Consider the following 71,328-nt stretch of genomic DNA (forward strand, 5'->3'; position numbering starts at 1 on the left):
ACCAGCTTCACTAATCATCAGTTCATCAGCTCATAGCCAATCCAACTTCACCTACTCCTGACCCCCCCGGAATTTATAATTCCTCCTCCTGGGGATTTTTTTTTTAAATTTTATTTTGAAACATTTCAGTCTCAGGAACAGGATAATCTGACTTTTCATCAGTTCTCCTGCAGTAGATCTATTGTTTATTGAAGCATAAACTTTATTCCAAGATTCCTTCAGGGATTTGCTTTGAATCCAGAGTTTTGATACTCAAAACCAAGTTTAGAGAACTAAAAAAAAAAAAAAAAAAGAAAAAAAGAAAAGAAAATGAGCCGGATGGGGAAGCCTCTTTTTGCAAGTCCTGCAAATCAAAAGCCTGGCTTTCAAAATTATTATTTCTGCTATGAATTTCAAAGGCCTGCTTAGGAGCTCATAAAAGCCAAGAATTTGACTCTTTTCTTTCATTTCTGTTTTTTTATTATTATTATTATTATTTGGTTTGGGTCAAGCCTCTTTCAGTGGTTTATCCAGAATGATTCATTCAGCCTCAATACATGATTTTTATGGGAAGAAGGGTCACAGGATTTTTTAGAAAAGGGAATAAACAGTATTTCAACATGTGCAAAAAATGTTGCTCGTTGCTATTTTTATTGTTAAAATAATTTTCGTAAACTTAAGTTATTTCTCGGAATGTTCACAGGTTGTGATGCTCACTGTGCTGTTATTTTTCCCTGTGGCTTTAACCTCAACTACAATTTCTCTTTATATAAAGTTTTGCAAGATGCTACCTCCCACGTCTGGGGTGGTTATTTTTCATTTCATGTGTCAATATCCTAGGTGTTTCTGCCAGAGCAGCTTCTTGGGGCTCTGCATTGTTAACACACTTGCAAACCCCATGTCCTGGATGTCGTATAAAGTCCCATGTCATTTGGAAGTCTGACACTCCTGCTTAGCCTTGTGTCATCTGATCCCCTTAGTCATAAACACTGGCATTAATGTTGAGGTTAGCCACCTGTTAAAACAAAGTCTGACTTTTCTTTTCAGGCAAATCCACTGGAATCTGCCAATAGGGAATGAATCAACACCAAAAGTCTCCTAGATTCAAGTCTCACGCAGACAGCGTGATTCGGGCCCAAACACGACACACACTAACTGACGGGAAGGAGGGGTGGTCAGTGGTCAGGACTGCACTGAGAATAGAATCCCTGTGTTTATTCTCAGCTCAGCCAACAGCTTCCCTGGCAACCCCAAGTGCCGCAGCTGGGCTCAGTTTCCTCATGGGCAGTTTTCCTGGTGATAAAATCAGAATAGCTTGTGTCCTTACAGCCAGAGGTAAGATCACTTGTGTTTTTTTAAGGTGGCCCGAAATTATTATGATTGAGTGTGCCCCGATTTTTTTTTTTTTGACAAACGTTTTATTTCAGAACAGTTTCAGATTTATATAAAAGTTGCAGAAATGGTACAGAGCTTCCATATACGCCCAGTTTTCTGATGCTGTTTTTGTATTATAAACATCTTACCTGGCCGGGCGCGGTGGCTCATGCCTGTAATCCTAGCTCTCTGGGAGGCCGAGGCGGGCGGATTGCTCGAGGTCAGGAGTTCGAAACCAGCCTGAGCAAGAGCGAGACCCCGTCTCTACTATAAATAGAAAGAAATTAATTGGCCAACTAATATATATAGAAAAAATTAGCCAGACATAGTGGCGCATGCCTGTAGTCCCAGCTACTCGGGAGGCTGAGGCAGAAGGATTGCTTGAGCCCAGGAGTTTGAGGTTGCTGTGAGCTAGGCTGACGCCACGGCACTCACTCTAGCCTGGGCAACAAAGCGAGGCTGTCTCAAAACAATATAATAAATAAATAAATAAATAAACATCTTACCTGATTACTGTGTATTTGTCACGTTTCATGAACCAATACTGATACGTTTCATATGAACTAAAGTCCATACCTTATTCAGATTTCATTGGTTTTTACTCAATGTCATTTTTTCTGTCCTAGCATCCTATCTACCTTATCACATGACATTTAGGCATCATGTCTCCCTAGGTTTCTCTGGGCTATGACATTGTTTCATTTTGGTGTTTTTTTTTTTCTTCTTCTTTGAGACAGAGTCTCACTTTGTTGCCGAGGCTAGAGTGAGTGCCATGGCATCACCGCAGCTCACAGCAACCTCAAACTCCTGGGCTCAAGCGATCCTCCTGCCTCAGCCTCCCAAGTAGCTGGGACTACAGGCATGCACCACTATGCCCAGCTAATTTTTTCTTTATATATTATTTGGTCAATTAATTTCTTTCTCTTTAGTAGAGACGGGGTGGGTGCTCAGGGTGGTTTCGGACTCCTGACCTTGATCAATCTGCCCACCTGGGCCTCCCAGAGTGCTAGGATTACAGGTGTGAGCCACCGTGCCTGGCCAAAATGCACCCTTTTATTTATTTATTTATTTTTTGAGACAGAGTCTTGCTTTGTTGCCCAGGCTAGAGTGAGTGCCATGGCGTCAGCCTAGCTCACAGCAACCTCAAACTCCTGGGCTCAAGCGATCCTCCTGCCTCAGCCTCCCGAGTAGCTGGGACTACAGGCATGCGCCACCATGCCCGGCTAATTTTTTCTATATATATTAGTTGGCCAATTAATTTGTTTCTATTTATAATAGAGACGGGGTCTCGCTCTTGCTCAGGCTGGTTTCGAACTCCTGACCTCGAGCAATCCGCCCGCCTCGGCCTCCCAGAGTGCTAGGATTACAGGCGTGAGCCACCGCACCCGGCCCAAAATCCACCCTTTTAAAGCACATAATTCAGGACTGGGAGCAGTGGCTCACACCTGTAATCCTGGCACTTGGGGAGACTGAGGCAGGTAGATCATTTGAAGCCAGGAGTTTGAGACCAGCCTGGGCAGCACAGCAGGGCCCTGTCTTTACAAAAAAATCTTTTTTTAAAATTCATAAAAATAAATAAATTTGAAAAATAAAATACAGTGCAGAATTTAGTGGGTTTTAGTATATTCACAAAGTTGTTTAGCCATCACTACTAACTAATTCCAGATCATTTTCATCACCTCCATAAGAAACCCCATACCTGGCCAGACATGGTGGCTCTTATCTGTAATTTCTAGCACTTTGGGAGGCTAAGGTAGGAGGATTGCATAAGGCCAGGAGTCCAAGAGCTGCCTGAGCAACATACTAAGACTCCATTTCAACAACAACAACAACAAAAAAAAAATAGAAAAATTAGCCGGGCATGGTGGCGCATGCCTGTAGTGCCAGCTACTCAGGAGGCTGAGGCAGGAGGGTCGCTTGAGCCCAGGAGTTCGAGGTTGCAGTGAGCGATGATGACACCACTGCACTCTAGCCTGGGCGAGAAGAGTGAGACCTTGCCTCTAAATAAATAAATAATAAAGTAGTAATAAAAATACCAACCTTTACTTGATACCCTGTGATAGAGGGGGAAATAAACAATCTTGCAGGGGAACTGTAAGATCACTTGAGTTAACACACGAAGGATTCACCATAAGTCCAACAACGTGTGGGCTTGTATGTGTGGCGGGGGGACTTTCTGTTGAGTCGCTGTCAGTAATTTAGAAGCAGCCTCGTTCTCCAGCTGTAACACGTAGGGAAAGAAGCCCGCATTGAACCTCCTCCCGGCCCTAAGTAACTGATGGTCACGCTGTCCCATATCCAGTTCTCCTTTCCAGTTTACGGAAATAGCACTGCCAGTCCCCTTGAGTTAGGCAGGGCCGTGCGACTAATTCTGGCCAATACAATATGATCAGAAGCGACGTTCCTCCTGCTCCGTGAGGCAGCCGAAGGCCCCTGCAAGCTCCGTCCTCCCCGGCATGGAGGAGGCCTTGTGCGGAGAGGGTGGAGCCACAAGCTGGAAGCCGCCTGGATCCCTGAGTCACCGCGTGTCATCACGTGGAGGACAGAAACCCTCCAGAGTCCCCTGGACCCAGAGCAGGCTTTGTCCGAACAAGAAATAAACTTTTTTTTTTTTTTTTTTTGAGACATAGTCTCGCTTTGTTGCCCAGGCTAGAGTGAGTGCCGTGGCGTCAGCCTAGCTCACAGCAACCTCGAACTCCTGGGCTCGAGCGATCCTTCTGCCTCAGCCTCCCGAGTAGCTGGGACTACAGGCATGCACCACCATGCCCGGCTAATTTTTTATAGATATATCAGTTGGCCAATTAATTTCTTTCTATTTATAGTAGAGACGGGGTCTCGCTCTTGCTCAGGCTGGTTTTGAACTCCTGACCTTGAGCAATCCGCCCGCCTCGGCCTCCCAGAGTGCTAGGATTACAGGCGTGAGAGAAATAAACTTTTGTGGGGTTTAGCCAATTAAACCTTTTTGTTGCTTCTGTTTGTTCGTTTATAGCAGCATCAGCTGTCCCGAGCAGTACAACCTATATCGATGAATGTTCCCGGAAAGTAACTCAAGACTGTCGGGAGGCTCCAGGGCACCGCCTCTGGCATCTTGCGTCCCACCACACCTCTGGGCCTCTCCTGTGCACTTCTAACGAGCTGTCGCTTTAGCTGCTGGAGAAACCACAGGGACACACACGGCCAACTGTGTCAGCACCACCAGCTCTGCTGACCACGGCAGTGGGAGGAATGACGCTGTTTTGTTAAGAAGGAAAGAAAATGTCTTTGTGGGGCCAGGCTTGGTGGCTCACACCTGTAATCCTAGCATTCTGGGAGGTCAAGGCGGGAGGATTGCTCAAGGTCAGGAGCTCGAAACCAGCCTGAGCAAGAGCGAGACCCTGTCTCTACTATAAATAGAAAGAAATTCATTGGCCAACTAATATATATATATATATATATATATAAAATATAGCCAGGCATGGTGGCGCTTGCCTGTAGTCCCAGCTACTCAGGAGACTGAGGCAGAAGGATTGCTTGAGCCCAGGAGTTTGAGGTTGCTGTGAGCTAGGCTGACGCCACGGCACTCTAGCCCGGGCAACAGAGTGAGACTCTGTCTCAAAAAAAAAAAAAGGAAAGAAAGAAAAGAGAAAATGTCTTGGTGAAGTGGTTCTGACCTGCCGGAGAACGCTGTGAGTGTTTTGCCCTCTCCTGCCCCTGCTGCTTGCACCTGTCACTGGCGGGAGCCGGCCTCTAAGAGAGCCCCCAGATCTGCGGCTCTTGCAATTGAGTGGTACCCACCGGCGAGTGAGGATGGGCTTCACCGACTTGCCTCGTGGGAACGGAATACGGCAGAAGTGACGGATGTCACTGCCGAGAGTAGATCACACACAACCGCGGCTTCCGACTCTGGGACACCCTCTTCTGCTCTCTCCCTCTGCTGGGAGCCGCCGGCTGCTGCCGGGTTGTGGGCTGGCCACGTGGAGAGTCAACTAACACAACTCTCACCCGAACTGTTTCCTCTCCCAGAAGGGATTTGAACGGAACCCCCTTTGTAATCCTGCCTTCTCTCTCTTCCCTCCCGGCTCCCCAGGCAAACTGTCTGATCTGTGTTCTGTGACGATAGGTTAGTTGGCACTTTCTATCATTTGACGTAAAGGGGATGAGTCACAAAGCATGTGCTCTTTTGGTCTGGCTTCTTTCACCGGCATAATTATGTTGAGACGGGCTGTATTGCGTGTGACGCGTCCGATCCTCTTACATATTCGTTGTGTGGACGCATCACAGTGTGTTTGTCTGCTCACCTGTTGATGGACATTTGGGCTGCTTCCAGGTTTCGGTGATTACAGATGGTGCTGATATGAGTGTTCAGGTACAAGTATGGACACAGGCTCTCTTTTTCCTTTGGTAAATACCTAGGAGTGGAATGGCTGGACCGTTCAGTAAGTGCATGTTGAGTTTTTAAAGTAACTCACAAATTATTTTTCAGTCGCACCATTTTACATCTCCACAGGCACCCTACAGAATGTTTAACAGTGCTGGCTAGGCAGTCACCCACTAGATGCCCAGAGGTCCACAATCATGGTGACAACCCAATGTCTCCTTTTTGCTACCTGGGATGCCAAACGTCAACTGGGTTGGGGCAGTGCTGCCTCAACTGAGAACCACTGCAACAGCGTTTCTTTTGTTTCTGAACTAGGCAAGGACAAGTCCCCATTTAGGAACCACAGATGATACAGGACAGGAAAAATATCTTTTTTTAAATTAATTTTTTTTTTTTTTTAGAGACAAGGGCTCGCTCTGTTGCCCAGGATAGAGTGCAGTGGCATGATCATAGCTCACTGCAGCCTAGAACTCCTGGGCTCAGGTGATCCTTCCACCCCAGCCTCCCTAAGTGCTGGGATTACAGGCATGAACCACCGTGCTTGGATGGGAGAGATATCTGTTCTCATCCATTGCTAGGGTCATGGCTGAAGTCCCTATAACAAAAGACAGATTCACAAATATATTGAATGTGCATTTTATGTGATGTGGGAGGCTTCAGAAATGAAGACCCAAAGAAACAGGGACAACTGTGTATTTTTTTTTTTTTTTTTTTTTGAGACAGAGTCTCACTCTGTTGCCCAGGCTAGAATGAGTACCGTGGTGTCAGCCTAGTTCACAGCAACCTCAAACTCCTGGGCTGAAGCGATCCTCCTACCTCATCCTCCCAAGTAGCTTGGACTACAGGCATGCGCCACCATGCCGGGCTAATATTTTTTTCTGTATATATTAGTTGGCCAATTAATTTCTTTCTATTTATAGTAGAGGCGGGGTCTCGCTCTTGCTAAGGCTGGTTTTGAACTCCTGACCTCCCGCCTAGGCCTCCCAGAGTGCTAGGATTACAGGTGTGAGCCACTGCGCCCGGCCCTGCCTGTGTATTTTTATGCTTAGGTTTGATGAAGAGTGGCCAGCCCCAGAGAAGACCGATTGGACAAACGGGCTGCGACCTCGTGGTAATAAACTGGTAGGAACTTAGCGCAACCTGTTTGTTCTGGGTCTTCTCTGTGTCCTCAGAGATAAGGACGTTCCTTTACTCCAGGCACAGGGAGGGTACCTCCTGCAGCTCCTCTGACCTGCTTTAGAGAAAGGTCAGAAAATCCTTTTTGCATTGGATGGCTTGCTTTAGGGGAGGAGGAGAGGAGTAGGTGAGATTGGGCTTCCTGCCTCTGGTCTTTTCTCAAATGCCACGGTGCCATATTTTGGGACAGCACGTCTGGAACCCCACCAAGGAAAACACGTGAACCCATATTCCGACCTGAATTCGTACTAAGTCGTCTCCCATGATGGTGACAAGAGGAGATGTGGCTATGTATGGTACATTTTGGCTTGGCTTTGCATTCTCTGGTTCTTTAGTCCTGCAAAGACCAAAATGCTCTTTATTTAAAGAACCAAGGTTGACATGCAGCGGTGAATCACAATGTGGTGGTGAGAGTGGAGTCAGATGACCCATTTGCTTTCTATTCTTAACTTTCTCTCTGGTCCCAGGAGCCTCTCAGAGCCTCTCCGGGGTAAAAATAAGTGGTATTTGGTAATCCTGAGCTGAAAGGTGGTACTTAAGTCACAAGTACACCTGAACTCAGCTAATTTGCGCTAATCACCTACACTGTCCATGGATTAGCCAGGGGGGAAAACATCATTATGATGCAACCACAACCACACATTGCAGGACCTAACCAGTCTCCAACACTGTTTTGATTTCTAAAACCTTCTTCTCAGCTTCTCTTCCCAGTTCTTCTGGAGTCCGGAAAAGCTGGTGGGGGGGAGGGGTGTTGGACAAAAACAAAAAAAAACCTTCTTCTCTGGGCCCTAAGGCAGCAGGTCATCACACCGAAGCTTGTATCAGAACGCCCTGGAGGGCATGTTAAAATGCAGATTGCCTGGTCCCATCACTAGAGATCTGATCCTATGGACCAAGGGAGGGGCTCGAGAACTGTCATTTCTAAGCACTTCTCAGATGGTGCCCACATTGTGTGGTCCAGGGCCCACCCTCTCAGATGCATTTCTCTGTTGGTATCTTTTATCTGCCAATTGAATGTTGTCTATGTCCAACGATGGCAGTGATCCTCAGCCGGGGTGATTTTGCCCCCAGAATACGTGTTTGGCTGTCGTTATTAGCGGGGACAGAGGGAGGGAGTGCTACTGGCATCTGTGGGTAGAAGCCAGAGATGCTGCTAAACATCCTAAAAGTGCATGGGCCACAGCAAATACTTATTTGGCCCAAAATGCTCATAGTGTTCAAGTGGAGAAATCCTGAACTACAGGGGATTGCTTAGTTAAAGTAGAAGAATACTCTCACAAGCAGTGTTATGCAGTCATTTAAAAGACTAAATGACTTGGCCGGGCTGGCGCAGTGGCTCACTCCTGTAATCCTAGCACTCTGGGAGACCGAGATAGGAGGATCACTTGAGTTCAGGAGAGACCAGCCCGAGCAACAGTGACACCCCGTCTCTATTAAAAATAGAAAAATTAGCCGGGCTCTGTGGTTGGCACCTGTAGTCCCAGCTACTCGGGAGGCTGAGGCAGGAGGATCACTTGAGTCCCTGAGTTCAAGGCTGCAGTGAGCTATGATCACACCGCTGTACTTCAGCCTGGGTACAAACAAACAAAGATGCAGTCTGTGGACCAACAGCACAGGCATCCGTGAGGGCTCCTTAGACACGCAGGCTCTCGGCCTACAGAACCAGACTCCGGCTGGAATCTGAGGGCTTGTGTTACTGCTATTTTGGACACAGGTTGTGGTCAGACAGTGTGGTTCTATCATGTCCGTGTCCTGTCCCTTGAGAGGCTGATCTCCTTGAGATCCTCGCATTGGCCAGTGGGCCTGAGCCTCTGTTTTTGTTTTCAGAGCCATCTCATTTTTAGAACCGAGTTTTCAGGAAAATCAAGGAACCATTTAGTCGTCAGAAACAGGAGACCAGAGAAACAGTCTATCATGAGGTGTCTTTCGAGATGCCACTGCCATTGCGGTGAGGTGTACCTTCAATTCCGGCTCCGGGAAGCCACCCACAAAGTGGCTGCCAGTCGGGATGGCCACAGGCAGTCTTTCTGAAAATGCATTTAATTGCCTGGGATTCAATCATCAGATAGCAGTCAGGATGAGCAATCACATTCTTATCCTGAGTCCTGTCTGATAACTGGCAGCGACTCACAGCTACAGTTCTAGGCCCAGGACCAGCCATGGAAGGAACACACTGCTGGAATAGAGAAAAGTTGCACAAACACAGCGGGTGAAAGCAAAGCAAACACAAGCAACAGGCTCGAATCTCCTCAAACTCTGCAATACCACATATATGTAGCAATCTGCAAATTACCATGAGCTTTACATAAAACGAGGAATCAATTGTGCTAAGAGGAGTGAATTGTGTTGTTGATACAGAGACCTGACCACAGCTGCTTATATAAATTACAGGTTTATTTCTCTCTACTTAATTTTTTTTTTTTTTTTTGAGATGGGGTATCACTCTGTCTGGAGGCTGGAGTGCAGTGGCAGGATCATAGCTCACTGCAGCCTCGAACTCCTGAGCTCAAAGGATCCTCCTGCTTCAGTCTCCAGAGTAGCTGGGGCCTCAGTCGTGTGCCATTACACCCAGCTAATTTTAACATTTTTCGTAGCGATGGGGTCTTGCTATGTTGCCCAGGCTTGTTTCCAACTCTGGCCTCAAGGGAGCCTCCCACCTTGTCCTCCCAAAGTGCTGGGATCACAGGCATAAGCCATTGTGCCCAGCCCTATTTTTCTCTACTTTCAAAAGAAGTCTAGAGGTAGGTAGCTCAGGAATGTGCACAGATTTGGGGGGACTTCCTCCTTTTCTCCACCATGCTTGGCACATGGCTTCCTTCCTTCCTTAAGTTTACCTCATGGTCTAAGATGGCTGTTGCAGCCCTGGGCATTTTGTTTGTGTTCTGGGCAGCAGGAATGAGGAAGTGGCAAGAGCCAAAGGGCAAGCTAAGTCATTTCCCTTTAAATAGCTTTCCTGGAAGCCCCACCCAATGACTTCCTCTTCTTATTTCATCATCCTCCCCTAGCTGCAAGGGAGGCTGGGAAATGTAGTCCTTAGAGTGGGCACATGGCTCGCTTGAATGAAATTCAGGCTCGGTTTCGGTTACTTGTCGCATAGAAATAGATAACTAATACACTGGACATTGCTGCTATGCTTTGGATATGATTTATGTGTCCCTAAACTCATGTGGAAATTTGATCCCCCATGTGGCTGTGTTGGGAAGTGGGGCTGAGTGGGAGGTGTTTGGGTTATGGGGACCAATCCATCAGGAATGGCTTGGTGCTGTTTTGGTAGTGAGTGAATTCTTGCTCTTGCAAGACTGGATTTTCATAGAGCGTTAATCTTGGTTCTTTCATCTACAAACTGTGTGTGTTGGGAGTCGACTTCCTCTCACCACCCCACCCAACAGAGAGATAGAGACACCGAGGATGCAAACACTCAAGAGGAGTTTATTTTCTGGCTAGCCAGGGTCCAAGTCTTGAGCACCAACGCAGTGGCCACTCTGGTAGGCAAGGACCCGACCGGGGTTGCAGCGTGCCTTTTATCCCTATGGTGCATACGCTATGCAGTGGCTGATCACGCGTGGATCATGCATTGACCTTTAACATGATTGGTTGGCTGGTAGCCCCACTATACAGGGGTTCGAACAATGCAAAGTTGGCGGCGCAAACAAGCAAGCAAGCAACGGTTTCCATGGCAAGCAAGCAACAGTTTCCAGAAGCCGGATGTTAGTTCCGGCTTCACTGGGGTGTGGGCCTTGCAGGTATGCAATGTCTCGACCCCTCACATGTGGTCTTACATGAGTTATTTAACCTAAGTCTCAGTCTCCTCCTCTGTTCAGCAGGCTCCCTGGCTTCTACCCACTAGATGATACCCCCACCCCCCAAGTAATGGCAACCAAAATGTCCCCAGACATTCATAAACCAAATATCCCTGAGGGGAGGGGGACAAAATTGCCTTCTGTTGAGAACCACCGATATAAATTACTTAGTTCTGTGCAAGGTGCCTAGTTAGCACTCAATACATGATAATCAGGATCATTGTTCTCCAAATTGCAATAATATTAGCTTTCAACGTTTTCCTAGGCATTCTTTCTTTTTTATTATTTTTCTACTTTATAAATTATTTAAATTTTAAACAAATTTTTGTTTTTTTTTTAAAGAGACGGGGGTCATGCTCTTGCTGAGGCTGGTCTGGAACTCCTAACCTCAAGCAATCCTCCCACCTTGGCCTCCCAGAGTGCTGGAATTCTGGAATTAGAGGGGTGATTACTGAGCTTGACCTCTTTCTTTCTTTTTTTTTTAAAATGCTACTTGCATTTTTGTGACATAATAATAATGATTATTTTTTTCTTGTAGAACATCAAGTTCTTTTTTTTGTAATTTTAGCATATTACCGGTACAAATGTTTAGGTTATGTATATTGCCCTTGCCTGACCCGAGTCACAGTTTCAAGTGTGTCCATCCCCTAGAAGCTGGGCACCGCACCCATTAGATGTGAATATACCCATCCCCTCCTCCCCCCCACCTGCCTGACATAATTATTTTTTGAAATGTATACAGAATGGTTAATTGTATGTTATGTAATTTTTTTTTTTTTTTTTTTGAGACAGAGTCTCACTTTTGTTGCCCAGGCTAGAGTGAGTGCCGTGGTGTCAGCCTAGCTCACAGCAACCTCAAACTCCTGGGCTCAAGCAGTCCTGCTGCCTCAGCCTCTGGAGTAGCTGGGACTACAGGCATGTGCCACCATGCCTCGCTAAGTTTTTCTATATATATTAGTTGGCCAATGAATTTCTTTCTATTTATAGTAGAGAATGGGGTCTCGCTCTTGCTCAGGCTGGTTTTGAACTCCTGACCTTGATCAATCTGCCCCCCTCTGCCTCCCAGAGTGCTAGGATTACAGGTGTGAGCCACCGCCTGGCCTTAATTTGCAATATTTTACTTTATTTTTCTTCTTCCCCCCCATACCTTCCACCATTTGCACTATTTTACAAGAATGAATAAGTCTTTATGTCCCAATGTGGAGATGTCCAAATTATATTAAGGGGAAAAGGTATATGGAATAGTACACATAAAGTGAACACCATATTTTTTCCTTAAAGGCGATATAGATGCACACATATTTACATTCACACATGACATACATGTGCCTCAGTTTTCAAAGGTTACAAGTTACTTCTTGGGAGTAGGATTGGGAGAATCTGGAAAGACGTTAAGTATAATGACTTTTACTTTTCACTCTATAGTTTTCCCTGCAACCGGAATTCTTAAAATTGAAACATGGAGGACTTTTGTAGTAAGACCAATGGAACCAGTGAATAGAAAAAAACACAGTGTTTTCACCAAGTGATTCCACATTAGGGAATTTATCCAAAGGAAGTAATTGAACAAGTGTGCTAAGATGAATGTACAAAGATGCTAGTACTTCTTGTTGTGGTATTACAACTCTGAAAGCAACCTAAATGCCCATTAGTAGGAAACTGTTAAAAACATTATGACGTGTCTATGCAACAGGATGCTACGTGACTGTTAATAAGAAGGAATGGGGCAGTTTTGTTGCCATGGAAAAGATTCCCAAGAGATATTATAAAAGGGAAAATAAAAGGTAGGTTTCACAATAAGTCGTATAATATCTTTTATGTTAAAAAGTGTTTATATATATACATATTTAAAAGTCTGGAATGATGCTAAAAAGGAAAGTATACGTTAACCCCTATTTTCTTGAGCCCTTAAGCTCAAGAAAGTTGAAATGCATAAGTTTAAATGGACATGAAATTTCCAGATCTCCAGCTGAGAAATGTCATATTCATTGTGGCTAATGCAAGCCTCCCAATTCTGAGGCTGGAGGCTAATTTTGGAGTCCTTTCCTAGGTCCTTGCAATGCTGGTGTTTATTGAGATTTCTGTGTGCTATGTATGGTACTTAGTTCTTTTCCACCTAATCTCAGTTAATCCTGAGAGTGAGTTGAGTGAGTTTGTCATCATCTCCATTTATGAGTCTCAGAGAGGTTTAGTAACTTGCTTGAACTCAGGAAGTGCCCGTACAATTATTCAGAAAGCACAGTAGTAAAATGGCACTGTCTCATCACCAGAAAGAAAATATGGTTCAAGCCAAACTAGATCATTCCTAGTTCCTTAAGCCTTTCCCACATTTGTTTGTGCCTTTAAATCTACATGCCCTTCTACTCTGAGGGGCCTGACTTTCTGGGTTCCTCATCTGTCCTTCAAGGCCTAGCAGAGATGCTTCCTCCTCCAGGCAGCTCTCCTTAATTCCCACCACTGGGAAGTAATCTTTTTTTTTTAAATCCCCCTCACAAATCTGATTTTATGCCCTGTGGCATGTGGTACTTGCTTTATGCTGCTTTTCACAGTTCTCACAGGCAGGCTTATGAGCATCCACCAGGTGTTGATGTGTGATAAAGTTGCTTAGGTTTTAATAACGGCAGGCTAGAATTTTAAAAAGTCATCTTCTGGCATTGATCTGGTATTTAGAGTCATTCCTCCTGTGTGTGTGTGTGTGTGTATGTGTGAGACAGAGATTGATTGAGGTTGATCTAAGACCTTGGTAGAGCCCAGAAAAATCTGATTTATCATCACAGAAAACATATTAAAATGCACTCACATTAAATTTTTTTTGCTATAAAAATCATTGAAAATTTTCATATTTTTTATTGTAATCATGATTCAAAAAAGTTTTTTTTCATGTTATATTATCAATAAACTGTATTTTTGTAGGGCCTGTACAAAACAGGCCCTGTGCTTCTAAGGCTGAACAGGCAAAGTGCCTGTCTGTCGCTCCCCTGCTACTCTGGTACGCCTAAAGAATTTGGGGTCCCCTGAGACCCTCTACTCCCTGCCTTTGCATTCCTCCTCCTTTTTTTGCTTGGCATGTCCATCCTGCCATATCCTACTAGGATCCATTCTTCCTAAACCCTATTTATTTTTTTAGGATTCAAGACTGACAAGATCACTGCTTTCTTAGAACTCTCTTTCCGGTGAGAGGGAACCGCATGATAAACACATCCACTAGATCATTTTAGATGGTGACAGACGCTATGAAAAACTATCAGCAGGCAATATAGGAGAGAGCATGGAAGTGCTACTGTATTTAAGTAGGCTGGCCTGACTAGGGCTCGCTGCCCAGGGGCAGCTTGAGCAGAGCCTACGCGGAGAGGGGACCAGGCAGGAAAGAGCTTGGTGTCCTGGGGGGTCAGCAGGCAGGCCAGTGTGGCGGGTGGCACGAGTGAGCAGAGGACCGTGTGCGACGAAAACAGGCCCCGCAGGGACTTGCAGGCCACGGCGAGGAGGTCAGGCTTTACTCCGAAGCCGCACCGCTCGCGACCGGCGCGCTCCCGCAGGCGTGGGCAGCCAAGCCCCCGGCGCACCTCCCCGGCCAGGCGGGCCCGTGCGGGCCCAGACCGGCAGCTCTGCCTCTGTGAGGTCACCGCCCGTGCCCCGGCTGCCCCTGCCCGACCCCGCTCCCGGGGAAGGCCCGGCCCGGCCGGCTCGAGCCCGCAGCGGGTGCCCCGGCGAGGCGCGCGGGGTGGAACCGCAGGCCGGCGCGGGGGCTCCGGCCGGGGGAGGCCGAGGCCGGCGCGTGACGCAGGCGGCCGCACGTGGCCCGGGAGTGTGCTTCCCGGGACAGGTGCGGGGCCGCCACGCTCGCGGCCCGGGACTCGGGAGCGGCGCCGGGCTGCGGGGCGAGGAGGGCGCGGCGAGGAGGGCTCGCCCGCCCGCCTGGGGCTCGGAAAGGAAAGCCCCGGAGAGCGCGGTGCGAACGCGGACGCCAGGCGCGCGTTTTATCCACTTTCTCCACTGCCCTCCTCCCGTGGACCCCGGGGGGCTGGAGTACGCACGCAGCCACCCACCACACCCCCGTGTCCCCGGCGCCGCGGCCCGGCTCGACTTCGCGTTCCCCCGGGGCCGGGAAGCGCCGGAAAAGCCCCAGCGGGGTGCGGTCGCCGGACCCGGTCATGTGACCCCCTGCTGGGCGCCCCGGGGCTCGGGGGCAGCGAGCAAGAGCGCATGCGCATCCCTTTGTATTCCCCCCTCCCCCGTTGGCTTGGACGCAACCACTGAGAGCGCCTCCCCCTCCCTCTCCCTCTCCCTCTTCATCCTTCCTGACATTCACTCCCTTCCCCCAGCTCATTGGTTACGTCAGGCAGACAGGCCGATGAACCAATCATGACGCTGTGTTCAGAGGCCGGCACGCGGAACCGGTCGGATCAGACCAATGGAGGCCCTCGGAGCGGGCGCGCCCCAACCAGGCAGGGGAGCCGGGGCCGAGTGGGCGGCGCTTCCCCAGTCAGCATGTGGGCGGGGGAGGGCGGGGACCAGCAGCCGCAGAGGCGTCGACGGCGGCGGCGCCGACGACGTTGCTCAGTCTTCTGGGTGGGCTCGGCTGCGCAGGCCGGGCTGTGCGCAGGGCTCGGCTGTCAGCGGCGGCGGCCCCAGGGAGGCCGCGGCGCCATGGGGGGGCGTTAGAAGGGCTCCGGCGGGCGAGGCGAGGGGCGGCAGCGGCGGTCATCCGGTCCGCGGCGACCTTCGGCGGCGCTCGGGGGTGGGGAGGCCCGGGGCGGGGGTCGTCCCGGGCTGCGCGGGGCCGCGGGGCGGGGCTCGCCGGCCGTCGGGGTACAGGAGGCCGGGGCGGCTGCGAGGAGGCGCCGCTGGCCGCCGGGCCCCGCCGCCGGGCCTCTCGACGACGACGCTCCCGCGTGGGCCCCGCCTGAGGAGGACGCGGCGGCGGCGGCGAGGCCGCGGGAGGCCGCGGAGGATGGAGGAGCGGAAGGAGGAGGGCGAGGCTGAGATCCAGGAGCACGGGCCCGAGCACTGGTTCTCCAAGTGGGAGCGGCAGTGCCTGGCCGAGGCCGAGCAGGACGAGCAGCTGCCCCCAGAGCTGCAGGAGGAGGCGGCGGCCGCCGCGCAGCCCGAGCACAAGCAGCAGAAGCTGTGGCACCTCTTCCAGAACTCGGCCACCGCCGTGGCCCAGCTCTACAAAGGTGAGGCCGCCGCCGCCGCCATCTTGGCGCCGCCCGGCCGCCCCCGGCCCCGCCAGGGCCCGCACCGTCCGCGGCCAGCCGGGGGCCGCAGCCCGGGGGCCGGCCGGGCGGCGCTGTTCCCTCCCAGCAAGATGGCGACGCGGGGGGGAGGCCCTCGGGGGGAGGCTGGGGGCGGGCCGGGGCTGGCGTCGGGGGCAGCCCCGATTTGGGTCCGCCCGAGGGGCCCCTGGTTTCCCAGGCCGAGCCGCCCGGCGTCCCCCGGGCCGGGGAGCGGAGGGGAGGAGCCCCCGGTCACAAAATGGCGAAGGGAGGCGGTGGGGCCGCCCCTATTGTGCCCCGGAGCCGGGCCCGGGGCGGGGACTGCGAGGGGCGCCTCCCTGCGCCGCGGCTCGGCCCCAGGCCGCGCCTCCGAGCCCCGAGGCTCCCCCTTCCACCCGCCGCGACCCTCCTTCCTCCCGCCCTCCGCTGGGTTTGGGATCCCGAAACCCTTGAACAAAATGGCGAAACCTAATATGGCCGTTCCCGAGTGATTGACGCCCAAATAACATTCTCTTTCTCTCTCTCTCTCTTTCTGTGTGGTGTGTTTATTTTTTTGTTTTTTTCTTTATATGGTTTTTATTTTCAGACCGAGTGTGTCAGCAGCCAGGACTTTCTCTCTGGGTCCCCTTCCAAAATGCAGCCACCGCCGTCACCAATCTCTACAAAGGTAAAGATAACCTTGCTGCATTGCCGATTAAGGGGAAGGGCAGCCTGCGTCAGGGTGTCTGTCTTGTGTTCCAAGTGCGGTTTCTGCTCTTAAGTCCAGCCGCTAACCTTGACTATCTTGCAACTTGAGAATCCCGGTGGTGTTCTAGCTAGATGAACCGAGGCGATTTTGACACCTTCCTTTGCCCCCGGGGGACATGTGGCTCTGTCTGGGGACGTCTTTAGTTGTCATCACTCAGAGGGGGCTGCTGAATATCCTACAGTGCTTCATGCTGTCCCCCAACCCGAGCCCCTAAAAGTCAATAGTGCCGAGCTGGAAGACCGGTGAGAGGTGAGACCTGGAAAAAGTCTTCAAGGGAAGAAGAGTTTTGTGCCACAGTCAAACGTGGGACGGATCTCACGGAAGAGTCGTGAGTTTGGCAGTTTAGGGCATGGCAGTTAGATAGCATTTAAGTGCTTTGAAAACTTTGCTTTGAATCATCTGTGTCGTATTAACATGCTGCTCTTCTCTAGAAATTTCATCAAATGTTTTCCTTCAAAACTACTTTCTATCTGATTGTGAGTCAGTTAGCAGGAAGTCTGGGATCAGAGTTTTGAATTGATAGGTTTGTGTTTTATGGTGGTGCTCTTCTGAAGTTGATTTTTTTCCCCCCTCTGTGATGACATGAAGTCATGTAAGTAAACCATCTTGCTCATTATGCTCTATTGGTAACAGTGGGTTTAGATTTTGTGCCTTAGTGATTTTGAAGATTTAGACATCTGGGTTTGATTTTGGGTAAAGTTTTTATGGAAAATGGATTTGAATTTGACCGTTAATCTTAATAAAATGTAATTAAATGCTTTCAAATTTAAGAGCTGCTGATAACAGTAATGGAATTTTGTGCATTTCAGAAATATCAAAATAGATTGTAACAGGAGTGTAATATATTCCTGATTCTCAGATTCTTATTTTTGTGTAAGAATGTGCAAACGACAAGTAGCATTCTGTGGGAATAACATTCCTTATTGTGAGATTTGTTTTAGACTTCACAGTTTTTTGTGACAATTTAAGCATTGTTAAATTGGTGAACAGGAAACGTTAATTTTAGGGAATGAGGAACTAATAGTGCAACTGAGATAAGGGAAACAAATGGCGCCCACTGGTTAACTTGAATTTCATGTAGTTCAGTTTCTTAAATATTGGCTAGTGAATGAATAAATTGCTTCAGTGTCCATCAGTGCTTGAGGGTCCTGAGCAAGGTCTTGAACAGTCTCTTTGGAATGGCTCTTGGTTTCATAGAGAAAGGGCAGTACACTTTGATTTCAGTTTTTTAAAGATTCAGATTTCTTGGAGTGTAATTTACTTACAGTAAAATCACCATTTTAGGGTGTACACTTTGATTTTTGACAGAGCTATACTATACAGCAAATAGAATCTAGCTAACCTCCCACCCTAGCCCCTGGCAGTCACTGGTTTGACAGTAGTTTCTCCCTTTTCGTAATGCCATATATAGAAGCATACAATATGTAGCCTTTTGTGTCTGGCTTCTTCCACTTATCATAATGTTTTAAGATTGATCCATTGAGTTCACGTTGAAAGTATTAATAGTTCAGTGCCTTTTCATTGCTGAGTAGTATTCTGTTTTGTGGAGGTTTATTCTTTTGCCTTTGTTGCAGTTATTTTTCTGCTTGAAGGGGAAGGCAGCTCATTTTCAGTGTTTTTTTCATGCGCCAGGCTCTTAGCCTAGGTTATGTACAAACGGGAATGTCCTCTGGCTTTGGTGCTTTTGTGTACCTGTAAAATGTATTCCTTCAGGACTAAGCAGTTTTCTTTAGTGCTAGCTCTTCATATAAGAAGATGGGCTTGGAAGTTGAACTCCGATTACTTCCGTTTGAAAATGCTTGTAATTAACTAGTTTTTTGGTTCAGAAAACTTAATGAGGGACATTAATTTTGTCTTAAACATCACATGTAATTATTGGATTATTGTAAATGTTGGATTGTTTCTTTGAACTAGTTTTGTTTTGTGTCCTGTTTCTGTAAAATAAACACCTCTTCTTACCTAGAAGGAATGGTAAATTGTTTTGTGGAATTTGATAGTGTAGTAACATTTTATTCTTTTCCTATTTGATTCAAGGAGAGGGTGGATAATAATACTCTGCAGATCCTCCCACTTTTCCTCCTTTTCAGGGTGTGGTCTTTAGAGAACTGGCATACAGCTGTGAAAATAATTGGTTACCTTAAATAGAACCAATAAAATTAGCAAGGTAGTGTCACAAGTGCATGCAGCATTAAGTTGTGATAAATTTAAATCATATTGCTCATAGTTCTGATTAAATATTTAAATGTAATTTAGGTGGGGAAGATTTTGGGGGGATCCTTTCAAGTGGACAATATTCCTGTATTACGTAGTAGTAAGCACTTTTGGCAGGTTAAATAAAAATGGCTTTCTTAATAACTGCCCAAATTCGTATGTGGTAAGGTCAGAATTGAAGTAAAAACTTAGCAGAGGCCCCTTTTAATTGCCAGTGGGATTTTTGAAATGTTGGTTCTGGAATGTAGGGCTGTGGAAGGATTTGGAAGAGAATGTAAGTTGGGATTGTCCCCTCCATGGGGACAGAATTCAATAAAATGGAGTGCATGGTTCCTTCTCCTTGTAGTAAGTAGGGTCAGACGTGGGCTTCCTTTTTTAGGAAGGGGAAGAAAAATTCTGATTGCTGGTTCATATTTTGATAAATCAAAAGAAAAGAGGTGGTGTTTCTTCAATGTTCAGTAGTGTCTTTGGCTTAGTAAATATATTTTTTATAGCAAATAACATTCCATTTTGTTTAAGCTTAGTATAATTTTTGGTAATCTGCAGCTAAGGGAGTGAAAAATTGCCCAGGTTGTTTTAATCTAGCCAGAGTTGGTGCTTACCTGGAAAATGCTTGGCAAAGCCCAAGCCTATCTGCTTCTTAAATCTACCTCCCATTTCCTTGGGTGACTAATTTCAGTCTCTGTCTCCTGTTTCCTTGTTAGGGAAGTATTCTTATCTAATTTTAAATTCCTAGTGCTTGAGGCTGCTTGTTTGAGGTTGGACTGGTGGTTGTCTTCTAGGTCAAGGCCATGCTGGGCAGCTTGAGCTGGGCACTGGTGCCCTCGCTCTTCAGCAGCCCGTGTGAGCCAGTGTGTGGTCACACCCTGTACAGCCAGTTCTCTAATTGTTCTTTCTCTGCTTTTTAATGTATTTCTTCTTTGAGTCTTGTTTTCTTTGCCTCCTACGTTTTAGAACTGCATTCGAAGCATTAGTTATATAGAGTTCTGCCACATATGTTGAACTTCTCTGGATGTTGCTTAGAGATTTTTCTGGTTATCTTGAACAGCATTTACTCCTAGATGTCTGCATTCTAGCATTGCTGGTGCGGACAGGGCAGGCATCATTAAGTCATGGAGTCTACTGACTGCCAGATTGAGTTCAGATAGATATTGGCTCTGTTAATTAGTTGTATGGTCCTGGAGACAAATATTAGAGCTGGTATTTTACCATTGTTCTCTTGGGGTTTCTTAACTGTAAATGAGGATAAGTACCCACATGTTATACTACAAGCTCTTAGTTTTGTGGCTCGCATGTAGTGAGTGCTTAAGTGTTGACTGTGTGGGTCAAGTTTTAACTGGTTTTGGATATTTCTCAGTGTGGGCAGTGCTTAAGATGAAGGGAAATAATTGTAGTTTATTTTTTGTCTTCAGTTTTTTTTTTCCTTGTGTCAGAATAAACTTTGGTGTGTACTTTCCTTCTTCCTCATCTTCTTTCCCTAAAAGGGGTAAACGTAAATAGATTTGATGGATGAGAAAGATAGTATGATGCCTTTTAAGTCCTTATTTTTGATACATCTTGATGTCAAGCCGTCTTTATGTTTTCTCACTTCAGTGTGGGTATTTTGGACTGATTTGTAAGCTGAAGGGGAACTGAACATACTTTAAATTTGTGGGCCAAGTAGCGGCCTGACTGATGTATAAACAAATGATCAGAGAAAACATTCTACCTGGAGACAGATGGAGCTGGTTTGGGACTCGCCTTGCTGAAAAAAGTTATTACTGTACTTTGAGACTGTCCAAAATTACTTAATGCAGATTACAATTAGAAATGCTAAACCTTGAATTTTATTCAGCTTTAATTATAAGAAGCAGTAGCCTCAGTCATTTATAATTTTCAGTTTGTAGATTGTAAGTTTTTATAGAAGACAAAATTTTTTTATGTGTAACTTTTCTGTGAAAGAATATTTTGGCTGCAAGTGTCAGAAAACAAGTCAGACTGGCTTCAGCAGCGTGTATGTAGATTGTTCCCTCTCTGACTTGGAGCCCTTGGTAGGATTGGTGACTTCAGTGGCTTGGGTTCCCCTGGTCTGTAGATCTCTCCCTAGTATGCATGTGCCACTTTGTCTTCAGGCTGGTTTTGTTATGTTGGCAGAATGGTTTGTACAAGCTCATAGTTTAGGACCACTCTCTGAAGCTTAGAAGAGCCTGAAATGACTTCTACAGTCTCCTGGCCAAAATTGGGTCACTTGCTTACCTAGAACCAGTAATAAATAGTCCAGGTATGGAGTTATGCAGATTAGTTAAGACTAAGCCACAGTTCTACTCCTTGAGCAAATGTGGAGGGAGCTTACCTCAGAGAAGTGGTTGGCTATCCAAACAGAAAACTTGTAGTACCTTTCTTTATGAAGGGGAAAACAAGGATTGGATGCCAGGCAATCAACAAACAGTGGCTGCTGTCATTCTCCCCTGGTTCCTGTCCTTTGTTCTGTACACTAGGTGAAGATTAAGTAAGTATGTAACTAGCTAGAAGGTAGTGCTTATTTTTGGATAGTACTTGCTTAAGGGAATTCATAGAAATTGTTTTGTCAAGACAATTGGAAAACTGTTATTTTGGCTGTGACTCAGATCTTTATGTTCCTAAAGAAACATTAATTTTTTTTCCCTGATTTTTTTCCCCCTTTTTTGTCCCGATTTTTTCCCTGATTGCAGACTGATTAGTGCAAATTTAATTTTTTTTTTTTTTTTTTTTTTGAGACTGAGTCTCGCTTTGTTGTCCAGGCTAGAGTGAGTGCCATGGCGTCAGCCTAGCTCACAGCAACCTCAAACTTCTGGGCTCAAGTGATCCTACTGGCTCAGCCTCCCGAGTGGCTTGGACTACAGGCACGTGCCACCATGCCCGGCTAATTTTTTCTATATATATATCAGTTGGCCAATTAATTTCTTTCTATTTATGGTAGAGATGGGGTCTTGCTCTTGCTCAGGCTGGTTTCAAACTCTTGACCTCAAGCAATCCACCCGCCTCAGCCTACAAATTCAATTTTTAAGTTCAAATATTTTGTAGCCAGTAGTATTCCTTGGAAGTGTTGCTTTCATCTAGCAGTATGCTCTTACGGTTTATAGATTCTCTAAGGAGAATGAAAGGTGCTTCTCTTTTGTTGACGAAGAGGTCTGTGGTAGAAGGAACTCGGCCACTTACCCAGCTTTGGACACTAGGCCCTTTGAACCTCAGTTCCTTATTTATGAATTGTGACACCTGCTCTGCCTAACTCACAAAGTTTTGTATCAAAAAGCCATAAATAGTGTAGTCTGATTAATTTTGTCTATTATGTAAGAAAGTTGTACATTTGGTCTTCTTCAGAATCAGTATTCTGGTGCTTTTGGAATGATGAAAATAAGAAAAAAGAAGAAAAATCAGAATCAGTATTCTTTGCCCTCTTCCACCCTGACCCCCAACTCTTGGCAGTTGTAGGAGGATTAGACTTCTAAAATCTCTGTAAGTCAATTTCAGATACTTACATAAAAACATTTAAAAAATATGAAACTTGAAATGTCTGCTATGAATGTTGTATGAATCAGTTTGTTTTTTGAATAAGGAAATGAATGTGTTGTGGTTAAAGGTTAGGTTGACATTTTGATGCCCTTGGGGTTCGTCTCACCTTCAAGTGTATGGCCCTTTAAATAGTGGCTTTGGTTTTGGAAAAATAATGTTGGACAAAAGACTGTCCCCACAGTTTTTGTGCTCTGCTTTTCTAGGCCAGGGTTCCGAAGCCCACACTTATAGAAATTAGGTGTCTAGTTGTCAGGGTTCAGATGTGTTTAAAGTAGCATTTGGCTGGGAGCCAGCCTATAGGAGGCCATCCTTGTGTCTGTGTGTGTTTGAGAGGGAGACTATCCACAGGATAGTAAATTTTCCCAGGATTACATTAAAATGTAGTGTAGTCATGCCTAAGATTCTCCAGTAAGCATGCAGTTCTCTTGCTTCTTAGGTCAAAGTAAGAGGAGGGTTTTATTTTCAAGCAAGTAATTGTTTTAAAGACAAAAGACTATTTTTAAATATTTAGTATCTATATGAGACCTTTTTTTAGGGACAAAATTGAGGTTAGATTAGTTTGGGTGGTAAAGTAATTGATTGATTGAACTTGGCTTTCAGAATTTGGTGTTAATGGTACAAAACCAAGTTAGGCCCAGGTAGTGCAAAAACCTATACCTTAAGACCTTAAATGTTGTATTTTCTTTTATTTCTTCAGTACTTTTTAGTCTGTAAGTCAATATTTATAAAATACATGACTTTTAGTGTGCTCTTAGTTGGTTCTGATGTGGAGACCTGGTCATAATTTTTGAGATGATGTGATTGGTCACTTGAATAATTTTTTAAAGAGGTTCACAACCTTTCACATACCTGTTTCACATCTAAATCAGACCGCTAGGCCGGGCACGGTGGCTCACGCCTGTAATCCTAGCACTCTGGGAGGCTGAGGCGGGTGGATTGCTCGAGGTCAGGAGTTCGAAACCAGCCTGAATAAGAGTGAGACCCCGTCTCTACTATAAATAGAAATTAATTGGCCAACTAATATATATAGAAAAAATTAGCCGGGCATGGTGGTGCATGCCTGTAGTCCCAGCTACTTGGGAGGCTGAGGCAGCAGGATTGCTTGAGCCCAGGAATTTGAGGTTGCTGTGAGCTAGGCTGCCGCCACGGCACTCACTCTAGCCTGGGCAACAAAGCGAGACTCTGTCTCAAAAAAAAAAAAGAAATCAGACTGCTAGTGAATACTTAGTTTTTCAGTATTCAAATCTGTGATGAGAAACCATCAGCCCCTTACAGATTTGACTGCTGGGACTTACTGTGTTCTCAGTCAAAACAACCCAAAACTTGGCCGAAACTCTTTTCCCAGGATAGTCAGTTTTTTTTAAACCACCTCATATGGCCCCTTCCCTTTGGCTCTTGGATTTTGTATCAAGTTTAGCTGCTGCTTTTTGCTGTCTGGTTTGTCAGGTGTATATTTATTTATAAGCCTGCTTCATCTTTCTTTGCACTCTCCAAGCCTGCTTCATGCTTCAGACTTGTTCTTTATATCCTTTTCATATTTTTCCAGTTCTGGTTCTTGAAAAATAAAATTTCTTCTGTTTAGAAACAAGTTAAAAATAGTTCTTGTAGATAGAACAGGTTTGTGAAAACTTGGTTGCTTCTACGTTCACACATTTTACATTTATCCTCTTTCTGGCTTGATGACTTGATTTTCCTTAAAATGCCTCCGGCTCTTTCAGAATCATTTAAGGTTTAGATAAGGCATTACAAGGTCATTTTAGGTTTATCCACCTCTCTAAGGTTGGTTTCATCTAAGTCTTTTCCCAAAGAGATGGAGAAGTGCCATATTATCTTGAATGCTATTTACATTTAAAATGGAGTTTATGCTTGTTTTATGGTGAAAGGAGAAATCAGGTTGTTGATTCACATTGTGACTTGGGTCATTATTCTAGTAGTGAGACACTGGAAAAATTACTTCACTTCCTGAGCTGCTTTTCTGTCTATAAAATTAGAATGTACTTTCTCTGAGTTGTGATGGGGTTTAAATGAGAAGATGTGAATGTGAATGTCTGTGGCAATTCACAAGTTTTTCTTTTTCTTTTTTTCTTTTTTTTCTTTTTGGTGGAGATCTTAACTGTTAGGTAGATAGTTAGGATCTGCACAGGTTTTTAAATGGATGTTGAATTCTAGTCCTGGTCCTTTGTGCTCTAAAGTACTTCTGAGAGAAAAGGCCTTCCATGGACAACATCTCCATTTTTCATTTTAATCTTCAGCAGTAAAGACTGGTCATTTGCTAAAGAGTAGGGCTCATGACAATGTTCTGCTTGTGCTGCTGCCCTCCTGCCATCTTGTTTTAATAATGCAAGTTCAGTTAGATTGGGATCCTTCTTGATGTCTGGATAATTGTATTTTTTTCCTGAGACACAGCTCTTAAGTGTTCGACTGTTGCTCTTCCTTTCAGAGTGTACTCTAGGTATAGTATATGAGGAATTAAAATAAAGCCAGAAGTCATAGAGAAATGCATCTTTGTGGTACACAAGTATTGTAGCTTTTACAAAAGGTCGAGGGATAAAGGAACCATCTTCTTTAATGTCATTAAAGATATACTGGTGATTTTCAGCTAGCACAGCAGCTCAACTAAAAATAAATTGCAGTGACTTAAATTTTTGAATATTTTTTTCAACTAGATAACCACTAAAAGGTAGGAATCATTTTGCCGAACACTCAGGATCAAAGTATACAGGGAGTCCAGTCTGGGAGATTAAAATCTTTTGGAAATAGTTACAAGTTATAGAAAGCTGTTGGGAACTGGAAGTAGAATGAAAATATACCCAGGGAAATGAACGAAATATTTTTTTTCCATTTTGCTGTTTGGTTTTAGTGTTGAGTAATCAATCAGGATTATTTCTCCCTTACTATTTCTTTTTTCTTTCTTTTTTTTTTGAGACAGAGTCTCACTTTGTTGCCCAGGCTAGAGTGAGTGCCGTGGCGTCAGCCTGGCTCACAGCAGCCTCAATCTCTGGGGCTCAGTGATCCTACTGCCTCAGCCTCCCGAGTAGCTGGGACTACAGGCATGTGCCACCATTGCCCGGCTAATTTTTTGTATATGTATTTTTTTTTTTTTCTTTTTTTTTTTTTTTTGAGACAGAGTCTCGCTTTGTTGTCCAGGCTAGAGTGAGTGCCATGGCGTCAGCCTAGCTCACAGCAACCTCAAACTCCTGGGCTCGAGCAATCCTTCTGCCTCAGCCTCCCGAGTAGCTGGGACTACAGGCATGCGCCACCATGCCCGGCTAATTTTTTTATATATATGTCAGTTGGCCAATTAATTTATTTCTATTTATAGTAGAGATGGGGTCTCGCTCTTGCTCAGGCTGGTTTTGAACTCCTGACCTTGAGCAATCCGCCCGCCTCGGCCTCCCAAGAGCTAGGATTACAGGCGTGAGCCACCGCGCCCGGCCTGTATATGTATTTTTAGTTGGTCAATTAATTTATTTCTATTTTTGGTAGAGATGGGGTCTCACTCAGGCTGGTTTCAAACTCCTGACCTTGAGCAATCCGCCCCGGCCTCCCAAAGTGCTAGGATTACAGGCGTGAGCCACCATGCCCGGCCTCCCTTACTGTTTCTAAAATGTTTGCTGCTGCTGTCTTCATTGTGTTTCTAATTCTTGGTGCTGTACCTGTCAGTAGGAATGCATCTTTGAAATGACATGGTAAATGGAGATGAGCATGGCCTGAGTCATGTGTAAGATTTAGACATCTTTTGAATTCTTTTTTTTTTTTTTTTTTTGCGTGCATCTTCACATGTGCAATCTTTTGAATTCTTGAATTCACGCCTGAAGATCAATATAGCTTAGTGGCTAAGGGCCACAGGCTGTAGAGCAAGATTCCAGCCTTTCTGTATGTTCTGTGGCCTCAATAGTTACTCAGTGCTCAATACTTCTTCCCCAATTTATAGTAAGGAGACGGTAGTACTTGTCTCAAGGTAGACACATGCTGTGTCCTTTCTGATTGATAATTTAGCTGTTCTTAGTCTTAAACTAAATTAGATTAAATTTAGCAAGTTATTTTAGGTAGTTTGGATAAAGATTAGTCCACTTTCTTTAAATTTTTCTTTTTTTAAAGAACAAGACAGAAGCTCTAGGACTGATGAATAAACAGAGATTAGACCATTTAGATTAAATGTCATGTTTCCAACATGACTGAAATAATTTCAGTTTAGTAGACTACTTACTGATGGTCTTAGATATTAATAATTCATTTTGGTTAACTTGTAAAATGGTCTTTAGAAGGGAATACAGTATGGCTCATAATGATCATCATGTATTTTTTTCTTTTTGTTTGTTTCTAACAGAAAGCGTGGATACACATCAGCGAAGTTTTGATATTGGAATTCAGATTGGCTATCAGCGACGCAATAAGGATGTGTTGGCTTGGGTTAAAAAACGCAGAAGAACTATTCGTAGAGAAGATTTGATCAGCTTCCTGTGTGGAAAAGTTCCTCCACCACGAAACTCTAGAGCTCCCCCAAGATTGACTGTAGTGTCCCCTAACCGAGCTACTTCAACGGAAACTAGCTCATCTGTAGAGACTGATTTGCAACCCTTCCGGGAAGCCATAGCTCTGCATGGTAAAGCCGTTTAAACATATTTTTTGGAAAAATGGTTAAGAGTGTGCCTGTGGACCCATTTTCATGTTTAGGTTTAGGTCCAGATATATTGTCTGTTTTTGTCTATTACAGTAAACACCTGCTCTAGAAATGTTTAAACAGAATGTAAGCTACAGACTTACAGGCAGTTTTTGACTGTCAGCTAGCCCATGCTAAAAAAATGTTTTTAGAAAGTTAGTTTGAGCTTATTGGTGTTACAATGACAGAATTTTTCCATAACATTGATTAGAATTTATTGCTTTAAACTGATAATGTTGTACTTGTTTTTTTACTCTTCTGAGTCAAAGAGGAAGTTCTGTGTCTTAAGAATTCTGTCACATTTCTAAATGGTGTCTGGTCCATGACAGGCAAGTAAGGCAGGTAATTGTTGGGTTAGTTCTCCTAGGAACTGGGAACGCCCTTTGACACCCATGTTATCTAGTGTGCTATAGAGTGTGAGAGTTGACGACCTAAGTGGGAAAGGACAGATATAAAAATTGACTTTCCTTTGGCCTACTGTCCCTCAGGTCCTTCTTTGGTAGTCAGGACCGTCAGAGGTACAGCCAGTGGACAGGTTCATCACCATCTCCCCATGCCAGACCTGTCATAGAAAGGCATTCTTGGCTAATGGATTTTAGTACTACTGGAGAGGCCTCGGGGATATAGTCAGTGATAAGTCTGGTTGCTTGTTGCTCTCTTTTACAGACTTCAGGTAGAGCCGGGAGAGTTAGTTACCTTCTGTGTAACAACATTTAATACTGCTATTTATAAAAAGCCCAACAAAATAATAAGACTTGGTTGGAATGAAAATGACTAAGCAGGTAGAAGGTAATTAGTGTGCTAGGTCATGAGTCCTGTTAAAAGTTAACATTTCTAGGCTTATAAGTAGATCATCTGAAACAAAGTAACCTGGTAATAAGAAATAGTGGGATATATATAAAGGGCTTAAGGGCTTTTGTGTTATTGAAACTTTAATGCCAGTAGAGAGTCTTGTTTTCTCTGGCAAACCTTTATTCTTTCCTAAAATCCCAATTAGAACATGGAGTTGGAAAGTGTTTTTTCTTTTTTTCCCCTGATTGTGAGTTTGTTTATGACAGGTTAAAAACAAAAACACAAATTATAAAAAACGTCCCCGTTGTATGGATGCAATACTTAAAACTGCGTGATATTTCTAATATAGTAAGGAATAGTTACACTGTCAGAACTTTTGAGACTCAGGCAAAAATGAGCTTGATCTCTTACTATTAGAAAATCTCACATCTTTCCTGAAGTTTGGAAACAGTTACTAGAGGTGTACATAGTTTGTCAGATTAATTTTAGTGCATGGTAGTATTTGATGTAGTTGCCTTCTCTTCAGGCATTCTGATTTTCTTCCTTTACTATCAAGTGGATTTATGAGTAATTCCATATTTAGCAGATCTTTTTTCTGTATTATACTACTGTTCTTTAGAAGATAGTTTTAAGAAACACAAAAGCCATGTTTGTTAATGTGTGTAGTGTATATAGGAGTAAAAAGGGCAAGCCAACACCCTTCCTTGAAAAACTACTCTATCCTCTTAACTCCCATTACATTTTCTCAAATTGAATCTGTTCAACTGTGGTTTATTATTTTTCTGAACTTTGGGAGTTTTAGTGATGGTACAGGAAGGGACTGTTTATAATTTCGACTTACGTTTAAATTGTGAGGGCTTTAAAAAGCTTAAATATAAAACTTTATGTGGAAAAGTAATCTTTTCCTTCGATAAATTTATAATGTAGCACTAATACAGTACATATGGGAAACTCCTATTTCTTCTTAGGGTTCATACCTCTAAGTCAGTCATGTAATTGGAAACTGCTGTGGTGAAGTAATAAGGCCCCTTTGAAAGAATTTACAGAAATAAATTATACTGAGTTTTGTGCTTTTGTGGTTTGTGAGAACATCAGTGTATTGAGAATCCTAGTCTGATGAGAATAATTTGATTCCAGTTAATAGGGCATTGTTAACTAAATAGTAATATAGATTAATAACTTTAACTGGGTGTTCCTATCTGATTTGTTAAATAGTCTATAAATTGAAGTGAAAACTATTACAGTAATCTTTAAAATGTGTTTAGAAGCATCTTGGAATAAATACAATGCCAGAATTGACCTTTGCATGTAATTTGCTTAGCCAAATTATGAAGTATAAGTGAGGTCAAATTGAATTTTTGGAGTTATACATTGGAGAGGGAGAGTCAAAATTCATGAAGTGTTTGGATATTAAGGGATATGGGGAAAGAATTGGTATATGGAGGCAGGCTTGAGTTTATAGTTAATGCAAACTCAGAATCTTCTTCATGTCCTATCTCTTCATAAGAGAGGACAGTGTTCCCTCACAATTTTTTCTTTTTATCAGCTCCTAAACACCTGCCTGCACCTCTACCAAGCACTTTCATAGATGCCTAAAACATGCCCTTTATTTGAAGAAAAATGGAAGAGACTTGAGGTTCTTATAGAGCATTTCATGTAAGCAGGGTGTGACAGTGAATAAGACAGTAAGATCCCCTGATCGATACCCTCATCTCTTTGGAGCCTAGTTTAGCTGGACTTATGTAAACACTTTTAATCAAAACTACTTTAATTAATGATAAGCAAGGCTTAAAGACTAACTCAGTGCTTTGACACTTGTCTGCAACATGTTGCTTGTTTTCTGTGTACTATGGGATCTAGTCATCTGAATATTAGACTCAAGGGTACCCAAGCATATACTAAATTGATTTCCATGTTTGCCTTGTTAATCCATGTCTTAAAATAAGAACACTATTGTAAATTTTCTGAGAGCTGAATTAATAACTGGCAACTCTTTTTATGTAAACAGAATACTTCAGATAGACCAAAAATCATCTGGAGCACTTTGTGGTTCTTTGCCTGCCATTCTGATTAGCCCTCTTTTCATCCCTTCTCTTTAGAGCCTCTCCTTTTCTTGGCTTCTCTTCTGTGGCAACTTCAGCCTTTCTGACCTCTCTTCAACTGCCCTAGGTTACCCAGGGTTCAGGCCCTCACCACTGCCTTCTCTAGGCCCTTCTGGGCCATCTCACTCTTCACTTCCAATTCTGTGCCTCTTGTTTAGACCTTCTCTCCTGACTGCCAGACACATCTATCCCACTGTCCTGGTGCACATCTCCCAGGGTGTCCCATGGGCATCTGTCACAGGTGAAGTTTCAGACTGGACTCACCATTCTGCCCCAGCAGCAGCAAATACAGATCTCTTCCTCACTTAGCCATTCAGCAGGTTCTGATGAGGCAGATTCTGTGTTCTCTCTGGAAATAGAGTGGAATATAGACTGCTTCCTTTTTCTGTTGAGGCAAAAATGTATTTGAGTAATTTCTTTTAATGTCACAGATGTGGTGTATATAAGATGTTCTGGGGGCAGAGAGGGGACATTTAACAATGCTATAGACACTGTCTATAGAAAGAGATGGTTGAGTGTACCATGTTATATAAAAGCCCAAGATCTAGCTTTTTCTCCTTTTAAAAAAAATCTGTATGGGTTGGAGAAGAGAAAGTGTAGTTCCTTTTTGATGATGTTACATTTGAGATGGCCCAGTAGGCAGTTAGAAATCTGCTAACAACCTAGCAAAGTACCTGGTAAAAATGTGTTCTGAGTTTACTACAGGAGTTAATACAGTGGTCTTTATTAAGTGAATGAGTACAACATGGTGGTGACCCAGAACCTCTAGAAAATGTCGAGGCTTACCATCCCCAGGGGACTATTTTAGGGTAGAATGTAAACTGTGTACCTAGGAGTGCTGCAAAGTAATCTCAGATTAGAACAACTGGGCCTTATGGTGATAATGCCATTAGAGCTATTTTTTCAGTGTTTACTTTTTATCAGCACTATGCTAAGTAGGTTCTCTGTTAATCTTCGACATTTACCCTGGGTTATTACCACTTTAGTGATGAAAAAAGGCTTGTTTGGCTAAGATGGAACCGGTTAGTAAGTGGTATAGATACTCTAACTCTGTCTGGCTCTAGAATGCATTTTAAATCAGCGTGACCCTTAATATTTGTTGATTTAGGGTTTCTGTCCATCACAACCTCTCCCCTACCCCCTGGGTAGGGCTTAGGGAATGATGTGGGAAAGATCCCAGGGTTTTTCTTCTGAATTTCATCAGAAAATACATGAATTTTGTATCTCTTTCTGGGGTTTTCCCCTGTAAGCGAATCTGGATAAGTAGGCTTTGAAGATCAATGGTTTGTGACCTACTGTATCCCTAGTTCAGTGTGGTAGGGAGCTTATATAGGGCTTTCTATATATAGGCTATGTTCCCTTGTAACCTTGGGCAATATGCTTAACCGTTCCAAGCCAGTCTCCTTTGTGAAAGGAGATGTACTTTGATTATAAGGTGAAATTAAATGAGAACCTAAGCAGATTATTCACCCTAGCACAACACTCTGGGTATTTTTTCTCTTGAAACAAGGATTGCCGGTTGGCTCTAGGTCCTGTGAGTGCAGTGCCCTCTTTGCCCCTGGACGGTGTTACTGCAAAAATAGACCAGCCCCAGTCACCTTTGCCTGCTGGGATACTTTGTGGCTCCCTGTTTAGTAAGGGTGACATTTTAAATTGCAGATACCACTCTGGAGGAAGGGATAATTTAAAACTTCATTGTTAACTGCTTAAATATGACTTGCTAAGATCTTGAGCTTGTTTCATGTTGACAAACGAGTGAAGTTTGTTATGTTCTCTTTCTACTCACTGGAGAGAGAGAGCGAGATGACTTGCCCACACTAGTGCTGTGTCTGGAAAGCCTCAGATTGAAATGTGGGCTCCTTATTCAGGATGTCTGTCAGCATGGGGAGTAGGCGAAGGGTCCAGAGTAAGAGCACGCCTTCTAAGGGAGGTGGAGCCTAATGCAGAGTAAGACACACTCTCATATCATCTCATACAGGTGGTCTTTGTAGATTGCTAACCTCGATTCAGGCTGTTCCACAAAAATCAGACACTTGGCTTTACTTTCAAAAGTGCTCTTGATGACATTCTTGACTGTGGGCCTGGGTTGTCTCCACAAAAATTATATATTATTTTAGACTCAGGCCTCTAGTGTGCAGGGTCTGGTGTCACAGTAGACACTGGTGGAAACCATTATTGTCATTGGCATTTGGCTTTAAGAGATAATCTTCCCAATTTTAAGTCCTTTCATGTTTAAAAGACAGTGAGCTCCTACATTTGTTAGCCATAAGTGCTGAGAGGGACTTAGGCAAATTCAGGCAGTCTAACCTTTAATAGCAGAATTTCAGGAAACAGCCAAAAAAAAAAGAAAAAAACCTAAAGGAAGGATTTTTTTTTTTTTTTTTAATATAAGTACTTCCAGAGTTAAAGACAGCAGCCCCTTAGTGTTGACGGCTAAGGCCTTTTTGGTTTAAAAACTCTGTTTTCTTTGTGGATTTGGTGTTATGAGTTCTGATTTCTGCAGTTAAAGTCCTCCACAGAAGGTATAGTTTAAAAATAAAGTGTTGCCCTACACTTACTGAACAGTGAATACTAAGCACTCTGTTAGAGAGGCTAGTAGTGGGTACAAGTGATTAAAAAATGAATAAACTGGCCAGGCGCGGTGGCTCACCCCTGTAATCCTAGCACTCTGGGAGGCTGAGGCGGGAGGATTGCTCAAGGTCAGGAGTTCAAAACCAGTCTGAGCAGAGCGAGACCCTGTCTCTACTATAAATAGAAAGAAATTAATTGGCCAACTAAAAATATATAGAAAAAATGAGCCGGGCATGGTGGCGCATGCCTGTAGTCCCAGCTACTCAGGAGGCTGAGGCAGGAGGATTGCTTGAGCCCAGGAGTTTGAGGTTGCTGTGAGCTAGGCTGACGCCATGGTACTCACTCTAGCCTGGGCAACAAAGCGAGACTCTGTCTCAAAAAAAAAAAAGAGTAAACTAATCTCCTCAAGGAGTTTCTGGGCTAACAGAGTTACATTAGACAGTTTGAAGTGTACAAACCCAGGGAATCAGATGGAGGTGGAGGCACAGTGACATCCCATTGGGAGTTAGTAGACTCCATTTCTGGCTTTTTTTTTGCCTAACAGTTTTTCTGTGGACTACATGGAACTCCTCCTTATTCTCTTAAATCATTTGAGTGGCTTGATTATTGGATCTGGAGAAACTGTATGTAAGGCCCTGCAAGAAAAATTTAAACATTTGAAACCAAGTTCAGGGGGGGTATAAGGTTGTATTGGAATTTCACTTAAGGGAAAATAAAAGGTAAGGCACATTGCTAATTTGGTACACTCAAAGCATAAAACTTTTCTCTAGAGAGGGAAATCTGGCTTTAGGCGGCCTGGACCCACTAGGGTTTTCTTTCTCCTGAGCACAGGGTTTTGCAGGTTTTGGTTTTCTTGTCAGAACGTTCTTTGGCCCTCTGTGCGCCAAAGTGATGTAGAAGGGAAGTTACCAAATTTTGTGAGAACACATCTTTCCTGCTAAAATATCCTAGGCAGTTAATAACCAGTACATTTAAGAAGAAATTTAATTAGTGTTTGATTTCTGTCTCTCCGTCTTCACTATGATTCTTCCATCAAGATAGCTAAATATTTAGGAATATATCTTGACATCTGACACAAGTGTTTATTTTTAAACTGGTGATATAGTATGAAAGAAACTCTTGGCAGTTTTCTGTTGCAGAGGATTCATTATAACTGACTTGCGGGGGATTTATATCCATCCATCTTTGAGAATCCTTCTCCTCTGAGAACACCCACACTGTTAGCAGTGTGTGGCACACAACAGATTCTTAATAAATGCTTGTTGAAAGTTGCATCTTCTTGAAATAACAGAACTGTTGATACCTATTTAACAGTAAAATGTCTAAAAAGCTTATATGAAAATTAAGATGTGAGAGATTAATGCACCAAAGCAATCTTTTAATTGTTTAAAATTCCAGAGAATCCTCTTTAATTAAATTTCTGTGAAGGCTGGAATTTCTAAATTATGCCCTTTATTCAGATCAGCCTCTGAAAACAAGAACAATTAAGGCAATTAAGATGGTGTTAAAATTTTTGATGAAGAATGGGCATTTTCTACATATTAAGATTAGATGTTAGCTACTGAAGTGTCTGGAGGTAGGACTTCTAAAACTTCCAACATTGGTAATGCAAAATTGTCTTGAACCTGCAATAAAATTCTGTTGGAGTTTTTTTTCATTGCAGTGAAAAAGGCAACCATGTAGCAATGCCTCAAAGCCAGTTAATTTATCCTGGTACTTAATTTAAGCAGTTTAATATTTGAGTTTAATTTGCTTCACTAATTTTCTGCTTTATAAATATTAATTTCTTGGAAAATTTGAAAATTTCCATAAATTAAAGAATTCAGTATCTTGTTATCCCACTATATAGAGATAACTGCAGTTAAATGTTTGGTGCATTTTCTTCTAGTCTTTTTTCAATGTATAAATATTAAAAATAATTTCATAGTTGAGAGTCATACTGCATATATGGTACTGTATCTTGCTTTTTTCATTTTAACGTCGTGAGTATTCTTCCCATGGCATTAAAAACTGTCTTTGAAAAATGAAAAGCATTTTGGGTTGTCAGCATAATTGAAAATGTTTTCTTGGTGTGACACATGTATCTTTGTAATTGGTTTGATTTAGTGTGCTTTACTTCAATAAAAATTCAGTATTACAATTTACAGATTGGGGTGGGGAGTGGTATCTACTTCGAATTACCAAAATCTTCTTAGTAGATTTCCTTTTTAAATATTTGAACTCCCCTGGTACATCTAAAACACTACATTGACACTACAAGTGCTTGGTTGGCCTGGCACCTCATCACACAACCTTGTGCAAAGGGAGTGCTGTGCATCTGAATAGTGCAATTCATTTCCCATGCAAGAATGCCAGTTTCTTAGGGCTCCCAGCCAGAGTGCTACCCACTTTGTTCAAGTTTGGGATTTCAAATCCCACTTTTCTTCGGGAGATAACACTGGAGCATATCTGCAGAGGGCTCTGAACCTGTGCTGATGGATCAACAGTGTGCCTTCTCACCTCCTGGGCTGGCCCTCTTCTCTCAAAGGGGCTTAAGGTGCTGAGATTCAAGTAGAGAGTGTAGACATGCCCCAGGCTGCTGGAGTCAGTGAGATTGACTGGGTTAGCATTTGCTCTTTTCTCTGCCTGTGTGTGACCTAACTACGTGCCTGGAAACTGGGATTACATGTAATTAATGCTGCAAACAGGATTTTCTTAATACCCTGAGCATGAACTTGGTATGACATTAATAGCTATGTGCCACTTTTAATAATTTGCCGTGTAACTTGGATTCTTATAACCTGGACTGTAAATTTGTTTTAGCTCCATTGTGAGCTCTATTTTTAAAGTATGATTAAATCATCCTAATCTCCTCCCCCCTCCTGCACTAATCATTTAAAATGGATGCAGAAACTTTCAAACTGATAAGTTTATCTTGTATTGAGCAATTAAGACTTCTGTCTAATCATGCTATTTGTTCTGCTTTTGTTAATTGATACTCCCATAGCCCTTTTGAAAAAGTGTGTTTTGGGTAGAAATTAAGTTGTGTGCCCTCAGGACACAACTTAGTTTTTTAGTTCTGAAGCATGTTTAGATTTTTCTGTACTTGTATAGGCCTGTTGTTCATGTGGCTTAGCTAAGGTTTCCTAAAGCATCTTCTAGTAGCTGTCATTGGTTTATAAAATAAAATTTGGGCTGTTTAAAATGCATATATTTTTTGGTTGTTAATCTTAATTTTTTTTTTTTTTTTGGACACTGAAAAATCTTTTTGGGAAAGGTTAGGTAGAGAAACTTTGAAAAGATTTTCGCTGGTGGTGAGAGGAGATAATAAATTTGGGTAAGGTGAGGTAGGCAAATTTTGAAAAGAGTTTTCATTGCTATCAGAGTAGGTAATAGATAATGTTGCACATTGTGATTTTACCTGAGCTGCCAAGGTAAACCTTAAGTCATACACCCAATAGAAAAAGAGTTTCCAGAAGTTACTGGGGAATTTTCAAATTTGATGCTTACTGTATTTCCTTTTTCATGGAGAATAATAGGTGAAGCAACAAGATACATTTGCTTGAAGTGCCCAGTTCACTTCTGATGTAGTGTTTTTATGAGCCATCGGTATTTGTCATTAGGTATTGAACATGCTGCCACGGGACTCCTACATGAACAAGAAGGGCATTGGGGTAGGGTTTTGGAATTCTTTTTCTTTTGAAATGATAAAAGGAATCCTGAATCTAATAAGTAGCCCAAGTTATTGCTTGAATGCCCAAATTTTGCAGTATGATTACCTTAGAACCTTTTGCATTATGAAACAAGTATGAAAAGTATGAAAAGGGTTTTGTTACAGAGTACCTTTCAGTAGTATGTTATGGGCTATGTAATTAGGAAGAAAGGCACAGCTCTCCCCTCAAGAAGCTCACAATCTTGGTGTGGAACTTAAAAATGCCTACAATAGGGGTAATTGAGTTTTAAACTTGATGGCAATGCTTTAAGTGGTGGGAGCCAACTGAGTTTATTTCCTGTCACTGAAGAGGTGAATAAACATCAGCAGCTGAGCCTTGATTTCATGGATTTCAAAATGAGGGGTGGGACTTTTTCGTTTTCAGAATTGAATGAGTATTATGTGCCAGGCACTGTATTGTGTTTATTAGATGTTGATGAAAAGACACTGTCTATAGAAAGAGATGGTTGAGTGTACCATGTTATATAAAAGCCCAAGATCTAGCTTTTTCTCCTTTTAAAACAAATCTGTGTGGGTTGGAGAAGAGAAAGTGTAGTTCCTTTTTGATGATGGTACATTTGAGATGGCCCAGTAGGCAGTTAGAAATCCAGATGGGTCCTTCATGTCCTGTGATATAGTTTTGGAAAACATTCATACCAGTGGGTAAGCTAAGCTCAAGGATATCGCCCTGATGACACCAGCCTGTCGGGGAGAAGAGAAGCCCATAAAGGCCACTGAGGAAGGAGGAGTGGAGAGCTTTAATTTCAAGCAGGCTGGAAGAGGAGCCTGCCAGAGACTAAAAAAAGGGAGGTGCTGGGGAAGCCAGTGACTTCACTCAGGGAGTGAATGTTAGAGGTGTGCAGAGCTGCAAATTGTTTGATGTTGGTAGTGCATGATTTAGTCCCAGGATGAGGTGAAGAGGGCAGGAATTAAGAGAAACTCTTCGAAGAGATGAGGCCTTCTAAGAAGCAGGCTGGGCCTAGACCCTTACTAAAGTAGACTTTAAGAGGAAGCTGTGTAACAGTAAATAAGAATACAGATTACATTTGAGCAGGAGCCCCAGCTCTTGTTTACTGTCTGTTTACCTGGGGTGGATTATTTAACCCTTAACCTTGGATTTTCATCTGCAGAATGGAAGTGATAATAGGTGTCATAGGGTTATTTTGAGGATTAAGTTAGAAAGTACTTAAATAGAGTACCTGATGCAGGAAGTACCCGAACATTAGCTCTTTCATCCTAATTTTTTAAATAGGTGCTAGCCTTTGAAAAACTTGGAGGCTAAGAGGGATACAGTTAGGTTTCCTCTGACCACCAGCAGGAAAGGAGCAGGCACAGAAAGAGTGGAAGGCACCTCGAGTTGGGGAGTTGAGCACTTGAGAAGGGAGGTGTGGGCCAGAAAACATTATGGTAGAGGCTGTGGGTTTGAGGATGTTGAGAGTTACTGGTGGAGTGAGAGCAATAGCAACGGGAATTTACAGGTGGATTTGATGTGGTAGGAGGCAGAGAATCGTTTTTCAACTTAAAATTCAAATTTAAACCACATAGCCCCTATCAAATCAAACCTAAACTTCCTTTAAAATCTATTCCTTGAAAACTGATTGTACTAGATTATGTTATACATTTAGTCATTGCAAATTCCCTAGGTGGGGCTAGAATAGTGAAGGGGAAGTTCATGAGGCAGAATCCACTCTCAGTGATGGTAGTTTTTTTTTTTTTTTTTTTTTAATTTGGTGCTGTGGTTTATGTTTCCTGGCTGGACTCATGCTTTTCACAGGTTTATCCTGAACATTTAGGATTGGAACGTAAGTTTGGCTCCTTGATTGTTTAAGGAATGGTGTCCAGCACTGAGTGCTGAGTATACCCTGGATTCAACAACTGTGCAAAGCAGCAGGGTCTTTACAGCCTCCCTCCCCCTCCCCGTCTCCGAAGGGTTAGAAATGATACTGATTTAGGCTGCCTAAGAGGGGTATCTACCAAATACAGTTCAGACCTTGGGTGATCATACATCCCAGTTTGTCCAGTGCAGACCTACCTACTTTATACCTGATGTTCCAACATAATCTCTAACAGTGACCCTTTTTTGGGCTTGGCAATCTACTATTTTGGATGATAAGTTGTATGGTCACCTTATCTAGAAGGGGATGTTGGAACAAGCCCACCCAAGTCTGGAAATGATTTCTTGCTCCCTTGAGTACACCACACACACTGATCAGAGGAATCTGTTGGAATGGTGAGTTCGGATAACCAAATTGTCTTTTGTTTAAGATACGTACCTCCTGTCCCCATCTGTAAATTGTATACAGTACCTACCTAATAGATGGAGGAATTTCGTGATATATTTGTACACCTAGCATGGTAGTTGACACATAGCAATCGTTTAGTAATTGGTAATTACCAATATTGGAAATATTTGGTAGTACCAATGAAACATTTTAAATGTCAAAGCCAAATGATTTGTTTTTCCAGGATAAAACCTGATTGCTTGCTAGTGACCCCTTACAAAGGAAATAGGCAGACACCCTTTGACACTGTGACAACATGGAAAGTAAAGTGGGTTGCTTTCAGAAGGGTTAAATAAGCAACTCTAAAACCTCTTTTCTTCTTCCTAGGTCTTAGTGGTGCAATGGCTAGTATAAGCGTGCGTTCGAGTACCCCAGGCTCTCCTACACATGTAAGCAGTGGATCGAATGCTAGTCGAAGGAGAAATGGACTCCATGATGTCGATTTGAACACTTTCATATCAGAAGAAATGGCACTCCACTTGGACAATGGTGGAACTAGAAAGCGTACCTCAGCCCAGTGTGGCGATGTCATTACAGACTCACCAACCCATAAACGCAACAGAATGATCTAAACTGCAAACATTTTCACACCCACCATGCTGCTTGAAAGCCACTTGATCCTCAACATATACTATTATTGCAAAGGAAACATGAGGCCATCTTCCCTTGTTCACTGTTTAAGACAAGTGAATTCTATAGTGGTTGCCATAAAAGGAAGTTCTAGGTATTTTCAGTAGATGCCTCTTGTAACTATGGCTTTCTTAAAACTATAATCCTAGCAGAGGACATCAGATATCGAGTAGTCGTTAGCAAGATCATCATAGGCAAACATATATCCGTTCCAAGGCTAAAAGTGACCTTAACTGTATTTATTCTCAAAGGGAAAGGAAATATCAGATGTTTATTTGGTTATAGAATGCCTTTTCTTTTTTCTTTTTTTTTTGGTCCATTTCCTGCTATGTTGAGTATTTTGCTTCAACAGTATTGCCAGGTTCCTAAAATAGTCTAAAAACATGATTTGGCTTCCATTTTTGCAGCAGTACTGTACCATGCACCTGGTTTCTATATAGTAACAGTGTGCAACTTTCTAATTATTGGACTATGCCCTATCTAGTTTTCAAAGCAGTTTCTAATTCTGGTGATTGTGTGATGTAAAGAGGTGCTATGATGGTCATGCAATTAATACTTAATATTGAATCAATACACAGAACGTTATTGGATTCACTTTGTGTGTGTTAGTGCTCTAAAAGTAGCAATATTAAACTGCCCCCAGATAAACCCTGTAGGCTTGAAATATTCAGTTTTAAGACAAGTACTACTTCCTATGCCGGGTACTTTCCTTATGGTAAATGTAAACATGTAGACTGCAGTCAAGGTGACCTAAAGTAGAGAGGTCATGAACTTTGAGAATGGGCTTCCTTTTTGGTTCAGTATTAGAGAGAGATGGATGGTGGGGGTAGGTATTCCAGTTTCTCATATCCTGTTTCACGTTTTTCATGGATGCCCTGCTTTACGTAGTTTCCATGGAATGTGTGGAAGATGGTACAGCTCTCTTTTATCTACTTAATGAGATGATCACAACTTCAATAGCAAAACCCCTCTCCCCCGTCCCTGCAGTTCCTCTCCTAAAAGGTGCAGTTTGGAATCTCATTCTGGAAAAAAGATGGAATCGCATGGAGGTTCTCTAGATGTTAGGTAGACCTAAATAAAAGTTCTCAATAGATTCCTCTTTTGAGTAAATATAAGACCTCTTGTAGCTACAATGTTTTAGAGCATGTTTCATCTTCATTTTTAATATCTTGAACTGAATGATAGTGTTTTTTAGATGAAGAACTGATGTCAGCCTGCCAGGTACTGTAATTTATTCTATCATATTATTATATTATATATCAAGTAGGACAGTGAAAAATGTTTCCTTGCAAACTTGTAGTCCAGTATCAGTTACTTCCTATTTTTATCCTTAAAAGACCATTGCAAATCAGTGTAAGGGTTTTTCCAATAATTACTCACAGCACTTTGTTAAAGTTTGCAATTTCTGCAGCCATTTAATATCTTTCTGTGAAGAAACTTTGCTAAGTTAACCATAATATTCATTGACTGGGTGGGATGTGAATGGAATGTTAGAAATGTTGTGTGAATTGAGGTTCTGTATTCATTATAGATATAGCCCTTATTTAAAAAAGTAAATTCCTTACTAAAACTAGGAATGAAAGTGAGGTATTTCTAAATTTTTGCAAAAGTGGATCATTTTTTTTTTTTGTTTGAATATAATAGCAGGAAGAATTATAGCGATGTCATTTTACCTGAAACGGAAAAGCCTATGTATTATGAATACTTTCAAGCTTCCCTTTGGAATATACCAAGAAATGCATTTGGAGTTACCTTTGTTTTTCAATCGTTGTAAATTTAGATTCTGGAATTGGGTTTTGGTGGTGTGATGTGTTGCTCACAAGTGGCCAGAACTCCTGTTCCTGAAGGATTTTGAGATTGAGGAACACATATTTAATCTCCTTCTTATGCCTTGGTTCTAGTTCCTCTTTCCAAGTTGAATAACAGTTTTTTTGGTTGTTTTGTTTAAGTTGGTGCTCTGAAGCTTAATCTCAGTACCCTTTACTCTGAATTGTCAAATTTTGATAAAACATGTGCCATTTTCTTTGGTAAGAAAGCAGGTCTTAATGTCTGCCAGAAAACAATTTATATGCCTTATTGGCTCCATTAAACTTTTAAAAAACTAGCATTTGTTACTTTTTTCTGTTGCATTTAATCTCAAATGCACCCAATGCACTTGTCGCCTAATTATAGCTTTTCTCCTTTTCTGTCCCATTGCTCTCTCCTGTGCCCCCAGTGCAGAGTAAGTAACCCAAGGCCCACCAGTGGAAAGGGAAATGATTTCTCTTAGGAAAACTTAGTTCTGACGGCTAGATTTTTGAAGCATTTCTTTGTGCCAGTTTAGATGCAAAACAAATCATGGAAGATTGCATACTTGTGTGGTACTCTTTAAACATGTTGACTTTTTCAGTCACTTGAGAACAGTGTAGGCTGAATTTTACAACTGAGCAGTTTAGTCTGGGGGAACAGAGCCTCTCTTCGTCCTAAGCTAGGTTCTCCGAGGTTCTCCGATTCTTTTGGGCATTGTAGCTCATTACTTCTGCTCCTGTCACCCTAACTTGGCATGAGCAGGTTGAATTCATCCTTACATGGCAGTGTTCTGAGCACAGCTGAAGTATTATAATGTTTAAGAGCAAAGTTAACGGAAAGCGTTTGGCTGGACCTAAAGACCTGCAGTCAAATTCTTCAATGTGGTTTACGCAAATGGAGTAGTGATGCACACCTTAAATCATAAAATGAATAAATCATTAAAAAAAAGCCCAAAAAAACCATGGGGCTTGTCTGCAGTTTGGTCATCACATCTGCATATCTTTTTGATGAAATCAAATGAAGTTTAGGCTTTTAAAAAATTAGCATTCTAAATTTTTTTCTTAAGGGCTGTTGGGACTCATTAAACTTAAATAATTGTTGGCTTTGGGCCTGAAGGTTTTCCCTTCAGCATTGAAAGCTGGGCTAGCTTCTTTTATGGTAAAAGGAGGTGGCCAGTGTCTGGCCCAGGGGGTCAGTCAACCTTAGACAGTAGTTTAAGGTACAAGATGCCAAGAGATTTGAAATGGGGCCTTTAGCTGGGGACATGGTCAGCACAGTTAGTTTTAGAACATTATTGTGAACAGAATCATTACATTTTTGACATCGCTGCTGTCAGTAGTGGTGACTATGTTAGATTAACCTCATTGCATTTTATTTGCTACAGTTTGTTAGAACCTGGCACTCACTAGATTGATTACTGAGGTCTCTCGTTTTGGTGAGGTTGGGAATCTTGAGAGTCTTCAGAGAGATGTTCTGGACTCTGAGTATGAAGTGACTTGAAAGGTTCTGCCATAGGGAATCTTTATTTTAAAGTTAAAAGAAACTTAAGGTTCTTCTGTTTAGTTTAAGGAGATTATTCTGATCAGATGTTTATCGTACCCTGTCATAGCTTTGATAGTTCAGATGACTTACCACATAAAGGCCAGCTTCCAGACTCCCCTCTGGAATATTTGAGGTATGTGATGTTTTAGTAGGTTACAGTATTTGAGAGAGGAGCAGGCCTGAGCACTCAGGCTGGCTGTCATACCACACTTTGTACTGGTGTGTTTGACATGGTGAGGTTTACCTTTTACGATGGGAACTGCATGCTTTTTGTGAAGCTCAGTAGATAGCAGCATGTGACCTGGCAAAACTAGGTTTTATTGATGCTATTCTGAGTTTACAATGGCCCCTTGTTTTATAACTATATTGATGTTAGTGCCTTAAAAAATACTTAAAGCTGCAAAAATCCAGTTGCACAGGGGCTTGTAGTATAGGCAAATCTTTCTGCATTGGAATATATATGGTGAAATTTTATAACTGAATAGTATGCCCCTATATGGATGGGCCTTCAGGCAGGTCCCAGTTTTCCATAATCAGTAGTGGAGTAGCAGTGAATATTCTGATTTCTTTACGTTTTTACAGGATAAATTTCTGCAGATGAAATTGTGCTGGGTCAAAGGAATTCATATTAAAATACTGGTAGGTCCTGCCGGAGTTCCTTCTGCAAGGTACTGGTTAACACTTCCATCAACATGGTCATAAGAATGCCCCTACATCTTAACCAGTGTTGAGTACTATACTTCTTGCAGGCAGAAGTGATCTTACGATTTTAATTTTGCCTTTTCCTATGAAGGAATATATTTTGCTTGCTTTCTTGTGGGTTTGAATGCAGACTTCACTACTAGGTGTGGGAACTTAGGTAAGTTTACTTCTCTGGGCTCAGTTTCATCATCTGTGAAATAATAGAAAAAGAAGATAGGAACTAAAATGACTTGAATTTCTTGGACGTTGGATACTTTTACATCTGTATTTGTAATCCTCATTCCATCAATGGAGCCCTTGAGAACTGTGGAATGTGGCTAATAGTTTATTTCAACATGCCATTGAAAAATTAGAATGCATACATTTAAGAATTTTTTTAAAAAGTTTTTGTAGAGACAGGATCTTGGTCTGTAGTCCAGGCTGGAATGCAATGGTGAGATCATAGCTCACTGCAGCCTTGAACTCCTTCCGCCTCAGCCTCCCGAGTAGCTGGGACTACGGGTGTGCTGCTGTCATGCTCAGTTTATTTTTCTTATTTTTTTGTAGAGACAGGGTCTTGGTATGTCACCCCAGGCTGGTCTCCAGTAATCCTCCCACCTCACGCTCCCATAGTACTGGGATTACAGGTATGAGCCATCACACCTGGTCCATGTGTACATTTTTATGAAGAAAAGATGTCAGACATTAATGTAAAGGCCCTTCTGACTTGTCCTCTCCTTCACCCTTCCCAAAGGGTGCTGGTGTGTGGGCTGTACATTGCGAAGGCATTCGGTGCAGGCCCTTGCAGCTGCAGCTGCAGTTGTTTGTGAGGGCTGTGGCAATTCTTTTTGGTTTTTAGGTTTGGTATGTGTGTTTTCTTTGCTGCTGGAAGTGTGGAACTGCCTTTGAGAATTTCAAGAGTCTTAGGTTTTATCCAGCTTTAGCAACCAGAAGGGCTTAGCAGGATAAGAACAGAGTTTTGCAGCCTGACTAAGGAAGAAGGGTTTGGGGCACTTAGAAGCCAGCTGCCACTGGTTTCCCTGGGCTGCTTTTAGCACCTGGGGGCCTTGTGGCCTCAGTGGTATTTGCGTTTGGACTCAATATTCCAGATGTCCTCCATAAATCCACCAAGGGATGTGCCACTATCACTTTGAGCTTTGAGGAAAGATTCTCAGACCATTGATACCTCTTCCTCGGGGGTGGCGGTGCCAGGGCTGAGGTTCCTTGGGGGGAGGTGGTATCACCTTTCAACCTCACTGCCCTTGTGTGCAGTGGGAAGAGGTTGATCACTTTTTTCCAGTCTCTTCTCCCCAAGGTGAATCTCAAGATCACAATTAATGGTTGTGTTGATTTCAGGGTATATTTAGAAATTTGTAACTATCAAAAGGTTCTCATTTGCTGTTTGAGGCCTCTTAGGTTAACATAAATGTTGTATAGAACTGTGTTTACTTACACAATTACATTTGACATGTGAAGGCTTGCCTCTTGTCCATCTCATTGTTTCTCAGATGTATCGGACTGCGATCCGTTGTAAGAAACCTTTTGTGAATAGACACACAGCATAACTGAAACAAGTCTCAGAAAGCAGTCCTCACCTTTCTACGTATGATGTACTCCACTTTAGAGTTTCTTGCTGTTCCACTAGACAGTATGCTGTATTTGACCAACTGCATTAATTTCACAACCAGCTTGAAACCGTTGGCTCTCTGGGCATCAGTACCTGGCACAAGGTAAGTATGGACATTTCTTGAATGACTGGATCAAAGGTAGGTTGAAAAGGTTTTCTAGGCCGGGTGGGTTGGCTCTCGCCTGTAATCCCAGCACTCTGGGAGGCCAAGGTTGGGAGGATCGCTTGAAATCAAGAGTTTGAGACCAGCCTGAGCAAGAACGAAGACCCCGTCTCTACTAAAAATAGAAAAATTAGCCGGGCATGGTGGCATATACCTGTAGTCCCAGCTCCTAGGGAGGCTGAGGCAGGAGGATGGCTTGAGCTTAGGAGTTTGAGGTTGTGAGCTAGCTGACACCACAGCACTCTAACCCAGGTGGCAGAGCAAGACTGTCTCAAAAAACAGTTTTCTAGGTTTCACAAAAAACTGCCGATTTTTCCTCCTCTTGGGCCTTCAGTTTGTCAAGAATTAAGGTGTGTGGTTAATAACGAGCAGGACATTGGGGCCAGTGAGGTAGAGGGGAGATTTCTAGCTTTACCATTACTGGCCTGACTTCCTGGACCCTGCTTCAGGGCGCTGGCGAGCAGAGGACGCCTGGTGCACTCGTGCCAAATGCTTGGGTGTTAGCCATTGTGTGCTTGTCATCAGGCTGGATAGAATTCCTTTCTTAGGGAGGCCCTCCCTCGGGTTCTGCACTAGCCTTCAGCCCCAGTTTCTTGCTGTATCCTCTGTTCCCTCTAATTCTGTGATTCTCAACCTTTTTGCATATTAGAATCAGCCATGGGCATGTACCCGTGGAAAACTAGATGGAACTCGTTGGTGGGTGGTGGGGGCAGGCACCCAAGATGTTTTAATCTTTGCCAGTAGAGAACCACTGTCCAGGCTGGGCGCAGTGGCTCATGCCTGTAATCCTAGCACTCTAGGAGCCCGAGTCGGGTGGATTGCTTGAGGTCAGGAGTTCGAAACCAGCCTGAGCAAGACCCCGTCTCTACTAAAAATAGAAATTAATCGACCAACTAAAAATATATATAGAAAAAATTATCTGGGCATGGTTGCACATGCCTGTAGTCCCAGCTACTCAGGAGGCTGAGGCAGTAGGATCGCTTGAGCCCAGGAGATTGAGGTTGCTGTGAGCTAGGCTGATGCCACGGCACTCACATTAGCCCGGGCAACAAAGTGAGACTCTGTCTCAAAAAAACAAAAACAAAAAACTGTCCAGGGACCTGGGTGTGTGTTGCACAGGGGACTTGCTTTTGGCTCTTTTCCAGAGTGTTACCTGGGCAGGTGGCCGATGGCAAAGGGCTCTTTGGGGCCAGCCTTGAGGCTGGGGGCACTTGGTGCTGTCAGAGGACACAGCCCTTGCTCTGGGCCCTCCTGCCACCCACCTGTAGTCCCTCAGGCTTTGAGGAAGTCTGAGCATGGTCATAGCTTTCCTCTGGGCTTGGCAGGAGGAAGTTGGCACCCACAGGGCCCAGGGCGTGGTGAGTCATGGCTCACCAGGAGTGACCCAGCAGCTGTGCCCAGGAAATGTCTTCCTGAACCTGGTGGGGCTTTGTCACCTTGGAGGAAGTTGAACATACAGATTCCTGGACTCCCCACCTACACACACACTGAATCCAAAGGCCTGGCTAGGTAGGACAGGGTATCCCCAAAAAGGATAAATTAAAGAATAGAACAAAAAATAGGTTGTAAGTCCTACTAATTTGTTTACATTTAAAACATCACACTGATAATACATGTACTGGAGGGGGGTGGGAAATTGTACAGAAAGTTACTGATAAGGTCTTCCCGAGGGCCTCCTGTTCGGGATGTCCTGTGCAGGTGAGCCTGGAGCCACTGCAGCATCACAACTGCGGGGGACACTGAACCGAGGTCAAGGCAGGTGGATTCAGCAGACGGGAAGACCCTCGGTCCTGGAACTCGGCCACTGTCTGGCGAACTGCGCTGGAGTACTGTTGAGCAGAGCAGCTTCTTGCCCACATGGCTGCAGACCCCACGGCTTCCTGCCCATTCCGGAGTTACCAGTTACACTTTACAGAATGCGTGTACCTGAGCAGATGTGCTGTATTCCAGAAAAACATACAAAAGGGGTCACGTACACCCTGCACTGCACTTTTTTCCCTTACTAAAATAGATCAGAGCCCTTCCTTTTACCAGCCTGTACAGATCTGCATCTTTTATTATGTAAAGAATATTGTGAAAAAAGGTGAATGGTTACTGAATGTGCTGTTACCTCCATTTTCCAGGCGATGAGGTTGAGGTTTAGCTGGGAGGGACTGCATGTTGCCCCGGCCTGGGCACTGGGCCACTGCCCAAGTTTCCTGGGCAGTGACCAAAAGATTCCCGTGCAACTTGCTTGACCTTGGTCGCTCAGTCCGCGCCATTCTGTGATGCAAGCAAATGTGAACTCTCCACCACCCAGGGGGCCATGCACACACAAGCCTGGCCCCACAGGCACCTGAGGTCCGCCTTGAGCCCGAGGCTGGGAGCCCTACATTCTCCTGTGGAGACTCACTTCCTGTTTGGGCCTCCCTGTGGAGAGGTGGGGCCTGCCTGGCAGGGCTTGTCCTGGGAGGACCCTGGCGGTGTGTGGGGTGCTGACCAGTGGGCCCAAAATGCAGTCAGGATTTGAACCCAGGGAGTCTGCTGTCAGATCCCAGTCCAGACACCCTTGGTTTTCGGTTATCTGAAGGAACCACCCCCCTCTCTCCAGAGTCCAATCCTGGTGGGTTGGCCATTTGGACCCAGAAGGACGGATACTGCGGGAACCTTATTTGCCAACCTTGTTAAAGTTGCTGCCTGGTCTGTGGTCTGCTGCCTTTTGTCTCAAACTGGGTGACCATAGCCTGGGCTGCCTGAAAATCGTTTGCCAGATGCTGGTGGGGACAGGTGAGTGAGCAGACCTGGCAGCTGGAGACTCGACAGTGATTTACAAAATATGCATCTGTTAAAGGACACTCAACACCACGTGTTTAAAAACAGATCATGTTGACCTGACCAAGCACATCTGTGGATGGGGCTGGCTTTGTCCTCTTTGGGTTAGGGCACCTGGAGAACGTGGGCAGATGTACTTCCAGGCTTCTTCAGAAACTGCTTCCTGGGCTTCCGGGCTTCACCTTCCCCATCTCTAAATGAGCCTGCTTGCCAGTCCTGGATTTGGGGTTCTGGACTGGGATGCTCAGGAACTGTATTTTTTCTGGGTCTAGATCTTGCTTCCCCACCCTTTGCACTACCAGACAGGGTTCCAGTGGTGTCCTAGGCCTGCCCTGTGTACGTGGCATTGCAACAGAAGTGCCTTGGTAGGTCCCAGTTGTGGCTGTGTGCAAAGCAGGCTCTGCCTTCTCTGCCTGTGGGAGGGTGGGGACGACACAGGAAGTCCCCTGGTCCTGCAGGAATTTATGAAATTCCCCAGTGAGATTGAAGGGGCTGGTGGCAGCAATCATGGTGATAAAACCCCACCCTTTGCCGACTGTCTCCTGGGTGCTTTGCACACACATCCCGTCTCATGGTTTCCACGACTCCCAAGGCCATGGATGTTTGCCTATTTTGCTGATGCTTAGAAAGGTTGAGTCACTTGTCTGAGGATGCCCAGCTGGGACTTCAGCTTGGGAAGTCCCAGCTGGGCATTTTCTCCCCCTAATGTCCAGACTCCTCCCTTGTGCATTTCCTGACCTGATCAAGGCATGATCCTTGCTTCTGTGGGGCTTGCGATCCAGTGGGAGGGGTAATAACATTTGGGATCATTTTATGTGTTTAACTTCGCTTTTTATTGACTCTAGGTGAATGGTAGTGTTTCATGATCTAAGCATGGAACGTTTCTCAATTATGCTTTTTTCCACGAAACTATGCTTTTTCCTTATGAGAAAAATGGGATTCTTTATTAAAGTGGCTAATTTAGGATATTAACACTATTTAAAGAAAAAACACTGCAAGACTAAATAATGCCATATAGTGAGTATCACATAAGTGTTTACTGACTATGGTAAAACATAAATACAATATGGAACAGTCCTCCCAAATAACAGAGTTAGTAACATTCCCCTTTGTCCCTCAAACCCCAATTCGGGTTCTCTCCTCAGAGGCAATTCCTGACATCAGAATAAGGACTGCTTAAACACATCTTCAGTTTCATTAGAAAAACATGAGGCCTTTATAAAGTATGCTCTTGAAGAGTATTTCAAGACACAGAGGCCAGGCATGATGGCTCACTCCTGTAATCAACACTTTGGGAAGTCGAGGCAGGAGGATCACTTGAGGCCAGGAGTTCGAGACCCGCCTGGCCAACGTGGCAAGACCCCGACTCTACAAAAACCAAGAAAACCGCCTGGCCAACGTGGCAAGACCCCGACTCTACAAAAACCAAGAAAAATTATCTGGGTGTGGTGTTGCTTGTCTGTAGTCCCAGCTACATGAGAGGCTGAGGCAGGAGGATTGCTTGCACCCAGGAGTTTGAGGCTGCAGTGAGCTAGGATCACACCACTGCACTCCAGCCTGGGTGACAGAGTGAGAGCCTGTCTCTAAAAAACAACAACAAAAAAACCATGGGGAAATGCTCATAATATGAGAAATATATACAGTGCTATCTTCATTTGGCTAGAACAGTGACTGGCAACAAGTTCTGAATAAGTGTTAGCCACTATCTTTACTGATCGTTGAAACTTTCAAGTGATCTTCCTTCCATTCATCATGCAGCTGACAAATATCGGAGCATCCAGGGTCCTTGTCTGGCTGCACGAGTGTGTGAGTCAGGTGTGGGGCCAGTGGTCCCTGGGCTTCTCCCCGCCCTCCAGTGATTGGCGCCTGGACTCCCTACTCCCCTCCCTTGGCGTGCAGTTGGCTCTGTTTCCGGCCGGGCACTGCCATCTAGAGGCTCCTGGGCCACAGGGCATCTGACCCTTCCTGCACCTCGCTCAACACTGGGCTGCGCGCCCCCCCCCCCCCCCCCCCCCCCGGGCAGAGAGGGTCCTCTCCTCACTGCACACGCGGCTCCCTGGGAGGAAGCCTCTGAAATTGTCCATATTAGAGAGACCCTTCAAAGTGCTGCGTGTCAAGATCCTTAGGTGAATCGAAGAAGCCTTTGGGACAGTATCTTAAAATGTGGTCCTTGGACCTGTGTCATAGTCATTGGGGGGGGGCTTAATAATAAAGATTTTAGGGCCCATTCCTCAACCCCTGCCTCAGACGGTGCAGGGGGGAGAAGGGATGTTGAATTATATAAACTTTATGGGGGGGGCGGGAAAGAATAAATAAATTTCAACACACTTCCCAGGTGATTCTGATGCACGCTGAAGTCTGAGAACCATTGGCCTAGACCAGAAATACTGTACGATTTGGTGATGGTGGGCATGGCCCAGACCCTTTGAGAATGTGATGAAAGCCGGCCCAGACCCTTTGAGAATGTGATGAAAGCCGCAGACCCTCTCCCTAGAAAAATACAGATACATTTCAGGGGGTTTGGGGACTCCGAGGCTCACTCCTGTGTCCACAGACTGAAGTTAAGAGTCTCTTCTCTGACTTAACCCAAGGTTCAGATGATGCCACTGATGATCGAGTGTTTATTGGCTGCTTTTTACATATTTATTTTGAACAGAGTCTTGCTCCATTGCTCAGGCTAGAATTCTGTGGCCTCATCCTAGCTCACAGCAACCTCAAACTCCTGGACTCAAGCGATCCTCCTGCCTCAGCCTCCCAAGTAGCTGGGACTACAGCTGCACACCACCATGCCCCGATAATTTTTAAATTTTTTGTAGCGACCTGGTCTTGAACTCCTGGGCTTAAGCAGTTGTCCTACCCGGGCTTCCCCAAGTGCTGGGATTACAGGCGTCAGCCACCACACCCAGCCTACCTCATAGATTTCTTGGGAAGATTAAATGAGATATGTATGCAACTTGCCTATTGCAAGTGCATATTGTAAACATCCCATGAACATTGGCTTTTTACCATTAACTTCCCTAGCACCTAATTATAATAACTGTCCCTCATCCCCATGAGAGCTCTAGAGACGAGTTCTTCTGGAAAGAAAAATGATCAAGATCATGTGGATTGAGTTCAAGTGGCAAAAAAAAAAAAAAAAAAAAAAAAAAAAATCGTATTGTTAACATTTTTTTTGGTTCCGATGATTAAAAAAAGAAAATGGTCTAATCGTAAACAATGAATGCAACTAGAAATGATATCATTTGAACTTTTCTGTTCTGCTGTCTGCTATTTTTAGCTGACAAAGCTCAGCCTTACAAATTTGCATGATGTTTTATAATAATTGGAAGAAAAGTCATTCTTTCAAATAGCTGTGTTTACAAACACACAGCTGAATTGCTCCACATTTGAAACCCAGCCTTTCAAAACAATTTAGTCACATTCTTCACCTTAGCTTTCTCCATATCAAAAAGATGTCTGGATTTTTTTTTTTAAAGAGCCAATGCCCTTGGTTTAACTTTGTGCTTTGTAACCTACAGGTGCTCCATTTATCAAACATTCAAAGGTGTCTACTGTGTCCAATCAATGTTTCTCGACACAAATGTCGATAGCTTCTGAGATCCCATTTAGCTCTCAAATTCTCTGATTCTACAAAATGTTGCCAATCTTCAGAACGCAAACCTTGATTCCTAAGGAATCCCAAGGGTAAGAGAACAAGAACAGCAAAATTAGAGAAGGGGAAAATTGTTTTAAGGTTCATTATCAACAGATGAAAGGGAAGAGAAAGTAAAAATCAAGATGGTTCATCTTTAACATTTAAGAAACAACCACAAAGATTTAACATTATTAAATATCATATTTGGGGGGAAGATAATGCCTGCTAGTGCTCTACATTGATATAATTTTTAAAAAGCAGGCTAGGTGCGATGGCTCAGGCCTGTACTTTGGGAGGCCAACGAAGGAGGATTGGTTGAGGCCAGGAGTTTGAGACCAGCTTGAGCAACATAGTGAGACATGGTTTCTAAAAAAATAGAAAAAAATCAGCCAGGCATGGTGGTGTGCACCTGTAATCTCAGCTACTTGGGAGGCTGAGGCAGGAGGATCACTTGAGTCCAGGAGTTTGAGGTTGCTGTGAGCTATGATGACATCACTGCACAAACACAACAACAAAAAATAAAAACCAGTAAGTACTAATAGTTTGATTATATGATAAAGCAGGATTTTATACATTCACTCAAATAAAGAGAAAATATTTTACATATAACTGTAGAGAAACTGCTGTACATATAGCTTCAATTTGAAAGTGTTTTTTATTTTTATTTTTTTTTTGAGACAGAGTCTTGCTTTGTTGCCCAAGCTAGAGTGAGTGCTGTGGCGTCAGCCTAGCTCACAGCAACCTCAAACTCCTGGGCTCAAGCAATCCTGCTGATTCAGCCTCCCCAGTAGCTGGGACTACAGGCATGCACCACCATGCCTGGCTAATTTTTTCTATATATATTAGTTGACCAATGAATTTCTTTCTATTTATAGTAGAGACGGGGTCTCGCTGTTGCTCAGGCTGGTTTCGAACTCCTAACCTCGAGCAATCCGCTGGCCTCTGCCTCCCAGAGTGCTAGGATTACAGGCGTGAGCCACCACGCCCGGCCTGAAAGTGTTTTTTATTTTTAAAGTGCATTGAGTTGTTTGATATGTAAAGTGGAAAATATTTTCTCTGTGGAAAATAGTAAAATGATAACATTTCCTAAGCTAATCCAATGAGCCTAGGTAAGTAGCTGAATTACACACTTATAAATGTGGCTTGAGAGACCGGCACGGTTGCTCACGCCTGTAATCCTAGCACTTTGGGAAGCCGAGGCAGGCGGATTGCTCGAGGTCAGGAGTTCGAAACCAGCCTGAGCAACAGCGAGACCCCGTCTCTACTATAAAAATAGAAAGAAATTAATTGGTCAACAATATATAGAAAAAAAAAATTAGCCGGGCATGGTGGTGCATGCCTGTAGTCCCAGCTACTTGGAAGGCTGAGGCAGAAGGATTGCTTGAGCCCAGGAGTTTGAGGTTGCTGTGAGCTAGGCTGACGCCACGGCACTCACTCTAGCCTGGGCAACAAAGTGAGACTCTGTCTCAAAAATAAAAAAATAAATATGGCTTGCATGCTGTGGTCTAGGAGAAACTAGCTTCATTTATTGAAATAGCCATGTTTTTCTTAAAATAGGAAATTAAGGCCGGGCGCTGTGGCTCACGCCTGTAATCCTAGCTCTTGGGAGGCCGAGGCGGGCGGATTGCTCAAGGTCAGGAGTTCAAAACCAGCCTGAGCAAGAGCGAGACCCCGTCTCTACTACAAATAGAAAGAAATTAATTGGCCAACTGATATATATATAAAAAAATTAGCCGGGCATGGTGGCGCATGCCTGTAGTCCCAGCTACCCGGGAGGCTGAGGCAGAAGGATCACTCGAGCCCAGGAGTTTGAGGTTGCTGTGAGCTAGGCTGACGCCATGGCACTCACTCTAGCCTGGGCAACAAAGCGAGACTCTGTCTCAAAAAAAAAAAAAAAAAAAAAAAATAGGAAATTAAGATACATGAAATGAAATTCCTATTCATCTTCCCTGATATTCTTTTTTTTTTTGAACAATTCCATGGTTTTTATTATTAAATGCCAGTTCACACATTGTTTTTAATTATATTTGAAAAATTAATTATACTGCTAAGAGTAGGGAAACCTTAATATCTTGGAAACAGCCACTTATTTGAGGTACTTGAGTTTGGTGGCCAAATATAAATTCTACATTTGGGATCAACACCTCAGTTGTACAGGATGGCAGGATTTGACTTATAAGTAGCATATGCATCAGCTGTATAATTTAACAAAGTGAACTTGGCCACACAATAGATGACCCAGAGGATGGAGCATAATCCTACCTGTGGCCTGTCCCAATCACAACTGTAGAAGGCTGTGATCAGAACTTTAAGAGGGTCATTGATGAGCTAGAGCACACAGAAAGTAACCATCATGACTTCTTTTCTTGCCTAGAAAACACAGGGATATAATAATAATGGTCTTCAAAATATTGGTGTTCTATTGTGTGCCTTTCTAGAGCGCATTGTTAAAGATATTTTAAGAAGGGCAACTTTGGCCTGGCGCAGCGGCTCGTGCCTGTAATCCTAGCACTCTGGGAGGCCCAGGCAGGCGGATCGCTCAAGGCCAGGAGTTCAAGACCAGGTTGAGCAAGAGCGAGACGCTGTCTCTACTAAAAATAGAAAGAAATTAATTGGCCAACTAATATATATAGAAAAAATTAGCCAGGCATGATGGCGCATGCCTGTAGTCCCAGCTACTTGAGAGGCTGAGGCAGCAGGATCGCTTGAGCCCAGGAATTTGAGGTTGCTGTGAGCTAGGCTGATGCCACGGCACTGTAGCCCAGGCAACAGAGTGAGAGTCTGTCTCAAAAAAAAAAAAAAAAAAAAAAAAAAGGGCAACTTTTAGCTGACTGTCAGGGAGAATATTGTTTTTTCTTTTTCAGATGAGCAGCCTTTTATTATAAAACAAAACAGGTCTGTCTCCACGAGTGGAGAGAGACAGACTGACTCACTGACTGACTTGTACAGTCAAGGAAAACCTCACAGATAAGGAACCATTTGAGCCAAGGCCTCAAGAGACCCATGTGAACTAGCATGCAAAAAACGAAACAGTAATCATGGCAGAAGACACCACACCGTTGGTTGTCCATCCAACATCCAGTTATTCCTTCCTTCCCTCTAACGGAACCCTCCTTCCCTTGCCTAATGCAGCCACGTGATCAGGAGAAAGCTGGAACCCATCTCTAACCATAAGGGGGGACCCCAGTTAGTCTAAGCCAATAGTGGCCACCCAACCTCACGTACCGGCGACCGGTTCAGGGAGCCAGGTTTAAGCCAATCAACACAGGGCATTGCCCTGGCCACTGTCATTGGTGCAGGAGTAGGCACATAAGCTAAGCTGACCTAACCAGATTTATATTTCCGTTTGGGGGAGGAGGTTTTTTCCTCTGTCCATGATGTGAGCAAGGAAGAATGTTGTCACAGTTGCACAGGACTTGGTGACAGAGCCATCTCTGGGCAACGAGGAAGCCTGGAGACAGAGCCAATACAAAGAAGAGGGCAGAGCTGGGAGCGCTGCAGAGAAATTCAGAGCCGTGATTCTTCCATGCCTGGAGCCTGCCGCACTTCAAGACTCCCCATCACGTGCAATGAAGAATCTCCTTACAGTTTATGCCAGTTCAAGTTTGTTTTTTTATTCCTTAGTGTTTAAAGGTTCTTGATTATGACAATAAAAATAATAGCAGCAAACATTCCTTGTGCCAGGCATATTATTTATAATTGTAATTTTGTTTAATGTTCTTGACAGTCTTATAAGGCGAATACACTATTGTCCTTATTTGTAAAATGTAAGTGATTTTGCTGAAGGTCATGTGTGTAGTAAGTGGCAGAACCAAATTTTTTTGTTTGTTTGTTTGAGACAAAGTCTCGCTCTGTTGCCCAGGCTAGAATGCAGTGGCGTCATCACAGCTCACTGCATCCTCCAACTGCCGGGCTCGAGTGATCCTCCTGCCTCAGCCTCCCCAGTAGCTGGGACTACAGGCATGCGCCACCACGCTAGGCTAAGTTTTCTATTTTTATAGAGATGGAGTCTCACGATGTTGCTTAGGCTGACCCTAAACTCCTGGGCTCAAGTGATCCTCCTGTCTCCCGAGTCACTGGGATTACAGGCATGAGGCAGCCCATCTGGCAGACCCAAAATCTTTCAGAGCTCAGAGCCTGTGCTCTTAACCACTGTGATGTTTCCACTGATAGATGAGGCAAAGGAAAAGAAAGAGGAAGGAGCTTGTGAAGAGGCCACAGGAAGAACAGGAGACAATATTATTATTAATTTTATAATTATTAATACATAATCTTGTTCTTTCCACCTGGAATACCTCATCCCTGGGACACCTTTTCCCCATGCCCACTTCTCTGCCTAGGAACTTCTATTTGTTCTTTAAGAACTCGATTCAGATGTCACCTCCTCCAAGGAGCCTTCCCACATCCCATCTCCCCAAACCTCCAACTTCCAGAATCCCACAAAAATTTGCTCAGATTTCTATTATAGCTCAAGTTATATTACAAAGTGTTCATTTTCATATCTCCTCCTTGTACCAAATTCAGAACTCCTTGAGGGCAAGGACTATGTCTAATTATTCCTTGTGGTCCCAGTGCTTAGGCTCAGCTCATTCTCAGTGCTCAGGGAAAGTGAGATTGAATGAATTAATCACCACACCTCAAGGACCCTCTGTCTTACCAGGTACCATGCTAAGAGATGTAAAGTTAAAAAAATCAGGCCGGCCGGGCGCTGTGGCTCACGCCTGTAATCCTAGCTCTTGGGAGGCCAAGGCGGGCGGATTGCTCAAGGTCAGGAGTTCAAAACCAGCCTGAGCAAGAGCGAGACCCCGTCTCTACTATAAATAGAAAGAAATTAATTGGCCAACTGATATATATATAAAAAAAATTAGCCGGGCATGGTGGCGCATGCCTGTAGTCCCAGCTACCTGGGAGGCTGAGGCAGAAGGATCACTGGAGCCCAGGAGTTTGAGGTTGCTGTGAGCTAGGCTGACGCCACGGCACTCACTCTAGCCTGGGCAACAAAGCGAGACTCTGTCTCAAAAAAAAAAAAATAAAAAGATCAGGCCTTTTGCCCCTTAAAGTTCATAAACAAATTGAGGTTGTGTTCCTATTTTTCAATTCTATGTTATAGAAACCCAACACAAACTAGCTTAAAAGGAAAAAAAGAATGTGGGCAGGGGACAGAATTTATTTGTCCTAGGCAGGTTACTTCTATTAATAGTTCAGGAATAGGCCGGGCGCGGTGGCTCATACCTGTAATCCTAGCTCTCTGGGAGGCCGAGGCGGGCGGATTGCTCAAGTTCAGGAGTTCGAAACCAGCCTGAGCAAGAGTGAGACCCCGTCTCTACTATAAATAGAAAGAAATTAATTGGCCAACTAAAAATATATACAAAAAATTAGCCGGGCATGGTGGCGCATGCCTGTAGTCCCAGCTACTCGGGAGGCTGAGGCAGGAGGATCGCTTGAGCCCAGGAGTTTGAGGTTGCTGTGAGCTAGGCCAACACCACGGCACTCACTCTAGCCTGGGCAACAAAGCAAGACTCTGTCTCAAAAAAAAAAAAGTTCAGGAATAGCTGAATCTAAGATCCAAGGGTTTCCAACAATGTTCTCCTCCAGATTAGGTCTCTTTCTATAACCTGCTCTTGGGTGGCTTCATCCTCAGGAATTTTTTTCCATGTGAAAGCCCCTCATAGCTCCATGTTTACATCCAATTGTAGCAAAATGGAGGTTTTTATGCCAATGGTCCTAGCAAAAGTCCTAGGAGTAATTCTCAATGCTTGTGATTGAGTCACCTGTCCTTCACTGAACCCATGATAATAACTCTGACTAGGCCTACGTCACAGGCCTACCTCGGGATTTGGAAGTGGGGTTGACCCCATCCAAATCATATGGATTAAAAGTGAGGGAAGGTTGTTCACCAGGGGAAAATCAAGTTGCTGTTACTAAAAGGGGGAGAAAATATTAGGCAAGCAAAAACCAGCACATGTCCTCCATGGAGGAGATGCCCTATACATCAGGAATTATATGGTAGGGCTAGGAGTGAGGCCTGTCTTGAGTGCTTACAGCCAAAGATTAGGTAGGAGAAATGGATCGCTTCAAGGACAGTGTCCACAAACACCTTCTAGGAGGAAGCCTATGAACTAGGCCTTTTGGATAAATAGGATTATGGTAGATGAAGATGAGGGGGCCCTTCAGATACGTGGAAAGACATGAACAAAGGCAGGGAGGTGAGGATCCTTTGGAGGTTTTCCAAGTTTGGTGGGAATTTTTGGGAATTAAGTCTGGATTTTTGGTTTGGGGCTAGATCTATATATGGTCTAATAAGTGTTAATCCTGGCTGGGCGTGGTGGCTCACGCCTGTAATCCTAGCACTCTGGGAGGCGGAGGCAGGCGAATTGCTCAAGGTCAGGAGTTCAAAACCAGCCTGAGCGAGACCTCATCTCTACCAAAAATAGAAAGAAATTAATTGACCAACTAAAATATATATATACAAAAAAAAAATAAAAAAATTACCCAGGCATGGTGGCGAATGCCTGTAGTCCCAGCTACTCGGGAGGCTGAGGCAGGAGGATTGCTTGAGCCCAGGAGTTTGAGGTTGCTGTGAGCTAGGCTGACGCCATGGCACTCTAGCTTGGGCAACAAAGTGAGACTCTGTCTCAAGAAAAAGAAAAAATAATAAGTTTTAATCCTTTATGCAGAGTTCTTCCATATATGATCTCAAAAGAGAGTAATTTTGCAGGCACCAGGAGGATTATTCTTCCCCTGTTACCCATGGGGCAAGTGAGGCCTAGTGCAAGAGATGCTTGCTGAGAGTTCGCCCTCTTGTGTCCAGTGATGGAACAGCACAGGAAGCCCAATTTCCGCCCTCCAGTCCAGGACTGTGTCCCTCTACCATCCACAGTAAAAATAAAACCTGGGGTTGGAAATCATCAGGACAGCAGCTGTGGCTCAGCCCCAGGGCCAGTCAGAGGACAGCTTTGGAGGAAGCTGTGGGAACAACCATATAGGCAGAAAGAATCTGACTTGCATAGTGGCTAAGAGCAGAGACTCTGGATTCAGGCCTGGTTTTGATTCTCAATTTCATGATTAAGGTGCTACCTTGAGTGGATTATGTAACTTCTCTAAGTCTTAGTTTCCTCATCTGTAAACAAGGCAAAGAACAATACCTATCTTACAGGATGGTTCATGAGGTCTGAATGCCGTATTGCATACTAAGAACTTAGCACTCTCTTCCTAATTCCGTCTGGTCTCCTCCTCCTTGTCTGTCTCATCTTTTCCGGTCTGGTCTCGTCCTCTCGTCTGGTCTTGTCCCCTCTTCCGGTCTGGTCTCCTCCTCTTTGTCCAGTCTTGTCCCCTCTTCCGGTCTGGTCTCCTCCTCCTGGTCTCTCTTGTCCCCTCTTCCAGTCTGATCTCCTCTTCCTGGTCTATCTCGTCCCCTCTTCCGGTCTGGTCTCCTTCTCCTGGTCCATCTCGTCCCCTCTTCCGGTCTGGTCTCCTTCTCCTGGTCTGGTCGGCTTCTCCTCGTCTCTCTCGTCCCCTCTTCCGATCTGGTCTCCTTCTCCTCCTCTCTCGTCCCTTCTTCTGGTCTGGTCTCCTCCTCCTGGTCCATCTCGACCCCTCTTCCGGTCTGGTCTCCTAGTCTCTCTCATCCCCTCTTCTGGTCTGGTCTCCTCCTCCTGGTCCATCTCGACCCCTCTTCCAGTCTGGTCTCCTAGTCTCTCTCATCCCCTCTTCCGGTCTGGTCTCCTCCTCCTGGTCTCTCTCATCCCCTCTTCCGGTCTGGTCGGCTTCTCCTGGTCTCTCTTGTCCCTTCTTCCGGTCTAGTCTCCTTCACCTCTTCTCTCTCGTCCCCTCTTCCAGTCTGGTCTCCTCCTCGTGCCTCTCGTCCCCTCTTCCGGTCTGGTCTCCTCCTCGTGCCTCTCGTCCCCTCTTCCGGTCTGGTCTCCTCCTCGTGCCTCTCGTCCCCTCTTCCGGTCTGGTCTACTCCTCCTTGTCTGGTCTCCTCTTTCTCATCCTGTCTCATCTCATCTTCCTCATCCAGTGTCATCTCCTCTTCCAGTCTGGTCTCCTCTTCCTCCTCTGTTCTCACCTCCTCTTCCTCATCTGGTCTCATCTCCTTATCCGGTCGAGTCTTCCATCTTATTCTTGATTTATGACTGATTATTTTTTTTAGGTTAATCCACATCAAGGTTTTAGCTGTCCCTTCTTCAAGGACAGGTACTGAATCTTTTTAATCTGTTTGGTAAGGGCTCCATCCCTATAAAAATTGAGAAATATTTTTGGTTGCTATTAAAGCATTATTAAAGTATTTGGGTGAAAACAAAAGCTAATAAATTATCAGTTATAATCCACATAATAAATAATAAATTTAACCCACACGGCACATGCGTTGACTATTTCCAACCTTCCTGCCCTGTGTCTTTTTTTTTTTTTCCTGTCTTAAACTGAGATTCAAACTGCCCTGTGTCCTGATGGGAGACCAAGAGAATTTCCGAGAACAGAGTGCAAGAAATATCCAGCCATGATTCAAGGGTAGAACTTAGGTTTAAATATAAAAAGGTAGCACTCTGGGAGGCCGAGGCGGGCGGATTGCTCGAGGTCAGGAGTTCGAAACCAGCCTGAGCAAGAGTGAGACCCTGTCTCTACTATAAATAGAAAGAAATTAATTGGCCAACTAATATATATAGAAAAAACTAGCCGGGCATGGTGGCACATGCCTGTAGTCCCAGCTACTTGGGAGGCTGAGGCAGGAGGATCACTTGAGCCCAGGAGTTGGAGGTTGCCGTGAGCTAGGCTGATGCCACGGCACTCACTCTAGCCTGGGCAACAAAGAGAGACTCTGTCTCAAAAAAAAAAAACAAACAAAAAAAAACCCAAAAAACAAAAATAATTACAGAAAGGACCTTGCCTCACGGGTCGAGGGTAGAAGTGGCCGTGAGCATGGTCACGATTCCAGCATGGACGCAGTGGGTGCTCCTGGCGACCACTTCCCTCCAGGTTCATTCAATTATCCACTGCGCTAGCTTCTAGGGCTGCCCTAGCAAAGTGCCACAGACAGGATGGCTTAAGCAACGGAAATGTATTCTCTCTTTGTTCTGGAGGCTAGAAGTCCAACGCCAAGTTGTTGGCAGGGTTGACCGATTCCTTCTGAGGCTGTGAGGGAGAATCTGTTTCCTGCCGCTGTCCCGGCTCGTGGTAGGTAGGTAGCCTTGGGCATTTCTTGGTTTGTAGATGGTGTTCTCCCCTTGTCTTGACATCGTCTGCCTTTTGTGCATGTCTTTATGTCCAAATTTCCACTTTTTATAAGAACACTGGTTATATCAGTGCCCCGATGACCTCACTTTAGCTTGATGACCTTCGTAAAGACCCTGTCTCCAAATAAGGTCATAGTCTGAGGTCTTTGGAGTTACTTCAACATCTCGCTGGCAGGGCCCCCCCCCCCCCGGATTCAACTCCTAACATCCACCCTGCTCAGCGGAGGTCCTTACAACACGTGAGTGGCCATCAGGGCTTGAACTCGGCTCTCTCTGACTTTCCCGCATTCTGCGCTGTGTCTCATTAAAGGCTCGAGCTCAGTGCTTATCAGTGTGACAGGGGAGCCACCAACTGCAGCACGTGAATCTTTTGAGATGTTTAGGGCAAGAAAGGATCTTTGAGTCCCGACAGTGCCCTTCCCAGGTGGGCAGGCAGATGACAAGGAACCTGCCCCAGGTCCCCTGGACTTGCTGACTGAGCAGGACTTTGGGAAAAAGCTTTGTGTGGGAGGATGCACAGCTATGTGGTTGTGTCAGTGGAAACGAAGCCAAACTCTGTAAAATAATTTAAAGGGTTTTATTCTGAGCCAAATTTGAGGACCATGACCCATGACCAAGAAGCTTTGAGCAGGGCTTGTGTTACGGTTTGGTTTTATACATTTTTGGGGAGGCAGGAATCACAGGTAAAGTGACCTTGGGCAACTTGCTTCGGGTCTCTAAGCCTCAGTTTCCCCATCTTTAAACAAGGGCAAATGATACTGCTAATCATAGAGAGTCATTGTGAGGCTTGGAGACCATTCATTCATTCAGCAAATATTTGTTTCTGTGCTCCATGCCTCAAAAGTCTATGTAGACATAAAACAAGTCCGTGAGGGAATACTTAGCAAGTTGGAAGGCTGTAAGTGCCATGGGAGAAACAAAGCAGAGGGGGAAAGCGGTGGCGTTTTGTAGTCTGCTCAGGCTGCTGTGACAGAATACCACGGACTGGGTGGCTTCATCAACAGTCCTCACAGTTCCGGAAGCCAGAAGTCGGGGATCAGGGTGCCGGCAGGTCCGGTTCTGGTGAGGACCGGCTTCCTGGCTTGTGCACGGCTGCCTTCTCCCTGCGTCCTCACACAGCGGGGAGAGGGCGGGAGAGCAAGCTCTCTGGTGTCTCTTCTTCCCAGAGCACTAATCCACCACCGTGGGTCCCAGCCTCCCGACCTCATCTAAACCTGTTTACCCCCCAGAGCTCCCATCTCCTTATTCCCTCCCACTGGGGGCTGGAGTTTCAACATATGAATTTTAGGGATACACAATTTGGTCCATATAGGAGGCAGATGGGAAAAGGAAGTGGTAATTTGTACAAAACCGGGAAGGGAGCGAGGGCGTGAGCCTTGAAATTCCAAGAGGAGGGCAGGGAAAATGCAAAGGCCCTGGGGGCAGGGGTGTGCTGAGGGATTTGAGGACAGAGTGGCTGGGGGCAGAGTGAGGGAGGCAGGGGGAGGTGAAGACAGGGAAAGAAGTTGCTGGAAGGACTTTGTCCTGACACCAGGTCAAGTCTAGCCGCACATATTTGCTGGCTGCCGCCTTTGTCCCAGGCACTGTGCTAGGTGCTGGGGACAGTCCGGGCCCTGCATTTGGGGACATTTGGAAGCTCGCAGATGGGCTTTCTGGGAGTCTGTGAGGCCGTGTCAGGGTCTACTTAGTTTGCGACAAGAGATGGGTGCTCTGAAGGCCTTTGGAAGCAGAACAAACACGCCCCTTCAACATCTCGTGGCTTATTTATTAGAAATAACTTTTAAGGTTTTTTTTTTCTTTCTCTCTTTTTCCTAGGGGGGATGGAAGCCCACTGCGCCTGCCTCTCTTTCCCTCCCTCTCCACTGGCGGCTGAATTTGGTTCACTTGCTTTCTCCTGCAGGGCTCCAGGCAGAACTCTGCCAGCCTTTGGGATGGACACAGATAATATATTCTTTTGAAATGCAGGCAGTTTTATTATTATTCAAATCTTTAAAATGCTAGTCTATTGAATTTGGAGCTTGCACCAGAGGGGCCTGAGGGACCAGTTCATTTCCTTCCTTTTCCTCCCTCCTTCCCTTCTCCCCCCACCTTTGAGTGCCTCCCCTTCAGTTATCTCCAGCTGCTGCCAGTTCCTGTGAGTGTGTGTGACTCTGTTTCTCTCTCTGTCACTTTCTTTCAGCCTCCACGTCAGCAATATCGACATTTGGGACTGGATACTCCTTTGGGGGGTGTGTGTGGGGAGAGGGGCTGTCCTGGGCGTTGCCGGATGTTTAGCAGCTTCCCTGGATCCTACTCAGCAGACGCCAGCAACACCCCTCGCCTACCCCCAAGTGTGACCACCAAAAACGTCTCCAGACATTGCCCTCTGGGGGCACAGCCGCTCCCAGTTGAGATCCAGTCTGTCGTCCTCTGCATCTCTTCTTAGCTCTGTCTCTAGTGAACACAAGCCAGAAATTAGGGGCTGACCTGCCCCCAGGGCTGGGAGCCCAGGGCCACATGCCATCTTCCAGAACTTCTTTCCTCATTGGCTTATTCAGGCTTCCATGGGGGGCGGAGCTCAGAGCTGGCAAAAGAGCAGACCGGAAGAGACTGGCCGAGAAGAACTTTTGGGGCCGTCTTCCCACTGTGGGGCCGGAGCAACTGCGGGCTGTGGTTGTGTTTGTGTGTGTGTGTGTGTGTGTGTGTGTGTGTGTGTGTGTTAAAACTGGAGCCTCCTGGGCTTAACTCTAACCCCTGGTGATCCATGTGAGACCTGTTGCTTTGGGCTTTGGATAAGTCAAGGGAGAGTGGCCTTTGCCCCACCATCTTGCTGTTCTAAACTGTAAACATGAATAAAAGTTCCAAGTTTTTTTTTTTTTTTTTTTTTTTTTTTGAGACAGAGTCTCGCTTTGTTGCCCAGGCTAGAGTGAGTGCCGTGGCGTCAGCCTAGCTCACAGCAACCTCAGACTCCTGGGCTCAAGCAATCCTACTGCCTCAGCCTCCCAAGTAGCTGGGACTACAGGCATGAGCCTCCATGCCCGGCTAATTTTTTCTATATATATTAGTTGGCCAATTAGTTTCTTTCTATTTATAGTAGAGACAGGGTCTCGCTCTTGCTCAGGCTGGTTTCGAACTCCCGACCTGGAGCAATCCGCCCGCCTCGGCCTCCCAGAGAGCTAGGATTACAGGCGTGAGCCACCGCGCCCGGCCAGTTCCAAGTTTTTATTTGTACGAAATGACAGAGTGAAAGCAACTCAAGCTCCATTTCTTTTTTGCTTTTTCTTTGAGACAGAGTCTTGCTCTGTCACCCTGGGTAGAGTGCAGTGATGTCATCATAGCCCATTGCAACCTCCAACTCCTGGGCTCAAGCAATCCTCCTGCCTCAGCCTCCCGAGTAGCTGGAACTACAGGTGCACGCCACACCTAGCTAATTTTGCTGTTTTCTGTAGAGATGGGGGTCTCTATTTTTCTCAGGCTGGTCTCCTCCTGAGCTCAAGTGATCCTCCTGCCTCAGCCTCCCCGAGTGCTAGGATTATAGGCGAGAGCCACCGCCCCAGCCCAAGCTCCATTTCTTCACCACTGCTGTCTTCTCGTTTATGTTGACTCTACTGCTTGAACTCAGGGACACAAAGCACCACAAGGGTTTGGAGGCTCTAACGGGGCCCGGAGAGCGCACCAACGCAGCCCGGCTGCTGGGAACTTACTCAGAAAACAAAGGTGTGTGCCTGTGCACCTGGGAGATGCTAGCACTACCTTCCGTATAGAATACAGTGGATATTAGAGAAGCAATAATAATGTGCTGATTGGAGGTTTTATACACACACACACACACACACACACACACACACACACACACATATAGTTATTTTGTTTTAAAAATTAAAAAATATTTTTAAGAGATGGGATCTCTTCTGGTGCCCAGGCTGGAGTTCAGTGGCACCATCATGGCTCCCTGCAGCCTCGAGCTCCTGGGCTCAAGCGACCCTCCCACCCCTGCCTCCGCAGCAGCTGGGACTGCAGGCACACAAAGCTCAACTGCTTAGAACCTAGACCAAAGAAAAATAATTTGGAGGAGGAGTATTGCATAGAGCCTGGGGATAACAAAAAGCTGACCAACAAAATGAGTTTTAGTCTCCTTTTTTTAAGTTCCATAGAGACGATGTAGCCCCTTATCACCTGCCCCCGGGCGGGAGGATCAGTATTAGCGAGCTGGCCCTGCAGAGTGGGCACGGATGCAGAGTGGACGCCTTCATTCTGGTCGGCAGGGACCCGTGAGTGCGGCTCTTTCCGCAGACAGCGTCTCTACCGCCTGCTTAGGAACGTCTGCGCTTCTAATCTCGGATGTGGCCCTCATTCAAGCATAAATCACTGTGTCCCCTCTTGAAAAAAAAAAAAAAAGCCAACCCTCCCCTGGAGGACAGGAACACGGGATTTTCAGCCATCGAGCGTCACGCTGCTTTTCTGCGTGGTTTGCTGGGAAGACAGAGTAGCCCAGGTCGCTCTGCGTCTTCTGCGTGGGGAGATCAGAGGGAGCTCAAGCCAGATCCCCTTTTTATTAAAATCCTCAAAGTAAATTCCACTGGCGAAGCGTCCACGTGCTACAGACAGTATTGGAACAGCCCGGCGTTTAGAGGCAGGCTGGGGGTGGCGCCGTGGGAGTAGGAGTTTCGAGTTTTAGCTCCAGTCCTGGATAATGCCGGGTGAATTCCTGGCCGGGTCCTCCCTGCCCCTCCCCACCTCCCTCCCCTCGCTGTCCCGAGCTGGGCCTGGCACCACCCCCGGGTGTGCTGGGCGTGGATCTGCTAGACGCCCACACTCCTTTTCGGGGACTGAGCTCACCAGGGTTCAGTGAGCGAGCATCAGGGTCCCGGGTGCAAGTCCTCCCACCCCCGCGTCCTCCTGGGGCACCTTGTTGTAAGTGCCTGTGTCCCTGTTCCCCTCACTGTCCCCCAGTCCCCCTGCCTGGTTCCTTGCCCCTTGGTGGTCAGGGGTGTGATGTTGGCCTTGTCTGAGGTCTCCTTGGGGTCTTGCATTTGTGACACCCCACTCCAGGGCCCTGTGTGAGTTTCCTTAGGCCACAGACTGGGCGGCTTAAAACCATAGGAATTTATTTGCTCAGAGTTCCGGAGGTCAGAAGTCCCCAGTGCAGGCGTGCACAGGGCTGGTGCCTTCTGGAGGCTGAGGGAGGATCTATCTGTCCCAGGCTTCTCTCCTAGGCTCGGGGGGCTGCCGCAATTCCGGGCTCTCCTTGGCGTGCGGCAGCATCACCCCAATCTGTGCCTTTGTCATCGTACGATGTTCTCCTTCTGTGTCTGTGTCCAAATTCCTATCTTCCTGTGAGTGACTGGGTTTAGGGCTCTTCCCGATCCAGCAGGACTGCATCTAAACCTAACTAGTGACACCTGCAAAGACCTTATTTCCAAATAATGGCACATTCTGAGGTTCCAAGTGGACATGGATTTTGGGGGGACACTGTTGAAGTCAGCACAGCCCCCGCCCATCCTGGTCCTCACCCCCAAACCTCTCGGTGACCCTCTGCCGGCAGCAAAGGGCCCCGCTGAGATGCCCCCTCAGAGCGGCAAGGGCAGGGCAGCCGGAGCGGCCCAGATTCCGTGGTGCTCGGAACCAGAGGCAGAGACGTGGCCATCCACTGGGGGAGGGGGTGACGGGGGAGGGCACGTGGGTGCCGGCCGAGGGGCCCAGAGCCAGGCTGGAAACCGGGCGAGGCAACTGGAGACGCACTTCCTGTGGCCCCGCTTGTGGTGCCGGGGGTCGGGGAGCTTGGAGGCAGCCACACGGTGCCACACCGAACGCTCCCTGAGAGTGGGCAGTTCTCTCTGCTCAGCTCTGCATCTGGGGGCGTGGGGAACGCCCCGGCTCAGATGCTGCCGTGGTTCTCGGCTCCACCCCCAGGACATTGCTTCAGAGTCTCCAGGGCCAACAACCTCTGCAGAGGGTTGCGCTGTGGCTCTGGGCGAGGTGTGGCTCTGGATTCCCTGCGGGGGTGGGGCATGGGTGGAGGCGTGACCCCTCCAGTGACCCCAGCAACTGTGGCGGTAAACCCCGGTGACTGAAGACTGGAGGGGTCCCACACGGCCACGCAGTCCTGCCCCAGCCACTGATTACCAGCCTCCCCTGTGAGTGGACTCTGGGCCTGTTTCTCCTCCTTGCACCTCTCCTTTCTTCCTTCAGACGAACCCCAGAGGGGAGAGGAGCCAGGGGACGCTGCCTGCCCTCACGTACTCTGCTTCGGGCGGCACTGTGTCCCTGGGCCACAGGGTAAGAACAAGAACGCTTTTCTAAAACCATTGTCTTTCCCTCTTTACTCTTTTTGCTTTATAGATGGGGCTCTTGCTACGTTGCTCAGTCTGGTCTCGAACTCCTGGCCTCAAGCGACCCTCCTGCCCTCAGCCTCCCAAAGTGCTAGGATTACAGGCGTGAGCCACTGCGTCCAGCCCGTTATTGTCATTATTTTTTGAGCATGATTTCCCACGTATTCCCAGCACCTTGCAGATAGTCAGACTCTTTGTAGCTCCCAGTGGACATTTGGCCAGTGACCGACTGACTGTCAGAGGTACAATTGTGGGAATTAGTTGAGAACGTGTATGGGAATGGGCAGGCATTTTGCAGATACTTACGGTAGTTTTGGAAAGGCTGGCTTGTCTTCCAGGGACATTTGCATCTTACAAGGGGAGACACAGCTGGGCTCATCAGAGTGGCCGAAGACCTTGACCTGTCTGCATTTTCAGGTGAATTCACCTCTCGGCCATTCCCAAATCAGCCAGCAGGGGGAGCCAGGGGACCGCGTTCCTCTGGGCGTCCCCGTCCCTGGGAAGCCTGGCCAGCTGCCGCCTTGCAGGGAGATGGCCCAGGTGACCTCGGGAGTGCCTTCTGCCTGTTGAATCCTGGCTCTGTCCTGCAGAGGAAGGTACGGGGATGGGCTGCCTGGAGCTCAGTAGGGGTGGCGCCCTTTCTTGGGAGAGGGAAGGAAGGCAAAGTGCAAGGTTGCAGGTGACTGTTGCCCCGAGTTTCGCCGTGCTCTGTTTATCACTCCTGTTGGGCAGTGTGTACGTGTTTGCAGAGGAATTAATGCGTCATGGGGGGAGCCAGGCCTGTTACACACGTGGCAAATGCCAGGCAGAAGGAAAACGATCGTATTGGTCTGAGCTTGGAAACGGAGGACCTGCAAACGACATCCTCTTAGCTTTAGAACCTAAAAGAGAGCTGAGAGTGGGGGCCCCCCCAAGTGCCCCCAGTGGCCGCCTAAGCTCCCTTGAAAGGGGGTGGACGTGGTCCGCTCCGGGATTCTTGGCGTCCTGTCTGTGAAACAGAGGTGAGGAACGGTCCCAGACAGGCCTGCAGTGTGGGCTGTTTCCAAAGCGCGGTCCTGAGACCGGCACCGTCAGCGGCGCCTGGAAACTTCTCAGGGATGCGCACTCTTGGCCCTCCTGAGCCGCCCTGGGGTTGGGGGCAGCCGTTGGTCCCTAACCAGCCCTCCAGGTGGGTCTCGTGGGTTCTCAAGTGTGGGGTCTGCAGCTGTTCTTGGCCTTGGCGGCACACTGGAATCGCCTGGCTTTTTTGTTTGTTTGTTTGTTTTGAGACAGAGTCTCTCTTTGTTGCCCAGGCTACAGTGAGTGCCGTGGCATCAGCCTAGCTCACAGCAACCTCAAACTCCTGGGCTCAAGCAATCCTCCTGCCTCAGCCTCCCGAGTAGCTGGGACTACAGGCATGCGCCACCATGCTGGGCTGATTTTTTGCACATATATATTTAGTTGGCCAATTAATTTCTTTCTATTCATAGTAGAGACGGGGGTCTCACTCTTTCTCAGACTGGTTTCGAACTCCTGACCTTGAGCGATCCGCCCGCCTCGGCCTCCCAGAGTGCTAGGATTACAGGTGTGAGCCACTGCGCCCGGCCTCACCTGGGGTTTTGAACGTCCTGATGTTGGGGAACACACAGACCAGTTGCGTCAGACCGATTACAGGCTCTGGGCTTGTAATTTGTGTGTGTGTTCGTGTGTGTGTGTGTGTATGTGTGTGTGTATGTATGTGTGATGCTCATTATAGTCATGATGATTCCAATATAGCCAAGGTCAAAACTCACTGTGTTGTGGAAAATGGTTTTGGGACGCGCCAGGCCCAAGTTCAAATCTCAGCATTGTCATCTTCCAGTTATTTGGCCCTGGGCAAGGCACAGCACTTCTCTGACCCGCAGTTTCTCTTCTGTAAGATCAGGCTGATTTTTCCTCCCTTGCAGAATTGTTTGACAATGGAATGAGTGACGTATGCAAGCATCCCACAGACAGAAGCACCTAGAACAATACCTGGCACCCAGTAGGTGTTTAGCATGTGATTCCGCTTCTCTGCTCCCTTCTGTTGGACTGCGGAACTTTCTAGAGCAGGGACCACATCATATTTTTGTCTGAATCCCTAGGGAGCAATCAATCATTTGTTTATAACACGCCCCTAGGGGAGAGTTGGGGAAGTGAGCATCTGAGATGAGCTACTGGATTTCTTACACTATAGTCTTGCCGGGCTAGGGTGGCCTTTCTCTGCCTTGTTGGAACTCAGGTGAGCCCTGATGTCTGTTTAAATAAAAAATGTCCAGAGTCAAGGAATCTATGCTGATACAAACAAAATCGTCAGTATGTTAAGACATGTGTGCAAAGATATTTATTGCTGCATTGTTTGTCCTGGAAAAAATTGAAAATGCAACTTTATCAATAGGTAAATAAGGCCAGGCACGGTGGCTCACACCTGTAATCCTAGCACTCTGGGAGGCCGAGGCAGGCGGATAGCTTGAGGTCAGGAGTTCGAAACCAGCCTGAGCAAGAGCGAGACCCCGTCTCTAAATAGAAAGAAATTAATTGGCCAACTTATATAGAAAAATTTTGCTGGGCATGGTGGCGCATGCCTGTAGTCCCAGCTACTCGGGAGGCTGAGGCAGTAGGATCACTTGAGCCCAGGAGTTTGAGGTTGCTGTGAGCTAGGCTGACGCCACGGCACTCACTCTAGCCTGGGCAATAAAGCGAGACTCTGTCTCAAAAAAAAATAGGTAAATAATAGTAAATTATGGCACGTTTAGTATTATGGAACATCATCAATCATGAAAAAGAATTAGGTAGATTGATAATGTATTGATCAGGAAAGAGATGTACAACGTATTGTTAAGTGAAAAAGTAAATTGCTGAATCATGCCTGTGTCATGATTTCTTTCTTTTTTTTTTTTAAGAGGAAAAGAGGTTCCATGTTATACGTACTGTATACTCACTTGTGTGTGTTTTTTTGGGCACGAAGCCAAGCGTGGAAGAATATACTCCAGGCTGTTTGAATTGGTTACCTTGCCACTCATTCATTTATGTTTTCATTCAAGTAACATTATTTGAGGTCCACTCTGTGCCAGGTACTGTTTCAGCCCCAGGGAAACAGCTGAGATCAAAACAGACCCAGTCCCAGCTCTCGTGGAGCTAGGGTGGTGACGGGTGGGCCTGGTTTGCCTGGGCTCCTTCCGGCTTTGTGGGGGAAGGCCCAGCATCCCAGGAAACCCCTCAATCCTGTGCAAACAAGGCTGATCTGTCACCCTATGGAGCGTGCATTTTAGCACGGAAGACAGATAAACATGAGAGCGTGGCAGGTAGTGGAGCCCTTCCAAGCTCGCTTACAGTGAGAGTAACCCTCCTGCCCAGGGCTGAGGTCCTCGAGGCCCTGATTGGCAGTCAGCGATGGAAGGGTGCCCTGAGCGTTCCAGCCACCCCAGGGTCACCGGCCAGCTCGCTGTTCTGCTGAGTCGGCAGTGGGACCTAATTTGCTAATTAAGAATAGATGGTGAGCTGTCCTGGTATTTTGATTAACCTAATGGCCTTCCCAGCACGACTCAGATTCAGCTGTAGACATCACTGCAGCTTTTAATGAAATGATTTGAAGGGCCATTAGCAGGCACTTCCTGTTATTAGGTAGTTCATCTGCACCGATAACTTCCTGGCAGCTGAGCTGGCCGGAGCCGTGGCCCGAACGAACATTTGGCTTTTGGTTTTAAGATACAACTCTTCATCTTTCAGCCATGCTTGAGGGGTTGATGGCCTTTTTGGCTTTAACCCGATTTGCTCTGCACTGGAAGGGTAGCCAGGAGAATACGCTCAGGCACTCCTGAGCTTACAGGCCACTGCAGATGCCTCGGGGGGGGTCCTGCCCACGCCCCCCTGGTCCCTGATCTTCCGTCTGTGAGCACCTGTGCGCTTGTGCTGCTCTGCGCTGGGCTTTCCCTGCTGGGCTGTGCGTGGCTGGAAGTGCTGGGGTGTGTATGGGGGGATGATGGGCTGGATGATGTCCCCATGAATGTGACCTTACCAGGAAGTAGGGTCTTTGCGAATGAGGCCATCGGGGTCATCCCTTATCCAATTTGACTGATGTCGTTGTAAAAATGGGAGATGTGGACACAGAGACAGACACACGTGCACACACAGGGAGACCACCGTGTGAGGATGAAGGCGGAGGTCGTGGTGCAGCAATGCAGACACAGGCCAAGGACAGCGGTGGCCAGCCACCAGCAGCAGCTAGGAGGAAGGCATGGGACAGATTCACAGCCTTCATCATGGGCCTCCAGAAACTGTGACACAATACATTTCTGTTTGTTTACACCGCTCAGGTTGCAGTCCTTTGTTATGCCAGCCCTAGCAAGCTAATGGAGGGACCCATCTCCAGTTCTGCCCTCGGGGACATCTTTCCATCAGTGGCTGATGGGGGTTGG

The 71,328-nt window shown here is 45.4% G+C and overlaps 1 protein-coding gene across 1 annotated transcript; it reads left to right on the forward strand.

The window, feature by feature from the left end:
* The first annotated feature begins 15,221 nt into the window (after positions 1-15,221).
* Positions 15,222-41,227, forward strand: HAPSTR1 (HUWE1 associated protein modifying stress responses). Its single transcript, XM_012785197.3, has 4 exons — positions 15,222-15,863; positions 16,489-16,569; positions 26,723-26,998; positions 38,821-41,227. Exons 1-4 carry the CDS (start codon positions 15,638-15,640, stop codon positions 39,063-39,065), a joined length of 828 nt encoding a protein of 275 aa, XP_012640651.2. The 5' UTR covers positions 15,222-15,637; the 3' UTR covers positions 39,066-41,227.
* The last annotated feature ends 30,101 nt before the right edge of the window (positions 41,228-71,328 follow it).

This window comes from Microcebus murinus, chromosome 19 (assembly GCF_040939455.1).
Source record: "Microcebus murinus isolate Inina chromosome 19, M.murinus_Inina_mat1.0, whole genome shotgun sequence".
NCBI classification, from domain to species: domain Eukaryota; kingdom Metazoa; phylum Chordata; class Mammalia; order Primates; family Cheirogaleidae; genus Microcebus; species Microcebus murinus.

What these genes read in the sequence shown, in the direction of transcription:
- HAPSTR1 (XM_012785197.3), top strand. Translation starts at nt 15,638, where the DNA reads ATGGAGGAGCGGAAGGAGGAGGGCGAGGCTGAGATCCAGGAGCACGGG. An exon ending in CGTGGCCCAGCTCTACAAAG is followed by an intron (nt 15,864 to 16,488) that starts GTGAGGCCGCCG and finishes TTTTATTTTCAG; the next exon opens with ACCGAGTGTGTCAGCAGCCA. An exon ending in CGTCACCAATCTCTACAAAG is followed by an intron (nt 16,570 to 26,722) that starts GTAAAGATAACC and finishes TGTTTCTAACAG; the next exon opens with AAAGCGTGGATACACATCAG.